General features: G+C 41.7%; 1 protein-coding gene across 1 annotated transcript; it reads left to right on the forward strand.

Annotated features, from left to right (window-relative positions):
• Positions 1–9,570: 9,570 nt before the first annotated feature.
• On the forward strand, positions 9,571–41,944 carry ELOVL4 (ELOVL fatty acid elongase 4). Its single transcript, XM_086608253.1, has 6 exons — positions 9,571–9,670; positions 28,467–28,654; positions 31,928–32,008; positions 38,639–38,810; positions 41,037–41,164; positions 41,669–41,944. The coding sequence occupies exons 1-6, from the start codon at positions 9,571–9,573 to the stop codon at positions 41,942–41,944; spliced, it is 945 nt and encodes a 314-aa protein (XP_086464379.1).
• Positions 41,945–72,089: the final 30,145 nt, after the last annotated feature.

Consider the following 72,089-nt stretch of genomic DNA (forward strand, 5'->3'; position numbering starts at 1 on the left):
ACTTCCTTAGGCTATGTCCTTAAGAACAAGTTTAAAAGTATTGACAATATATACAGAAAGTTGAACAAGTCTATGCAAGGGATGATGTGAGAAATAGTACCCACCTCAGCTCACCATCAGTCTGCTCAGATTGAAGTTTACTAAAAGTGATGAAAATAGACATACGGAGTTAAGGGAGTGAAGATTTAACTTCTGGAGTTGAAGGCGAATCCCAGAAGGATTTAGGTTGGAAGGGATCTCAAGATTATTTAGTCCCATCTTTTCCTCAAACCTTGAACAACTTGGAAATCAGAACAAATTGCTCAGGCCCTTTAGCTGGGTTCTCAATATCTTTTTCTAAGCTGCAACTTCTGCTCATTGCCTCTAATCCTTCCTCTTTGCATCTCTGAGCAGCATCTGGCTCTGTCTTCTCTGCATCTTCCCAGGAGGTAGCTATGGACAGCACTAAGTTCTTCCTGAAGCCATCTCTTCTCTGGGCTGAGCAAACCCAGCTCCCTCAGTCTTTTCTTCCACATCACATGCTCCAGCCCCTGACCATCTCGGTGGTCCTCCAATGGGCCAAATCTTTCTTGTAATGAGGAGCCCAAAACTGCATACATCATTTCAGATGCTGTCTCACAAGTGCCAAACAGAGGAAAGAAGCACCTCCCTTTTCCTGCTGGCTACACTCTTGCTGTTGCAGCCTCGTATGTGTTTGATCACCTTTGCTGCAAAGGCAGGCTGCTGACTCATGTTCAGCTTGTTGTCCAGAAGGATACCCACGTCTTTTTTTGCAAAGTTGCTCTCTGGTTCAGTCCCCAGCCTGTGCTGTTGCATGGTGTTATTCCATCCCAGATGCAGGACTGCATTTTCCCATGTTGAATTTCATAAAATATTTTTCAGCCCATTTCTCCAGCTTGTCAAGGTACCTCCAATGGCAGCCGTATCATCCAGCACAATGACTGCTCCCCCCAGTTGGATATCATCTGTGAACTTGTGGAGGGCACATGCTGTTCCACTGTCAAAGCCATGAATGCAGATGTTAAACCATATTGGTCCCATTATGAATGCCCAAGGAATACCACTTATAAACAGCCACCATGACACTTCCAGCCTGTTGCTCTAGCCTTTTTTTAACTCACTTTGTAATTTACCCAGCTAGTCCTTATCTCTCTAGTTTAGCTTCAAAGGTGCTGCAAGAGACAGAGTCAAAAGCTTGCCAAAGTGAAGGCAGATGACATCCACTGCTCTGCCCTCATCTTCAAATCCAGTCATTACATTGTAGAAAGCAATTAGTTTGGTCAAGCACAATTTGCACTTGGTAAATCCATGCTGTTTTTTCCTAGTCACTTTCTTCTCCCTTGTGTGCCTGGAGGACATGGCTTCCAGAAGGATTTGCTCCATAATCTTTGCAAGGACTGAAGAAAAGCCAATTGGCCTGTATTTCCCCAGCACTTCCTTCCTGGCCTTCTAGAAGATGACTGTGACGTTTGCTTCTGCAGTCATTGGGGACTTCTGGTCACTGCAGCCTTCCGAAGAGATAGAGAACAGCCTTGCAGTGATATCAGCCATGCATCCTGCTTGGCTCTGTGTTCAGGTGGCTTGGGTAATCCCCAGCTCGGTCTTCCTCTAACATTGGTTGCACTCCACCAAACACATGGAAAAGCTGAGAACAGACCTTGCCAGTAAAGACTTGGGCACAGAAACCTCAGCCTTTCTATCTCCTTTATCACTACATCACCTGTCCACTTGGCCTCAGTCTTCCTCTTGCTGTTTTTGTTCCTATAGAAGCCCTTCTTGTAACCCTTCATGTGCTTCCCCAGTTTTCACTCTGGCTAAGCTTTGGCTTTCCCAATTCAATCTCTGCATGCTTGGGCACTTCTTCTTTACTCCTCCTGAGCAGCCCATCCCTGCTTCCATCTTCTGTAGGCTTTCTTTTTCCATCTAAGCCCCGTCAGGAGTTCCCCACTCAGCTAGTCTGGCCTCCTCACACCTGCACCATGTCCTGCAGACAGAAGGGGATGCTTCTTGTGCTTTGAGGAGGTTGTCGCTGAATATCAACTCACTCTCCTGGACTCCTTTGTCTTTCAAAGCAGCAGGTCCCGTGAACTGGCACACCAGGAATTTCTCTGAAGCCCTCTCTACTGAAGTTCAGAGTCGTCATTGCTACTTGCCTCTTTTTCTTTCCATCTTCAAATCCTATGACTTACTAGGAGTAGACAAAACAAGCACAGTTCCTTTTTCATTAGAATCAGCTAGGAAGAAATAAAAATAAATTTTATTATTCAACAGGTTTATTTAAAAAAAAAAAACCAAAACACCAACTTCATGTTGACATGTATTAATAAATTGATCCTTAGAGTATGTTAATATAAACATTTTATTGTGCTGGTTTAGTGCAGCATCTTTGGCTTCCCTCACATTTTCAGTTGCCACTTTCTCAATGAAAAGGCAAGTATTATATTTCTGTTGACGTTTCTGCCTGTAAATGACATAAAATAGGTGTCCATGAAGACTCTACTGAAGTCCACAGAGTCCTGTTCATTTATACAAGCTAACGATCTGTTCCAACTGTTGCTTTATGAATTCTTGAGGTAATTCAGATACAGAGATATTATTCTGTGTCCAGGAGCACCTCCATTCCTATGATTTTCGCACAGGTGTTACAGTATCTGATTGGTCTTTGTCATCTGGGCATAGTTTAATATTGCCTCTAACAGATAGATCCTCTTCCAGTGTCAGGCTTCCCAGGTTTCGTTTTGGTTTTAAGCATTCTGCTCCATTACATAGATAAGACCTAAAATTTTGAGACAAGACCTGAGGCAAAATAAATATTTGTGGCTAGATGTGGGGTTGATGAATTGTGCACAGCAGGTAAAATGTGCATATTTTGTGCACCTGCTCATGTGCAATAGCTGTCTCTTAAAAAGTACAACAGTTTAGGGTGTTGCCGTCCCTTCTCTGCCATGTAGAGTTGTGACTCTTACCTTGGCGACAGCTGACTTTATTCTCACCAGCGCTTTGTAATCCTGGTCAAATGTTCCTGAGTATTAATTGCTTCTTGCGCTAAGAATGGATGGCTCACAGGCTAACACCAAGCCCAGCACCGCAGCACCTTGCAACGGGCAGGGCAAACCCCAGCAGGAAGCACGGCGTGCCTGCACAGCAGCCTTCCCTGGGGATTCCCCTGCCTATCCCCGGGCCGGAGAGATGGACGTATGGCAACCTGGGCTGAGTGCAGAGAGGGCTTGTAGAAGACAGTTTCAAGGTCCTTTACAAGGTAATGGCTGTCTTTCTGATTTCAGCAACTAAATATTCTTATATTACCTTTTCTGCCCTTGTTTTGTTCCCTTAAAACACCATCATGTTATACACACAAACACAACTACTGCAAAATTTTCTGTTGAGAAGTCTGCCAATTAAAAAGCTTTAGAGCAGCCACTGCATGAAAACATACGAGAAGACTCCCATACGCTTTGTGAGAAATTTGGGATTCCACTATACAGCATAGGAAATACTGTTTTATATGTGTCTGTCTTGCCTACAACTACCTAGTGGATCTTCAGGCTTTTTCCAAGTAGGGTCCTGAGGCTCATGCCCTGAATATGGCTCTGGAAAGACCAGTGAACTGCAGGTTTATACCAGCAAGTGGACGAGACTTAGCTAACTTAAGGGAGATCCCAACATTTTTGCTCTATTCCATTCCAAAGGGCTGGAACTGGAATTGCTTTTCCCTAGGCTTGATTTCACCATACTTAAAATGATGTTAATAATACCTGCTTATCTCGGTAAGGTGTTATATGGCTGACCTGCTGTTTATAAAATGTATAACCCTGTGGCAAATACTTCCGCATGATCTTCTGAGGATAGGACAATGCGCACAGACTGGCATCCAGGCTGTCCATCAAGAGCGTACGAATCTACAGAATATCCCCCTGGTAGGGTGGAAAGCGGAGCGTGTGTCAGGTCGCACCGGTTCAGAGGCCCAGAGGCTGCCACAGCCTTTATGTAACTCCTTTACCACAATTTTGTCCTCCACACATCACACAGATAAAGGGGTATGCCCAGCACCATCATCACCACCCATACTCACTCCAGTTACAGCTGGAGACAGCGTAATAGCACACAGCTTGCATAATCAACACCCTTCCACCTAACTCTGTTGCCATAAGCTGCTTCTGCAGGGGACCATGCCCTACATTTCAGGCCATTACTCGCGCAGAAGCAAAGGTGCAAAATCATCCCTACAAACAGCCACACGCCTTCGGAGGCTGACACACCCAGCCAAGTGGGTGCAGTAGCAGTGACACACACCTATGGAAAAGGCTGGATTTGGTAGTTAGCGACGTGCTGCAGATCTGACTATACATGTTGGTGTCGTTTCAACATAGTGCCCTCAAAACATCAGCTGATAGTTTGGCATAGCCGTTCTCCAGCATGTACACATATGAAGCCCTCGTTGCAAAAGCGTGCTCGCCACACCTCACAAATGATAGATGCTGCAGATAAAAATCTGAGCTGTGTAGAAGTATGAGAAACCATGTAAGAAAAGCATCAGGAAGGCACAATGAGATAGTACGCATACAGGTTTTTCTCATCCTTGTGTCTGTGAAACACTCATTTTTAAAAGGAAGCTGAAACACCGGTAAAGCTATGAACGTGTACCCGCTGAGTATAATCTCTCAGAACGGGGCTGGGAACCACTGGATTAATGGCTCCTCTTCTGGACCAGTGCAGAACAGCAGCATTTTATGTTGGATGCAGCTCAGAGCTGCAGGCCGACGCTTCCAGTCACCGTCCAGATTTGCAGTAAGCAGGGTTAGTTCTACAGTTTAAAACCTGTAAACATAATGATCTGGAGTCAAACCATAGTTATATTTACTTGGAAATATACCTGGCTATAGCCTGGGAGAAAGATGTCCACCACTTCCCTGGTCTTCTTCTTGGGACCAAATTTTTGAGTAGAAAGATGGAGAAGAAATGTCAATATGTATATAGAGTCCTGTGGAAACAAAAGTTGTATTTATTTCACTAGGAATTCTCTCCATTGGATCTGGCCCTTGAGCATTTAAACCAGGATATTAAATAATAAATAATTAAATAAATTTTAAATCTGATATTTCAGATAGAACCACAGCAAAAATGGCTGATGTTCAAAATAGGAAGTTGGTACAGACCAGAAATCAAATTCAGTGCTGGTGCTGGCAGATGCAAGTGAGGTGGAACCTGGTAGGAAGTGAAATCCGAAGTAAGTCTTGGCCAAATCCTGCACTGAGTATTAACATCTCTGGATACTTTCTGATGTATCATTCCAATATATTTTGTTTGGAAAAAACCTGTTTTGATGCAGTTGAATGTATGAAAGGACAGATGGCATCTAGCAGTCAGTTTAGAAAACAAAAGAGCTGGATCTGTTTCAGATCCTACAGAAGACTCTCTGTGCAAAAGCTGTGTAATCCCTGTGTGCCTGTGTTACCCCACCTCAAATTATGGAGTTAACAACATGTTACGTAATAAACAAAAAAAATTACTTAGTGCTGAAAGACACAATGTTGGGTTTAATGTTATTATTTTAAAAAATTATGGTTGGTTGAAACTGCTTCTTTTAAGAAAGAAGCATGTATAGTATAAAGCTACCTTAAACCACCACCTGTATTGAAGCAGATAGCAGATGTGCTAATTTATTTCATCATTTTCTCTCTTTAAACATTGATGGAATCAAATGAAAAAAATGTTAGTTCAATAGTTTAAGCAATCAAAGCACATTTCTAAAGTTAAGGACTTTTCAACGATTTAAATTTGGTCATGCTTAATGCATAGAATACCTTGTGTGCCTTCTTTACTGGTAAGTGAACAGGTTGTCCCTTACCACATGATGTAACAAGTAGATCTTCTGTCAAATGCATTGATTCAAGCACTTTTCTAGTTTCCTAACAGGAAAGTTCCTAGTTGTTGTGATTCGCTTTGTAGCACGGCAAAGCTCTTTTACTGCAGTTTTTGTCTTTTGGTGAGCTGCCTGGAGGGGTCACGGGTGGCAACATACAAAGCTCTGACTGCTTTCTTCCTATCACGCTTTATAAATATTATCCCACATACCTCTGTTTCACTTTCCCTTTATAACAATCTCGTTGCTAACCTGAAGTAAAACGTCAGTGGGAATACTTGCAATTAGTGCAGTAGCATCAAACAATACTGTAGAATATCCTTCACTGAAATTAATGAATAAATGCTTTTTCACATGCATTACTAAATGCACTGATCATCTGGACTTTGTAACATTTCTATTTCTATTTATTTGTGTCATGAAGAAGCAGAAAATGGCTTGAAATAGTTCTGAAATGAGAGATCTCACTGTTTTGGGTTTTTTTTTTATGAAAAGGTCTGGAAGGAATACAAACAGTTTGTATCTCGAATGGGAACTGGGAGGAGACTTTCCTTGGGGCAGGCTGTCCCACAACTTCCTATTACCTTCTGCACCCTTCCTGAAGCACACAGACTTGCCTGCTGCCAGCACAAGCACCCTGGAGCACTGGACAAATGGATGGAGCACAGCTGGGAATTTGTATGTTCCTCTGGGGTCAGCTGCCACAGGCCTGCCTTTTCTGAGCAGAAATTTGCCCATCTGAGATGTCCAGGTTTTAGGAACACATGGACTACCAAGTAGAAGATGACGACACTGGCTAATGAATGATATTAAAAAATAATCTTTTTCTGGCTACCGTGCTGCAGATTTCCTTGGAGGCTGCTTCTGTGCTATGCCTTTGGATGCCTTCCACCTTCTCCTCTCTTTAAGTAGAAGACATGGGTCTCAGCTCTCTTAGAACCAGCACATCCTGCTGGGTGCGCAAATGTAGGAAACTAGCTGGGATGTGTTTGGAAGCCCTCAGACTCAGACCTAATTTTAAAAGCATGTCCGCGTACTTGCAAGGTGAAAGTTAAACTAATGAGAATCTTTTGTCATAAACTTCATCACCTTTTTTAAAGCCAATGTCAAAGCACAGAGGAAGTTACTCTGCTTAGATTGTTCATCTTCTGCAGCTCTGTTGCAGAGCTTTTCTCAAGGCTTAATTGCTCTTTAAAATTATCTATGTGCAATCATATTGCCAATATAAAGGAATTAATTGCAGTCAAGAAAAGTTATCTAATCTGAAATAGATGAAACAGTAAACTGGATCGTATAAATATTTTATAAGCAATAATTATTGGTGTCGATCGTGCCAAAAAAGGCTGCCATCAAATAAAAAAAATAATCAATTCAATAAAGAAGTAAGCATATATAGGCTATAATATAGAAAATTACTGTTATGAATACGTATTAATATTGCTAATATGTCTTGTTCCTTTTTGTTCTTTGGTAGACTGTGGATCTTTACTCTTTGTGTTGGTGGCACTCTGCTTAGTCCACATCTTGCCTGGCATCAGGGATGGCAGGGGCATGCGATCCTTTGCCATGTTGATTCATTCAGTAGCCCATTCTGTTTCAAACACGTGGCCAAGGCAAATGGCCATATACCAATCTGAGGATTATGACTCATTCTTCTGGTTTCCTTTTGATTGATTTTCTGATTTCTTTTTTGATGATAATGTTAAAAAAAGTTCTGAAGCTTTGCTTTAGACAATGCCAACCACGTGTCAAATTTCTAACTGTCCAACGATACGCTGCAGTGGTTTCACCTGAAGGAGGCACAGGAACCACAGCTACCACTACGCTGTCTTGCCTGCAACTTGGGAAGCAGGTTAGTGTTCACCTTGCCCTACCCAGTGACAGATCCATTTTAGAGCTCTCACTGGACCTCCTGCCATGATCAGTGCCATCAAAATAAAACGTAATTCAGGTCAGTGCAACTCCTGCAGAGTTTTGACTGACCCTTCTCATGTGAGAGAAGTAGCAGCTGTCCATACATCAGCATGCAGTAACCTTGCTTTGGCTCTAACTTTCAGGCAGCATTGGGTAAATCGGACTTCCCTGTCCATCCAGGCCTCCAGGGTTTGACATAGCTCCTCTTCCTTTTCCCACTGCAGGTAATCCCTACTCCCAAACACCTGCTGGTTTCCAAGCTCCAGGCGCAACAGCTCTGCTCGTGGTAGAGTAACTAGCCATGGCCAGTGTGCTTCTCCCATCTGTAGGGCTGGGATTGCAGCAGTCAGGGTGGTCCGGGAGCTGAGCAGAGGGTGACTCACTGAAGAGGAGTGCGAGCTGTGCTCACCAAGACCAAGTGACAAGGAGTGACACAGTTGCTGGTACGCTGGGGGAGGAAGAGGTAGATACCATCTGATCTGCTATCTGCCAGGAGGAGAGCTCGCAGCTCAAGTGTAGCCACTCCCCTCCTGTCCCTCAGTGGGGAAACCGATCCGGAGGCTGTCGTGCCGCCATCCACTCTATGTGGATCGTGGGAGAGGGAGGGCAAGAGACAAGCTGGCAGGAGGAGATAAGAAGCAAAGGGTGTGAGGAGCAGCTTGTGCACCCACACCAGGCAGAGGGTTTGTTGGGGTTGAAACTTAAGGTGCAGAATGGAACTGAGGCTGCACCCACTGACCTGCCGGCCTTGGCCACGGAGGCTCCTCCTCCTGCAGCGTGCAGCAATGGTCCAGGCAGGCGAACCTCTCTGCGCCATGAAGTGACCATCAAGGCTTCGGTCCAGGAGATGGAGGGGACAATGTGCAAAAGGCATCTCGATGGCACCTGAAGGAAGCTGGGCAAGTTGCCGGTCAGGGAAATGCCACCAACCACTGCCGGTGCGGCAGGGAGACAGCGAGATCCCGTTGGGATTGCTGGTTTTAGCAGTGCTGGGAGGGGATGGGGTTTTAGTGGACGCTTCTCGGGGCAGTCAGCCGAAAAATGGACACCTGAGCATGAACAGCTTGAGGCAAAGCGAGCACCGCTCACGCCAAAGCCTTGACCTCTCCGTCAAGGGGGAGTGAGAGGGGAAGGAGACGAGAAAAATCCAAACTGCTCAAAAGAGAAAAGGAATAAAGGAAATAAAAGTCGACTGAAATATTTATTCCACCGCCTGGTAAAAACACACCTGTTTGAAAATAAAAGGCAAATTAAGATAATAAGCACCTCTTTTCCACCCCGGACACCCACTGAGGGAGGACAGGAGTGCCCGAGGGAGCGCCACGGACCACCGAGCCGCCCGACACCTGCTCCCGCCGCGCTTCCCTCCGCCGGGAGGCGGTTCGGCGCCCGCACTGCGCCTGCGCGGCCGGGCCGGGCCGGGCCGCCGCGCACCCCGCGGGCCGCCGCCGGCGGGCAGCCAGCCGGCGGTCACGTGACACGAGCGCATCGCACCGCACCGCGCCGCGCCGCGCCGCGCCGGGGACGGTGCTGCGGCCGCCGCACCGCCCCCCCCCCCCTCCCACCCCGCCCGTCCCGCCCGCCTCCGCCTCTTCGCCCTCCTCCCTGCCCGCGGGGCACGGGAGCCGGTGACGGGAGCGAGGCGGAGTCTGGAGGGAAGATACCGAGAGATAGAGATTTAAATCACATCCCCGGCTGTAGAAGGGCAGCAGCAGCAGCAGCCCCGGCGCAGAGGCACGGACGCACGCGCCGAGACAGGTCTGCCGGCTCCGCCGCTGCTGCTGCTGCTCATCATGGGTGCCGCCGCCGCCGAGCCCCCGCGCGCCATGGGCCTGGTGTCCAGCGTGGTGAATGACACCCTCGAGTTCTACCGCTGGACCTGGAGCATCCGAGGTAACGCGCCAAGGCGGCCCCGCCGGCATCCCCGGCGCCGCCATCGCCATCGCCGCGCCCGGCGCCCCCCGCCCGCTGTCACCGGGGCGCTGCGGTTCAAAATGGCTCCGTCTCCCGGGAGACGCGGCGCGCGCCGAGGGGGCCGAGGTGGCGGGCGAGCCTGGGCCGGACTCCCCCGGCCCGGGACCGCGGCGGGGGTCCAGGTTGCTTCGCACCCGCCTCTCCTCCTCGTCCTCCTGGGTGTGCCGGGGTGCTTTGTTTGTTTATCTGTCTTAATCCCGTGTAACGGCGCGGGTCGCGCGGGGCATCTCTCCGTGGCAAGGTGAGGGTGTCCCCCGGGCGCCTGCGGGTTGGACGTGGCGAAATCCGCTTCCCAGAGCCGTCGTTCCTCTGGTTCCCTCTCACCGCAGCGTGCCGTGGGGCGGTCCGACGGGAATCTCGTGTCGGAGGTAAGCGAGGCCCTCTGGTAATTCCTGCCGGAGCTCGGGCGGCCTTTGGCTTCTGCGGCAGGTGGGAGTCCTGCGACAGCATCGCGTGGAGTTCTGCAGACTAAATGAGGAAATGGTCGTTACCGTCAGTGCAGAAGCTTTTCGTTTTATATTAAGTGCGTTTGAGTCGGTTCTGCCGTTTTCCGCTTTCAATGTGCTCCGTTTTTGTATTGGCACCCCATGACTGCAATATGGAAGATGCTGAAGGAAGAGAAAATGGCTGGGAATATGGAGAAATGTGAAAAAGCAGCTTTCAGTGCTGGGACAGCACGTGAGATGGTAACTGGCTACGATGACTGGTAGCTCTGGAAGTATTGGTCAACCTGAATGGCTCCCTCTCCTTAGTCAAGTGAAATGAGCGAGGCAGAACCGCAGCTTCCATAGCTGGTGTTGTGAGTAGCCTTGACAGTTGGCAGAAGAATCACTTCTCTTGATGTTTTTTGCATTTTTTAGCTGTCCACACAGCAATGAGGTCTGGGCTGTTTTGATTTAAACCTAGAAATACATGGAGCAAAACTCCGGAGTGAATGCAACTGTGGATGTGTTTTGTAGCAGTGCCATAAGTGAGAACGTGGGGCCTTCGTTACAGACGGGAAGCTCACCGCATCAGCAGTCTTTTCGTTTCTGCCCCCCTCCCTCCTGCCATCTGTCAGATAATAAATTAATCTTATGTTATAGATCGAGGGAGCTCGCTTTTTTCCACAACTTGCCTTCTCAGCCTATCTTCTAGGGTTTTTGCCGTACTTTAAAAATTAAGCTTGTGTGCGTATTTTTTTCTTCTGTATTTAAAACCTGCCAGAATATCAGATCAAATAAAAATGCTTGCAGCAGCACTGCATTGTAATCTACCAGTGTTTGCTCTCTTTCTCTGCCTCTCGCAACATACGGTTGTTCGTAGACTGCCAGGTAGCACATGAAAGAGATGCTGTTCTAGCTCATCAATAGTATTTCAGATGCATATAAAAATAGATGTAGGTACAAAGTTGATATCCTTATGGATTACTTGATTTGTTTGCAAAAAGACTTCAAGTTCTGATGTATTTCCTGAGCTTCAAGCATGTTCTTTAAGTCTGTATATGGACCGTGTTTGTAGTAAGCAAAAATGATTGGAGGCAAAAAAAAAGGGGGATGAAAAAGCAAGTTTATGTAAGGAATGTAAAGATAAGTAATTTACATTGATACTACATATAAAGCAAGCTTTTATTTCTTCCTCTTGCTTCTTTGGAGGATGTTAAGCAGTAGTTGGATGACATGGTGATAGCATCTACAATATGCTTAAGTCTCTTACTAATTTACTAATGCAAAATTTTAAATTTTTGCTTTAAGTTCACTAGTGTTTCTGTTAACACAGGATTCCACTGTAATGAAGTTGCATTTTGCGTAAGAGTTGGAGAGTTTCTTGTTCAGGTTCTGGATTACAGTTTTGGATAGAACCTAAGTCACATCAAAAGCGTGTTGCTGTTCTTGTTTATATCCAGTAGCACGTAAAACAAGGTCCTCCTGTAGTTTTTACAGTCAGGTATGGATGTGCGAAACTGTATGTAATATGGCACTATGTAGTTACAAGACATCTCTGGATGGGAAAGTGTAGTTTATGAGGCAATGCTGTGTTGCTATTTAATGAAATCATATCCTAATGCCCTCAGTTCTGCTGAAGCACCTGCTGTCTCTGCTGCTTTTCTGCATGTGTCTTTGTTCAGAAAAAAATAATTGTCTCCATCTGCCATCTCTGAGTGAATATATGTTAAAATCATGAATTCAGCACTGTTATGTGAATTCATGCAATTCACCTTTGTGTCAAGAACTATGGCAGTGATGTTGCTCAACAGAAAACAAAAATTATGGCATGCAAGACCATTGCCTAATGTTCAATATCATTAAACGAAAAACTATACCACGCAGCAAAGTTGCTCAACTAATGATGCCATGCAATAGCGTTACACAATAAATCATACTGAAACAGTACTACACAGCAAAATTACACAATGAAATGTGAAGAAATTTTATTCCCACTACTACTCCTACACAAAAACTTCTCATTCATATAAAACCAAATTTTCTTCTTCTGTCCAGTTCTCGCTTCTGTTTTTTATTGGACGCCCACGTCTGTCTTTAGCCCTGTTCTCAGTATTCAGCAGGATTGTCCTGCCAGCAGGTGTTTTCTGACGCTGTCCTGGGCTCCTGTGATGAGACTTGTGCAGAACTGTGCCAGAACGTCCCACTGAGTCTTGTGCTGCTTTATTTTGGTGCTATAAAGATTTGGTCTTTTTCCTCCCTTGCTTTGTGCTAGAATGCTATCTAAAGCTGCTTTGTTTATGGGTTCGTTTCTTTTAAATCTTACATTTGAGAATAATAACAGTATTCTTTTACTTTTTCCCCATATAATTATCAGATACATTTTCAGCCTTAGCTTAATGTTTTTGCTTGTTAATTTGTTGAAAAAGTACTCTTTTTTTTTTCTCTTCTTCCATCATTATCTTTTTAGACCCCTTTCATGAAAGCCTAAAATCCATTGTGGCCGTATATTCACCTGAAATAGCTGATGAAGATCATTTAGGAAGCCATAAACATCAAGGAGAGGTAGAACGGACAAAAACATGGTCTTAGCAGTCATCAGGAGGAGAAAAGGTGGTCGGTGGAACAATTACTATCAGGAAAGATGATCTAGGAATTCCGTGCCATTATTTCTGTAAGGGCATGGGACCGGTTACATGTAATGGGTAGGGCAGGGCTTCCTTCTTTCTCTCGGCTCGGATAGCTGATTGGGGTTAGATCTGCCAGGAAGGATTAAGGGTATGATTAGATGACTGAGCAAGTGACTTACAGGGAGGTTCCAGGCTGAGTCCAGGGGAACTATTAAGATGAATAATTCGGGACACAATCCAGGAAAGGAGAATGTGGAAATCTCAAAACGTGGGTGAAGAGACCATTGGCAGTTGGGGAGGGAGAGTGGGAGGCTGTGGCTCAGAAAGGAGATTTGTGAAACCCTGTACCAAAAGATTTATTTTAGAGGAACTAGTTAATTTTAGTGTATTGAGCTAAGGAACAGAAGGCTTTATCGACTTTGGGTGACAATAATTGTTCTTGGAGCTCAAAGTTAAAAGGAGGTAGGGCCATCGCAGGCCACGTGGGACTGCTTTGGAACAGCAACTATTTACAGCTGTTGCAGTTAATAAGATTACAGACTTTTTCCATCAGGAGGAAAGGAGAGAGGAGAAGGATGCAAACTTTCACTTTAGTGGTAGGTTAGTTTTCTAAGTAGCATCTTGTTCAGGAGCAATATCAGTCGTAGGTTTTATCGGTTGGGTCAGAAGTGTAAGGCAATGAGGACGGGGAACATGAGAAACTTACAGCTGCCTGCCTTAAAAGTGAAACAGTGTAGCAGCTTTCATGGGAACTCATGTTGCTGTAAAAACTTTTACCGGGAAGATCTTGGGACTAAGCTAAGAACGCTCAGAAAGTTCAGGTTCAGTTTCGATTTCAGGGAACAGAACTGGAAGAAAACACGTTTCTTCTTTTTCTTCCTTCATTCTTTTCCCCATGCAGAAACCAGGTGTGGCCAAAGGATCCTGAATGTTTGTGTTTGAGGAAAGTTCGTTGGGGTGGTTAGCAGAACAGTCTGAGTGCAACTAGTACCTTGCATTTGAGGATTTGTGCCAGAGCTGGAGGCAAGTAGAATCCCGATGGAGGTTCTTCAGAGATGGGGACAGAGAATGAAGGGTGAGATGAAGGTTCATGAAGCTCATTTCACAGAAATAAAACAGAATGTGTTCCTAAGCTTTCAGAGGACTGACTGAGCATCAGATTTGGTGATCTGGCACAACACTCATCTTGCAGATACAATTTTCTTCTCAAGGGAACGTTTCTTTCGATATATGACCATGACTGGGCAAAGCACAAGGATTAGACAGGAAGAAACACACTAGAAACTGGAGAAGCTAGTGTAATTGGGTTTGGCTATCTTGTGGCAGAAACAAAGAAAAACCTGTGGCTGAAGCAGCACTTGGAGAAACTGATTAGAGAAGTAAAGAATGTTAAAGGCTGCATTATGTGAGTCTACTGTCAACCAAATTGAGCAACAGGAGCATCCCAGTTTACTTGATTCATTTCATTAAGCATCACGTTTAGCTGCCTGTCAGTGAAGGAAGGGACTTTATTAATGAAGAAAAAAAACCTGTTGATATTAAAGACAATTTTTGGCTGTTTGAAGGAAATTCCACCCACGTTTCATCACCAGGAGATTTTATCGGATTGCAGAACTCAAAAGACAGATAATCAGAACAGAACAGACACCGAGTGCCTTTGGACATGGAAACATCATTCAGAAAAGTACATTACTGAAGTGGAAGTGTCTGGTTAGAGATTTTGGATCTCCAAGCTTCAAGAACTTGAGCCTGAGGGAGTAGCCTAAAGCAAAGCTAACACTGTGGATGAGGAGCTGAGTTGTGAGTGGAAGACTTCTGTTTCCTAAAATGAAGGAGGAAGAGTTGTAGGTGATCACCTGCAACTCTCAGTTCCAGCAAAGAGATGAAACAGAGAAAAGCCTTCAAAAAACACCAGCAAGATTGTAATATGAACTTCTGTTTGAACACTCGTCAGTGTATTCCAGAAGCAAAAGGAAATGTTTGGACAAAACGGCAATAACATAACCGAACTTCTGAAAATTCCTTTCAAGGTTTTGTAGATAACATGTCTTGAAATCTTTCAAGAAAATAAGATGTTTTGAATACTCTTAAAGCAGATTCCATAGAAAAAAACAGGGAAACTGCTTTATATGGAATTTAACTAAGCTGATTGCATGACCTTGCCTACTGTAAGTTCTTACTGCAGAAGGCCAAATGAATAGATGTGTAAAATTGCAACACACCATAAAATACTTTTGCGGAGTTCTTGATCGATCATGTTTCTTAGCTAAGGCTACATGCCATTAGCTCTGGAGTTCCCAACATAAGAAGGACATGGAGCTGCTGGACTGAGTCCAGAGGAGGGACACAAAGATGATCCGAGGGCTGAAGCACCTCTGCTATGAAGACAGGCTGAGAGAGTTGGGGCTGTTCAGCCTGGAGAAGAGAAGGCTCCAGGGTGATCTTATTACAGCCTTCCAGTACTTAAAGGAGGGCTACAGGAAAGCTGAAGAGGGACTTTTTACAAGGGCATGTTGTGATAGGACAAGGGGCAATGGCTTTAAACTGAAAGAGGGGAGATTTAGATTAGATCTAAGGAAGAAATTCTTCCCTCTGAGGGTGGTGAGGCACTGGAACAGGTTGCCCAGAGATATTGTGGCTGCCCCATCCCTGGAAGTGTTCAAGGCCAGGTTGGGTGAGGCTTTGAGCAATCTAGTGTAGTGCAGGGTTTCCCTGCCCAGGGCAGGGGGATTGGAACTAGATGATCTTTGAGGTCCCTTCCAACCCAAACCATTCTATGGTTCTATGATTAGTGAGACATAAATCGGCGTGTGGTCCTGGAGCCGCATACTGCAACCAGAGGTGAAGAATTCTTGACCAGTTGAAATATCTGTGTCATGGAGTAGATGCGTTCATCCTGGGGACTGCACTGGTTATGTAAATTGTTTGAGCATAGTGGTTGAACTATAGTTTGTTAATAGCTGTCTCCAGTTGGAGAAAGTTGACTAGAAGCTGATTGTCGTAGTCATTCGGTATTTATGCTGTGCTCAGGTGAAGAGGCATGTAGCAGGGCTATGGCTATAGCTATGGAAGACCAGAAGAGGTTATACTGAAGCTATATATGCTATACTATCCTGTGCAACCAGGAAAGATTGTCAAAGGCTGCATAAGGACTATTAGTAGAGGAAGGTGCAAGAAACATAGGATGTAGTTTCTTTTAAGGTCTTGTAGATGAGGAGCCATGAGGAGTGGGTAAGGCAAGACTCCGCTTTTTCCTCTGCCTGTCCAGACAGATTTTTGGAGTTACTCAATTCATACAAAAAAGATTAAGGGAACACTTAGATGAAAGGTGAATGAATGAAAAGGCTCCAAGCGGACATGGAGAGAACTTTGGGAGGAAGAATTTGCTAGGATGCAAAACTACTGAGGGGGAAGGGTTACGGTGTGTTTTGAAGAGTTTTTTGAGGTAAGGCAAATGGTGCTAAACATGAATGGCCTGAGAAAACTGAGCTAAACGAGAGTTCATTTAGCTAAAAAGAATTAGGCATAAAAAGAATGAGCGCTTTCGCTTTTAAAGAGTGTTGGTATGAGTGTAGTGTGCCTGGAACATAGAAGTTGGGACAGTGTGCTTTTAAGGGCAGATCTGATCCATGAGGTAGGACTTCTCAGTGTAGTAAACTATTATATGACAGGGTTTTGCTTTCTCAGGCTGTATCTGAAAACAAAGTTGAAGCTACCATTGCATTTCATAAGAAACTCTTGTTTGTGGAACTGTCTGAATGACATCTCCTTTAGGAAAATGTAGATGGAGGGTACATAGTTTCTGGATCTTGTTTAGGTGGCAAGCGGGTATAACCGCGCTCAGTTTTGTCAAGAATCAATTGCTTCTGAGCGTAGAGACTTCAAGGCCTTGTGGCATTTTAAGGACATAAATGAAGGCAGCTCTGAAATCCAGGCCTGCCAAGACTTAGGTGCCTGCCCTGTGGGGATTTTCAGGACTGCACCCTAGACGGTAGGTAAAGCAATAAGTAGCTCCAAGGCAAGCCTGGCGATGAATGGAGTGCAACATGTTTTGTATTAACTCCCACTGTGTGTGCTTGGATCTCAAGATAAACATGAGCTCGTTTACCTTTCTGTCATGGAAGGTGAGGGGGAATAACCTACCTCAATTTGGCTTGCATTAGGTGCCAGATAATAGCATGCCTGTGGACATTAACTGCTCTTGGTTGTGTCAGGTTAACTCACCTAACATGCCTGCAGCTTAACTCCTTTCTTTATGTACTTGAATAATTTCAGTGGTTTGATCCTGAACTCCTCCCCCAGAGTTTTTTCTCTCTCTCTCTCTCTCTCTCTCCCTCCATGGCATTGAGTTGGCTTGTACCATGAGATTCTTCTTGGTTTCATGCCATCCATCCACCTCCCACATCTACTCCTCTGGTGCAGCATAATCATGAACTCTTGACTGTTTGATTTGTTTCTGTCATATTTTCCTATTCCTCTTAATCTCTTTCTACAGTATCTCGAAAGTGTCTTCTTCCAGCTCTTGTATATGTTATGCTTCAGTTTGCATGCTTGACCATGGTGGTTTTCTGGTTTTGTTTTTGTTTTCTATCTGTGTATAGATATCATCTCCTTGTTTCCCTCTCCCAGTTATAGCAAATATGAGAGATTGTTTTATTACTTTCTAAATGCTTACTGAATGTTGCTGGAAGAAGGGAATTTATAACCCATGTCTTTCACTTTTTCTGTTGAACTAGTGAATCTTAATCTCTATAGAGAAGATACTATGTACTTCTATTTCTAGAGCATCATTGTAACAGCTTGTTTTTAAATGGTTTAAGATACTTTAAAGAAAAAAAAAAGAAATACAGGTGCTAAATTGAGTAACTAGACTGTATAGGAGACTTTATAACCATATTTTCTGAGTTTGCATTTAATGTTTAGTGGTTTACCAGGAAAAAATATGCTCAGTAGAAATACTTACACATAGATTACCCCAAAATACTTTCATATTTCATTTCATAGATTTCATAGATTTCTAGGTTGGAAAAGACCTTAGAGATCATCCAGTCCAACCATCTCTAATCCCCCATTAAACCATATCCCTAAGTAGTTCATCCACCCTTTTCTTAAACACTTTCAGGGATGGGGACTCAACCACCTCCCTGGGCAGCCTATTCCAGTGGCTGACAACCCTTTCAGAGAAGAAATACTTTCTAACATCCAAACTGTACCTCCCCTGACTAAGTTTATACCCATTTCCTCTTGTTCTATCACCCATCACTAATGTAAAGAGCCCTTCCCCTACCTCCCCACCATCCCTTCTCAAGTATTTGTAGGCTGTAATCAGGTCTCCCCTCAGCCTCCTCTTCTTTAGGCTAAACAGCCCCAACTCCCTCAGCCGCTCCTCATAAGTTTTATTTTCCAGCCCCTTGACCAGTTTAGTTGCCCTTCTTTGGACCTGCTCCAGGATTTCGGTCAGATTTTCTTCTACTCTGTCTAATCTCAGTTTCAGTGATCCACGAATTTTTGATCAAGAGTGAGAAACTGTATTGCAGAAGCCATTACAGAAGGTTAAATTTGGGGACCATATGGTACTGTGAAAGGTAACACGACTGTACAGGCAAAGAGACTTAGTTGTAGCGGCCATGTGGGTATGGCATTATCTAGCTGCCAAACTGATGGTTTTGCTACTGTATACTGTGAGAGTGAAAGTTCAGACACTGATCATTCTTTTGGTTATCTTCGGTTCTAAGACTGTTTTCTCATTAAGTTCATGTTTTGAAAATCAGCATTTCAAAATTAGTCTCTTTTCTGCCTTTGTGGTGGTTTTTTGGTTGTGGTGGTTTGGTTTTTTTTTTTTCCCTTCCCACCCCCTGTATTTGTTATTTTTGCTGATGTCAAAGGCATTTTGAGGAAATAAGTTCTAAATATTTTGCGGTGTTACTTTTCTTTGGAGGCTTTGATTGATGAACTTGTCTTAGCCTAACAGAAGACCTAATGTACCTCACAACTGTAAATTTTACTTCTGCCCCTGAACTTTGGAGATAGGAGCTAATATATTTCAATAAGTCCCTTTGTAGTTTTTACTCAAAACAGAATTCCCACCTCATTCATCCTTCTGTAAAACCAAATTGGTGACTAGCACCCTCGTGCTGATGCAAACAGTAAAAATGGGTAGTTTATCGGAGAGGTTTCTGTGCAGCTCCTTGCAAACATTCACCTATAGCTTTCTAGTATTATTTTTAGGTAGTTTTCTCTTACCATTGCTGGTTTTCATACGTGTTCCATCACTGCATCTAGGAATCTCTAAATGTTCATCTGCAACCCCAAATCATTCTGTGTACGAGAGCAGCACCGTAAGTGGTTTGCATTTGCTGTGTAGCATCATATCCTTCCACTGTGTTAGCACATTAGCAAGACAAATATCCACGCGGAACTGACTGTCCCGTGTGCGCTGAGTACGTAATGCATGTCTCTCTGCAGTGGGTAAGGCCTCGCAGAGTTGTTATTAAACTGTTCTTAATAATCCTTCAGTTTTTGCAAGGATGTTAGCTTCTAACTGAGGGAATCTAATAAAGCAATCTGTCAATGGAAAAGGTTTATTCTATGATCATCCCCTTCAGCGTTATAAAACTCTGAATTATACTAGATGGGCCAATAGTCTAATCTGTTATTGCAACATTGAATGTGCCTAGATCCTGTGTTTGTCTTACTGCTTAGTGATACCCCTACAACTATTTACATAGTACGAAACCCCACCACTTTTGCGTGAAGTAATGCAACCTCATGTCCGAGCTCTCAGAAATACAGTTTTGGCTAAGACCAGAGAAGTTTGAAGAAAAGTTTCAACGAAGAAAACACTGTGGAAAGAAAACTTGTTGAAGTGTGTTTTATGCAGCACTTTTATTTCTTTTGAAATACAGAGCCATGAGCTGGATCATAGAGTTCTGAAACCAGTTCATAAAATTGCACCGTATGGGTTAGTTGTGTTTTCTGTTTGTTTTTTGTTGTTTGTTTGTTTTAATCTATTTTCTTCATCTGTTTGCTCTGTAACTTGTAACATTTGAGAAAAGACATGCAGGTATTACTGCACTGGGAATGCATCTTGCTTTCGTGATGTTTGGAAAAGTAAAATTTGACAAATGGAAGAATGGTATGTACACGCCTCAAGGGCTTACTATCTTACAAATCTTGTGTAAGCTTCAATGAGGATTATATTTTTACTGTTCCTTGAAGCAAAGAATTTGCACTGCCCTCACAAATAAGCATAATCAACAGAGGAGGTAAATCAAAAGTAATTTGAACAAGGCAATCTCTTAGACTTGAAAATCCTGAGACTTGATGGTGAATTGATATGGCTCCTGAACTTCGTAATAGTTCCATTATTATCCTTGTTTCAAAAAAGTGTATGCTGTGATTGCTGTGTACGGGCACAGTGACAATGCGGTATTAGTGATTGAATGATGGGAGTCCCAAGAAGATTAGAATGCTAGTTAGAACAACGGGAATACTAGTTACTGTCATGGAATTATAGAGTCGTTTAGGTTGGAAGAGACCTTGAAGGCCATCGAGTCCACCATCTATCTGACCTTTTAACAACAAATTGGGATTTGGCATTCCTGTTACTTTAATGGGAGTTTATGAAATACATGCATATTACACAGCTGTTCATTAGCTGCAGGAGATGTTCCTCTTAGCTTTGTGGTATTTTCATTTTATGTTCTTATATATATAGCTTTAAAGAAGACTAAACAGTCAATTACAAAGTTTTGAAATTTGAAACAAAGCCACAACTGATTATAGGAAGTAAGCGTTAGTCTTGTCTGTCGTCCTTTTGGTTTTGGGGCAAGCGTCTCTCGTTTTTGAGTGCAGCACAATTTGTACAGCTTCATCTGCAAACTTTTAAAATGTGGGTTTTCTTGTTCTGTTTTTCAGAGTATATGCTTTCATTATTCATTGTGTTTGAGACAGAATGTTTTTATTCTTGCATCTTAGTTTGGTGTTTCATAGCTTGTTAAAACAGCAATGCTTTGCCGTAAAATTTTGATGTCTCTTGTTCTCAAGTTTGTTCTTGGCTAGTTAAAGCTTGCGGATAGACAAAATAGACAAAATGCTTAACTCTGACATTTCTGTTCATTCGAAAATCAAAGTAAACATGTTTTCTCTGCGCTGTTCTGTATTTTAAAAAAATTATTTAAATCAGGCCAGCTGATGTGTTTTTTTGTGCCAGGTTTTGAGAACCTTTGTTCATATAGATGATGTGCACATCATTCCTTAGCTTTACCAGTAACATACTCACCTCTTTGTTTTCGTGCCAATCATAACCACTATGATGATCATAATGCTATGACGTTATTGTCATAATGATCATAATGCTATGATGTTATTGTGATAATACAGAATTCTTCTGTGAGGGAAAGTGGAAGGGACTTAATTGGTATAGTTCATTTTCTCTGTCAAACAGGGATTTAAATGTTTGTAGACTACCCAGAGAAGAGTCATAAAAATTATTAAAGAATTGGAAAATATGCCTTCAGATGAATGAAATAAAGTGTTTCTTTAAATAAAATAAAATAAAAAAGCATCTATTGAGTGACCTGATAGCTTCTTATAACTACCCAAAAGAGGAGGGGGAAAAAAAAATTATAAAAGATGGATCTTCAGTCTAGCTGAGAAAATTACCACTAATTGGTTAAAATTTAATCCTAATTCCTTTGGATTTAGGGACCAAATTTATGCAGTGGGTCTAGTTAACGTTTTACAGCAAGCTGTTACATATTCTACTGGGTTCTCTGCCTCTGGAAAGATGTATCCTATAGTAAAATGAGAGATTCTTGTAAGGACGATCTCTCAGCTAAAACATGCATTAAGGAAAGTTTCATGGCCTTTATTTTGTGGGTTATACTAGATTGTAATGTTCCTGAGTTAGGTACAGGTATCTTTGACCCTGTTAGACTCCTAAGAAATACTCATAGTGCCCGGAGACTGCAGACATTGCCAAGTATGATAGGTGAGATGAAGGTGAGAAACAAGCTATGTCTAGTTTACGCTTCTGTCCCAATCTTTTTGCTTTCCTGCAGCAATCTGTCTGCACAATCCCTCCTAGGAGGACATAGACTTTTTTGTTAATTAAATAGGAGTGAGGCAGTAGGCATGTTATTTTAGTTCATGCACTCGCTTCAATCCTCTATCATAGGATTTATCATAAAGAAACTTGATAAACTGAGATAAACGAGGATTAAAGTGTAATATGTGCAATGAATAATCAATATCAAAGCAGACAAATTAATTCAAGTGCTGGAGATCTTTAAAATAGTCATTCATTTTAGACCTCTTTATAAACTGCCCTATTAAAATTGTAATAAACTAATAGAAAAATTTAACTTCTATAGGTATTCAATCTAAAGATATATATAATTTTGAGTCTGCAGTGGGACTTCTCTAACAGTCTTCAGTCTCAAGTTGTGCAGCCCGTGTAAGTAGTCATGTACTGTTTTAAAGACTAAGTTTGAAGCTTCAGCTGTTGTTCCATTTGTACATTCTGAGGTTTTAGTTAGTCAAAGACTGAGCTTTTTTTCTTAGCATCTCTACAAACTGGTAGCAGTAAATGCTCATTTAAATGATTCTGATGCATCACTTAATTCATTTAGTTTAAATGTCTAATCATTAAAGGGTCTAATCATGTAGATGCTTGTTTGAGTTTACTTTCAACTGAGCCAGTCTGCAATGATTGTATAGCCACAGTGAACCTTATATTCACTTCTAAATATTTACAAGACTGACATGTATTTACAATACAATAATTTGTATTTATAATACAAATTCAGGAGTAGTATGTTGCATAGAATATTAATCCGTAACCAGAAAGAAAAGGAGGAGAGGAGGGCACTGAAATACTGCAGATGAATTTAATGTGAAAGCTTTGTAAACGTTTTAAGGTGCATGCAGTTGTGTTTCTCACGTGTTTTCTTACATAGTACGTGTTTTCATTTTGCAATGTCCTTCAATTACAGTGCTAGTGCAGCTACGAAGATGTGTGAAATGCTTAGATAATTAAAACAGTGTCGTTTATAGAATAATACTCCAGTTAGATAATACCGGTTTACCTTCCTTATGTTGTGGAATTAAAATTTCTCTCGCTGACGGAAATCTTTCTTAAACTTGAGATTGGGCTTTGAGAGGACTTCTTGTTGAAATACATGGTGTGGTCTGCAGAGAGCTCTCCCTGTTGAGAACAGTCACCATCATTTCTGCAGTGTCTTTAGAAATGTAATTGGACAGATGGATGTGCTGGATTGGCACTGTAAGTGTCTTTGCGCTGAGAATAGTATCGATAGCTATTAATAACTTTGAAAGGCTCTCCAGATAAATTAGTGAGGAGCGACTTTAACAACATAGGTATTCCTTAGCTATAAAGTAAAAATACTTGCTAAGTATTGCTTTTGAATCTAATATGACTGCGGGGAATTTCAAAAGTGATGTATGTTAGTTATGTAATATTTTCCTCTAAAGCTAATATTAAAAGCAGGGACAGTCACCATTGTACTGTTTCAGGATTTCTCCTGATGAATGTAGGAACGACTGTGCTATGCATTTGTTTGCTTCTTTTTGAAGTTTTTACTTCTTGAAGAAAGAAAAAAAAAATTGATCCTCGGCTCAGAAATACGCAGGAGATTTAACCATGTAAAATTCTCTCTGTTGGAAAGGCAGTGCTGAACCACATTTAACAGAAGCATTTGCGTATTAAAACACAGTACGTTTCACAGAAGTTTCTTGTGATTTTTAACTAGATCACCATCAGTTCAGCTGTACTTAACTGAAATTCATCTTCATTTGCCTTCCATATTTCAATATAGGTTAATTATGTCCTCTTTGGACATTACTGGGTAGGATATGTAGTCTTTTTCGCTGATCCTGCTCTTGTTTTTGCTGTGGAGGAAGAAATCGGAAGGGTGCATGTGTGTATTTCCTGTTAGTTGCCCCACGTAAAGAATTAAATCTTGCAAGGGTAGGTGTCTCGGGGTGATTTAAATTATTTTAATATATTTATATATTAATACATTATATATTTATATGTTTTAAAAATATATATGTTCTTCTATTTCTTGTCTTGTCCTTGCAATGTAAAACTTTAAAATGTGTATATACACAAAATGACAGGAAAACCTTGTGTATGTAGACATTTCATATTCTTTCCTTAAATAACGGTAGTTTTCTATCAGGAACATGTTAGCAGATGCCTTATTCTTCTCTGGATTCACTTTTATGATTGTGTGCAACTTTAAATGTTTGTTCTAAAACTTCTCTCACCTTACAAAAAAAGCGCTATACTACAGGCTATGCCATCACAACAGACATTTTCTTTGTGATCAAATTAGAATCTGGGTCTTAGGATTTGAAAGACAAACGCATTAATCCCCTGAAAGATTCAGTCAGTCTCTGTCAATTCTAATCAGGTAAAGGCATTGGTCATTTTGCTTCAAAGCAGTTGGAGGAATTGTTTAATTCAGGGAGCTGGCCTTTTTATTTCAATCTTATTTCATCTTTCAGGTAGTAATGTACCTATCATGTGTGAAGTACTGAAGGATTTAACACACTCATATGTCCCCTTAAGCTATCGCAGTTCTCTGTAATTTGCAGAAATCATTTGTGGGCATCAGCACCAGCTAGTAAGTAGGACACAAAATTATGCTATTTTTGCTAAAATGGGGTGGGAGGGTGGGAAGGAGGAAGGTGTTGGAGTAGCTTGGGAGGTTTGTCACTTAAGCACATGACTTAAGAGAGTGAATTTTTCTTGGTTTGAAAGAGGGTATCTGAAAAGTTTAGAACAAGGGTCTGTATGTAACTGTGTTTTTTGTGCAGAACACAGACAAGCCGGCTCGCCTGGTTAACTGAAATGAAACTGGTTTTGTAACACCTTCTGGGCAACAAGAATGGTGCGTGGAGCTGATTTAAAACTGAACAGATTACTTTGCATTATCCAGGCCAGATCTTGTGATGAACAAGTTACTAAATCTAGCAAGTTCTGGGATGAATAGTAGCATGTTTTCTGATGCCACAGTATTAGTAAAAAAAAAAAAAATATCGTATGCAGAGTCTCCTAAATGCCCCCAAAATAAATCCAAGCTGTTTGACTGTTAGTATGCTTCTGTTTTGTCCAGCATGTACTTCAGAACTGAATTGCCTACGGTATTTCCTCTCATACATTTTGTGTTCAAACTGTAATTCATTGTCCTAGGAGAGGTCAGGCCCTCAAAATCCCAATCAGATAGATTCCCTGGGCACTGTGTTATGCGGTCTGTATCAGTAACCTATGCTTTTCTTGCAAATACTTTAAGAGTTTTCTCTGAGATGTGGTGGTCACTGTCCAGAAACCCTGTGGAGAGGGAAAGTAACAGGCTGAAACCATGATGTAGGTATGGAAGTGTAATGGCAGCTGCCCAGGTGCTCTTACGTTGTTGTCAGAGTTAATTAAAGATATCTTTTGGTTTTTTTTTTCCTGTTAAGTTCTTCCATTTGTGGTATTTGTGGAAAGTAAGTGAAAGAATTGTTTACAGCACTGATGAAGCATGAGGCAAAGTTCACTTGCAGCTGGGCTTTCATAAAAGCTGTCCCTTTGTCTTTCCTTTCACCCTCTAGTGAATCCTCATTCTTCCCTCTAGAAATCTTTTTCTCCTGCCACAAACAGAAATCTGGAATAGGTCATGGTTTCCTATTTTCAGCAGCGGGTGGTGGTGTTTAACTCCTGGGTAAAATTCAAATCTTCTTCCTTTTTCATGTTTTTCGTATTGTCACTTTAGTGTTCAGGATACCATGAAACTCTAGGTTAGAAAATAGAAGACAAGTTCTCTGGTATGTCCTTGCCTCTTTATATTGCTTAGTGCAAGAAGGCTGGGAAAGCAACCGAGTCCCTTGCCTCACCTGCTTTTAGCTCTTTACATGCTACAGAGCCTGAAGTGAGATGCGGATTTGATTAGAGCTTGTCAGACATTGGCTATTCCCAGAGCTGTCTCTTAATTAAGAAGTGACACCTTTCTTCTTGCTTGGTGGAGATGCATCTTTGCCCGTTACTTCGTATCAGGTGGACGATGACGTTCTCCATTTCTCTCGTCTATTAAATGGCGTTATCTTTTATTTTTAAGTTGAGATTGGTAGAGCAATCGCTAAAAGCAAGCAGGAAGTAAAGCGTGAGGGAGATATCGGTGTAATAATCGCAACACAGCAGTGTGATTTCAACTTCAATAGGTAGCATTCTGTGAGGTCTGGAAATGAAACTGTTCCTTTCCATCCCAAGACACTATACTGTAATATAAAGCAATGGTTCTCATGTTTTACAGAGAGTACATTATATTGTAATAGAAGTGTCTGTTCCAGGGACTTGCTGAAAAGTAAGAGGTAACTACCTGTCTTCTCTCGCCTTCTTCAGTTCTGTTTCACTGCCTGTGTTTCTCCAGCCAATCTATCTGAATTTTTTGCCACTCCTTGCCCTGTCTTGCCCTTGGCTCCTGTTGGTGGCTGTGGCTGCAAGGCTGACTCATGTCGTTCTGGCAGCGTCAGGTTTGCTGGAGGTTTCCATGCATAAGGATGACTTTTATCTTCTGATATTAACAGCCATAGTGAAAGCAGCTAGGCTGGTTTCTCTTTCTTTTCCACTTCTTTTTAGACCTCCTAGCATCTTACTTGCAGTGTGCAGATCGAGTATTGTTAAATCAGCTGGAAGCAAGAAGAGCCAGTGCTATGCACGCTGTCTTTCTGTAGATCACAGTATGTGTCGTTTATTAGAAATAGAGAGTCTCATGAAATCTGCTCCTAAAATGAGGTTCTTATTTATGATGTTAAGGGCAAGCAAAGAAACAAGAAAGAAGTTGAGGAGAAGTAGTGGCAGTGCTCTTCTGTATCATAGAATCATAGAATGGCATAGGCTGGAAGGGACCTCAGAGATCATCTAATCCAACCTCCCTGTCATGGGCAGGGACGCCTCTCAACTAGACCAGGCTACTCAAGGCTCCATCCAACCTGGCCTTGAACACCTCCAGGGAGGGGGCATCCACAACCTCTCTGGGCAATTTATTCCAAAGTCTCTTACCACCCTCGTACTGAAGAACTTCTTCTTAAGATCTAATCTAAATCTGTTCTCCTTCAATTTAAACCCATTTTCCCTTGTCCTATCAGTAAAAAGTCCCTCCCCAGCCTTCCTGTAGGTTCCCTTCAGGTATTGGAAGGCAGCTATTAGGTCCCCCCGAAGTCTTCTCTTTTCAAGGCTGAACAATCCCAGCTCCCGCAACCTGTCCTCATAGCAGAGGTGCTCCAGCCCCTGGATCATCTTTGTGGCCCTCTTCTGAACACACTCTGTACTTTCCTCATTGAATCGGAGTTCCTCATTTTCTAGATAAGAAGAGTTTTCTAACTTCCCTGTTAGTATACCTGGGATCAGGAATTAATTTTATGTTATAGGCTTTTTTTTCACTGTCTTTGGATTGCCATGAAGAAAAACAGTTCTCCAGAAGAAACTTGTCCTCTGCATTACTATTTCCATTACTATTTCCCTGCCCATGGCAGGGGGGTTGGAACTAGATGATCTTTGAGATCTCTTCCAACCCTAACCATTCTATGATTTTATGATTTGTGAGTTTGCCCACAAATTACTAAAGGCAGGTGTTTTAGATGTCTGAGCATCCCAAGGAGCCCTGTGGTTTGATTTCCATCTGAACTCCCAACTGGCATAAGCATGTGGAAAATAATCCAGTTAGTATCATAGAACTGTGTGGTGTATTGATAGTTATGGAATAGTTACCTTTTATCTCTTGCTCTAACTAGAGATTAGCCTTCATGTGGGGGGAAGGAAGCACTGAGCAAGGAGGTGTCACTGTCATCTCTCCCTTCCCTCCTCTGTAGCAGAGCCATCTTCTAATCCTAGATGTCACTGGTTCATCAGGGTAAGAGTGCTTTTTTGATACAGATCCAGAACTTAATATAGCATATTCTGGACCCTAGAGTATGTGTAACTCTGGATCCCGTGAGTGACTGAAGGAGACTGTAAATAAAACCTTTATCTCCCATATGGCACAACAGATTAGTCTAACTAGAACCATCCCTTTAAACTCTTTTATTTAGTTGTTTACCAGTAACATTGTTAGTATTCTGTCTGAAACAGGAGACTGACCTACATCAAATAGCAAAGGTACTTGGTTAGCATCATGTAACCTGTGTAAAACTAGTTGGAGGCTTTCTAGTCCCTGATTTTAAACTGATAAAAGCTATTAATTCTATCAGTGTTTTGCCAAATTTGTGTATCTTTCATTTGCAGTGGTGTTGAATATTTGGTTGTGTTGCTGCTGCAGTCACTATTCATCACAAGCAAAACTGTTTTTTGGGGGATTAGTGGGTTGGGTTGGGTTTGGGCTCATGTGATTCTATTTGCTTTATTGTTGTCAATTGTAGAACTGGACAATAGAACTTGCGTGACATAACGAACCTCTGTGTAAGGTAATGTGATATGGTGGGGGTTTTTTAAACTATTTTCTTTAACCTTTCTAGAAAGAATGAGCGTATTGTGTTTCTACTATCTGATGCAGCTATTCCAAGAGAGAATAATACTTAACAAATGCAATGCTTAAAATGGTGATGAAATATATTTTGTTCAGACCTGTTGACGCCTTCTGTTTGCTTCACCCCCCCTAGACAAACGTGTTGATGATTGGCCCTTGATGCAGTCTCCATTTCCAACACTGACTATAAGCACTATTTATCTCCTCACTGTCTGGCTGGGCCCCAAATGGATGAAGACAAGAGAGCCCTTCCAGTTACGTTTCCTGTTGGTTGTTTACAACTTTGGAATGGTTCTACTCAACTTCTTCATTTTTAAAGAGGTGTGTATGCCCTCTCGCAGGAGGGAATTCCTATTTAAGTCTGAGGGTCTCTACAGATTGCAAAATGAAAATAATCTTAAATATTCATGATGTCTATGGAGGGTTAATGTTTTGCATAGACTTTTAAAGCTGAGTTTGCCTTTGATGTGAGTGTTTCTGTAGCTAGATATGTTCTGTTTGAGAATAAATGCACTAAATGAATCTATAGAGAGAATTTGTGCACTAGCTATTCCAAGTTCTTCTTAGATTTATGTCAGTGCTAATACTGAACAGATTAACTAAAAATCTGTAGAAATTTAACACTTGTAAGTGATTTTTGTTTTGTTTTGTTTTTCTTTTTAATAATCCTAAAGGGTGTCAGAGTGTATCTTGTTAGAAATTGAGCTGTTTGTTGGTGCCTTCAGTGTGTTTATCATTTTTAGAAATTCAGATGTCCATTGTTTGTAGTGAGGAAAAGTATCATGTCTGTAAGTTATCTTTTAGAATAAGAATAAAAATAAAATGAACTGTATCTTTAAATAAAAATAAAAGGATACAATCTTCTAATATTTGGTTTGCAACATTCTGAGTGTGTTAATTTCAATACATTTCAAGGTTGCTGCATTTCTCCTTTGTTAGGTTTTCTTTACAGAGGAAATGACTAGTAACAATGCAGTGGTTCAGCTCATTAGCAGTAGCTAAACGGCTGATGCTTATGAGTAGCTTATGCTGCTGTGACTTTGCTCATGTGGATTGTAAGTCGTCTTCCTGGAAGACTTTGGATCATAAATTTGCAAAATCCATTTCCAGAAGTAAGCAAATGAACAGAACAGTTAAAATTACAGCATTGCAGAACTCTTTTTCTGGCTGGTCTGTTCTGTACTTTTGCCAGGAAAGCATGGCGTATCTGATGATCACCTGCATATTGACCCTTCCCCAGAGCTTCTATAATAAAATCGTTAACTGATTTCAGCCTTTTAAGACATGGTTCAGTAAAATTTTAGTCATCACACCTCAGTTGTCACTTTGTCTAAATTGTTTCCTTGCACTATGAAGCTAAGTAACAAAATACTACAGGTACAACAGAATTTAATGCTGACACCCAACGATAGTTGTGAGAATGGATGAAATCAAGTCATCTTGGCAAGTTAAAACTGAAACTCCTCTGAAATTAATTCTGCAGTGTTTTTGCCATGTCTGTCTTTTTCACTTGTTCTTTTAAATTGGTTTGGTTTATCCACAAGATGAATTATACAGGCTTGTGGTCGATTAATGTTCAAACCTATGTTGCTTATGGGATAACACATGTGTTTGTATGGCATTTCCAAATCACTAAATTAACATAAAAATGAATGGGACTGCAAATACACATTTGCTTCTGATAGGCTCACAATTTTAAACACAGAGATTCTAGTTTCTTGCAATTTCAAATGGCGGGTTGTTACTCCGTGGATGTTAAGGCTATGGATACAGCATTTACAGGAAGTGTCTTTTCTTGATCTTAGACACTGATAGGAGGAATGTATTCAAGTTTCAATTGTTCCCTTTAACAAGGCAACTTCTGCTTCAATCCTCCTTAGGTTTTCAATACCAGTGTGCCACTGTTGTAATTTGCATAAGTAATGTAATTGTTATGAGTAAAATGATACACAGTTTGTATTTTGTGAATGACGCTAAAGTTTCCAGGTGTTGCTGGGAACAGAATTTGAATGTGAAATGCCTTTAAATGTTATTTAAATAATCATCCTGATGGCAAACTGTATTGTTCATCTGTGATGATAATTCATGTTAAAATGATAAGTCCATAAAACACTGCTAGGTTGTCTAGTCCAAGACTCCCATATGTTGGACTCGAATTCAGATTCAAATTAGGAGCAAATTTTGCTTAGAACATGCAGACATCCTGGATGCGTAACCCCTATTTTGTCATAAAATCTTGAATTTCTTATTTACTTTGAGGCAGTCTGGTGAAGTCAATTTACTGCCTTTTGCCAAGTGAACCTTGCTCAAGTTACCCAGTAAGCAGCAGTAGAGATTGGTTAGTTTCTATAATAGCACGGACTAAACTGTTCTCTGCCCTTCTCTGAAATTGTCACATGTGCTCATGCCTGTGTGGGACCGCACTGGAGAGTAGTGGTGTTACAGCAGTTTGTAAATGGACTTGGATGATGCAGAAGTAGTTCAGTTTGTTTCTTAGGATCATCTCTGGATAGTTCTTTCACTTCCCTACTTCGACAGACGTGCAGCAAATAAGACCAGAGTTTCACAAGCTTTTGTGTATTGGTTTTATCTGGATAACGCTTGTCTTTGCGTCTGTTTGCACTCGTAGTGCTGTGTGCAAGATGAGATACCAAAGTAAACTCGAGTTCAGTCTAAATAAGATGGAAGTCAGGTCAGCGATAAGAATAGTCAGTGCCTACTCATGTTTATTTTGGACATCTTTTTGTATCACCCTTCTTTGCTTTTACATCTCACAATTTGCAGGTCATGTCTGCTCCACTGCTCTCTGGTTTTGATCCTTAACAGGGTGGGATTACCTGACTTTAAACAATCTTGGATCATAATGTTTATGAATGTCAAGATTAGAAGTGCTACTTGAACCTTGTACAGGTCTAGGCAGGTGTTCTTCTTTCCAATGGGAACTTGCACAAATGTCAAGTTTGTCTTCTCCTGTTCAGGTTATTGCAACTTGCTTTATTTAGAGTGGTCCTACAGGAGCATTTCATATGCTTTATGCCATTTCTTTTGGCAAAAAATGAGGAATTTGTCTTGTCTCAAACATATTGAGTTTCTCTCAATATGTTTTATGGGGGCTTAGCATTGGCTGTAGAGGGTTTTTTTCTGGGTTTTGATTGGCGTACTGTTTTAAGAATAGTAGATCCGAATTATCTAATCCCTGTCATTCATAGTGAAAGTGTTTTTGTCATTCATAGTGAAAGCAATTAGGTATTTTCTGTCTCTGAAGCTAGAGCCGTCAGAGGGAATACTCGTGTTTGAATATCTTAAGATCATACTGGAATTCTTACAAAGTTATGCAGGGCTCTAATTATCTGGGCAGATACATGCAGGAAAAAAAAATATTTTCTCTTTAATTTACAAAAAAAAAGGTACTGTGTAACAACAGATCTTTAGAACTAAATATTGGCTTTCTTCAATAGTATTCTCAGGACTGATAAGGACATATTAAATACTTCTGTTCAGGTAAGTTTGATGTAGCAAGAAATTTGCTGATAATTGTTATGAACTTGTTTTATGTAGCATCTTTCCCCTCATGTATGACTTTAATATTTTCAGCTGTTTTTGTCATCAAGAGCTCGAGGGTACAGCTATGTCTGCCAGACTGTGGATTATTCAGATAATGTTTATGAAGTTAGGGTGAGTATTTCTTTTTTGTATCTTTATATGAATGTGTGTAATAGATAGCACTACATGATGGTTTAAGTCTTGTCTGAAAATAGCCTTTCCAAAGTTCTACTGTCAGCCATGACTGTATCCCGTTATATTCTCATAGACCACTACAGGTTTGACTACATTGCACATAGCAGGTTTGATCAAAGTGCATCAGTGTATTGACTTTAACTTTCATCTGACTGCTACAAGTAAGGGAAGTCTTAAAGATAGCATCCTTGTCTTCATCCGTGATTGTACAACCCAAGATAAACTTTGCACACGTACTTTGGTTCCTAGACCTTGCTGAAGTTTATGATACCAAGGTAACCGCAGTAAAGGTGTAGTGTTCTAGCTAGATCAAAGCAAGTTAAGATTTGTCAGCATGTACTGTGGTTGCACTTTGCTCATACTGATGAGGCAACTTTTTGTCTCCTTTACCCATGTTAGGTTTCATGAGGTCTTGCTGGCTTCTGGCAAATGTATTATCAGTACATTTCATTGTAGAAGCTTAGATTTCAAATGTGTGGTTTTTGGAAAGCATTCAAATTAAAATCAAAGTGCAGATGCTTGTAAATTTCCGTAATGCTGTTGATTAGCTCATGTACTAAACCTTATCTTCTGACACTTGAGTCTCTCAGCTGTTCTTGCAAGTTTCACCTGCAGATTAGAACATGTTCCTGAAAATGTAATTGAAGTGTGTTACAGTCTAAATACATTTATTATTTATAACATATTTTGAAAAATGTGTCTGCAATGTGCCTGTTCATCGGTAGTATTACTCAAAAGCTTCTTCACATGGCAGGGCTGGTGGTGAGAAGGATAGTTTTGAGTCTTGCACATTATGTGTAATGACTGACATTGCAGAACAAATCCGTGTGTAGATTTTTATTGGCTTTAAGGTAGTCGCCTGTCTTTCACCTTACACTGCCAGTACTGTGCAGTCACTATTTCAGTCACTAGAATACTTCTGTTAATAATTTTGTTTAAAACCAAAATCTAGCCAAGTATAACAAATGCTTGACAGATTTTTTTTTTTCAATAGATAAGCAAAATAGAATGCCCTTGTACTCAGCTGGATGCAATTGAGGACTGGCATGGCATATATTGAAGGAATTTGTGTGTTAGCTAAGTACAAGAGGTAATGACTTTTGGTATGCAAAAATTCTGTTTCATGGCCTCACTTTTAGGTGCACTTGTTTGTGCGAGGCTGAGGAGGGGTCAGACCTGCTCAAAAGAATTATTTTCTGTTTTTTTCATTGTGGCAAACAAAACATTATTATGCAATTAAATAAAGGCAAAATGACCTGCACAATGTATTTATTGTACATGAGATGTCGGGAAAGGAAAGGTTGCTCTAGCAATATCTACTCTTTGGATTTCCTGACTTTTAATTTTTTTTTTTTTTTAAATTTGTGGATTTGCATAACCTTTATTGCTGAAGTTTTAAATTGTAATGTGTTCAGTTTACAACTGAGACAGTTGAGGAAGCAGGGAAAATTTAGTTCTCTCAAACTGTTATGGCAAGTATATAGTGTGTTATCAGTGAAGAGCCTTATCTTGATCATTATCTGGTAGTTCTTTTAAATGAATTCTCAATTAAGGTAAATAAGTCACAGGTAGAAAACTACACTTTCCACAAGTTTACTTTGTCTAACTAAAGAGTCTGGGTTACATTTCTGGCCTGCTTTACAGTGTATCATGTTCCACATTTAGAAAGTACATTGTTGGGTTTTGATACTGTAGGGCAGCAAAAACTCCAAAACCTCCTCAGAATTCCTTTCACCATCATTTTTCATAATATAAACCTGTAATATAAGATGTAAGTAAATGTAGACTTCTTTTTGCAGTTTTGAGTTTAGAATTGATAAACCTTGTAGCACGTTTCACACTCTTTTAATAGATCTAGATACTAAATGTCTGGTATCTATTGGCCTGGGGGTTTTCTGTGAAGAGGAATGCTGCGCTGCAGCAGTAAAATTAGTAAAATTCTTGTAAAAGAATGAGTGAATAAATCCTGTATTAATCAGATAAAGAGACCAGGACTAACTCAAATGGAAACAGCGCTGAGCCCAGAAAGCATTATGGAACATGGTCTGGAAAGTAACAGCCTCATGTATGACTTTATTGTGGGGCTTAGAAAGCTGGAACAAATACTGAGAAATGTGAAGCTAATTGCATATGGTGGTCTAAATGGCAACATAGAAGCCCTGATATGACCTCTGTTTCTGTCTTTTGGGGAATGTGCCACTATGATGTTGCCATGTAGTGGCCCCTTTTGACCAAAGCTCTTGCTTAAAATGAGGGGTCAAGAAACCTTCCTTTGTTCCTCAAGGGAGTACAGAGAGCTGGCAAATAGTTCAGAAAAAAAAAAAAAAAATTGCTATCCTGGGTGCCAGAGAAGAATGTCTTTCATCTCCTCTCCAACCCTCATCATGTGTCAAAACAGTAAGCCCATGGTGATTTCAAGGGAACGGTGTAAGGGCATGTGGTGGCACTTCCCCTGTATAGTCTAGCAACACCAGCAATCGGTAGCTCACACACCTCTTGTTAGACATAGACTCCTTGTTTTGCCAGTTTTTAAGGGAATGTTCTTCCATGAATTTGTCTGTATGTCTCAACTTTGTCAAGATTCTGGCTTATACTGACGACTAATTCTGTAGGTAGTTTACACATAGTATGGAGAAGTTGGTCCTTCTGCTTATGTTTTGAACCTATCTACACCTGTAAGTGTCATCCAGGCTGCCTTGGCTGTTGTTCTACAAGAGGTAATAACTAACTGGAGCAAGCAGGGATGGAAATTAGATTCCACAGTTGCAGAAATGTTTGCAGAAATAAACTCCTTTCTAAAGGAATTATCTTCTGGGTGTAGTAGGTAGCGATCTTACTGACTGCTGGCAGGAAGTTAAGGAGTGCATTTTGTAACTGGTTATACAAAAAATTAAAATGTTCATAGACAAGAAAGAAAAGGGGGGAAAAAATCCCTGAGAAAGGATTTTGAAGGAGCTGCAGATGCATCTTGGAAGAACATTTTTTCTTATAGCTTAAGAGTCAAAAAAATAAATGCAAAAGGCAGAGGTATTAAATCCATGCTTTGTGGTACTCCTTTGAAACCTCCAGTATTTGGAGTGAACGATTTCCTAACACTAACTTAAAGCATGTTAGTGTCTGTGAGTAGTCACTCTCTCCCTCTGCTTACGTTTGTGTGTCCTTGTTTCCCAGGTCAAGATTCATCTATTTCATTGGCATTCCTGAACAGCTAAGAATTAGGAATCTGAGACTGTGTGACTTAGTTCCTGGTTTCAAGTGTGCTGATTGTAATCATAAAGTTGAGCTATGGTTGTGTTCTGTATTCTAATAGTAATCTACATTGTTTGTATTTATGTCTAGAGCTTGAGTAGTTTCCTCTTATGAAATAAATATAATAATAATTTATTTTAAACTTCTGTGAAAAGGGAACTTGACTTAACAAAATAGACTTCATGGTCTTGTGAACAAAATTCCATAATTGAAGCAGGGAAAAGAGTTCACTTTAAAAACCACTCTAGTTTTTCATGTTGCTGTTACCTTCTAAGAAGTACCTGTCCCTTCACACCCCTTAATGGATAATTGTCTCCAAACTGAAATGAGGAAGGAGGATGCAGGAAGAGAGTCCCGTGTTAAAACAGCCCTCTGTTCAAAAACCCTGCAGCAGGCAGAGGTCATGGGATTGGACCTCTTGTTGACCTCCTTAATCCAAGGCTGTAATGTAATCTTTCTGTGCCATCTGGTGTTTTAACAGACTTAGATTGGCGCGTATAAAAATTGCCAGAAACGGCATAGTTGTGACTAGTGTGAATCATTTCAAGAATATGTCTTTTCAATGCATATTTTCTTTTAAACTAAATCTTTCTTTTATGCTATGTCCAAAGAAAGGCTACAGTTAGGTCCTAACTTCTGATGCTTTGCAGAAGTTTAATAGTAGCCATCTGCTGCTGACATAGGTTACACCTTGGGGTATTGTTCTTCTTTATTTCTGCCCTCTGTCACTGATTGCATGCATGGCCTCGGGCAAATGACTTAACATCTGTTTCGTTTTTTTTCTGCATCTATAAGCTAATGATTAAAACATCTGCATAAGTCACTGGACGCACTGAAATAGATCATCAGTACATGAAACCTATCAGGTTTGTGAATAAATGGTAGTAAAATTTGATGATAGGAAGACAGCAAAAGAGCTGTCAGGCAAAAAAAAATCTCCAGGAGTACAAAAATCAGCAGGTATAATCCTGCAAAGAAATGGAGGTTGGTTTTGTTCTTAAGTGATGGGAAGCATTTTGATCACAAGTTTAGCTGATTTTGATTCACAGGCTGTAATTACCTTCTGTGCAAGGCAGGCGGAATTCAAAAGAAGAGGAATGAGGTGTGTTAAATGACTTGTCCAGGAGCATGTAGTGAACCTGTGGCATCTTGGGCATAAATCAAGGGGGTTTTGTTGGATTTTACTCTGTTTTGCTCTCTGCCATGCAGTAAATTGGCTATTTGCTTCTTGGCTATTTGGTGTGGTGTTCCACTGTTTCTTTAACAAAATGCACATCGGCTTTATAAGAGTTTTTATGGCAGTTTGCTTGCAACTGACCTATTGATTCTTTAGAAGTTTCTCGAAAGGAAGGACTTCCGAAGAGCTTGAGTATTGTAGTGCGGGCTTGTCATTTTATGGATACAGTCCAAAGTGTTTATTGTTAACTCATGAGAGAAAAGATGCTTATCTTAATTTATTTAAGAGATGCAGCTTTAGCAAAGATCTGTAAAAGATGCTGGACTGTTATGCTTATCCATGGGTGTGAGACAAAGCCTTGATGCGGGTGTTATTAAACACCCAACTACCTGTCCCAGAGGCAGAACTGTACTCAATATTGAGCAATATATATATATATGGTTCTTGCAGCTAGCCTGTGTGCCTGAGAACTCCGAGATCTGTGGGAGTCACTTTTCTCTCATTAAGCCTCTCTCCAACTTTGACAGATATTAGTATCTTTTTATATAAAAAATTGACAAAATCTGCTTCCTCTTCCTGAGACCTGAAGTAGGCTAGATCATGTCCGGAGAGTGAGAAGGGTATTCATTAACGGATACATAGAAGTCTGCAGTTTGGCAACAGTAAGTTGTGCAGTCAGTCCCTTTGGGAAACTGCAGAGTCTGCAATGCAGATCTGCGGCACTCTTCTGCTCCCGTGCTGCTTTCTTGCTTCTGCTGCAATCTCTTCTAAAACGTTCACCACTCCAATTATGACTGTGACAGACTTGGTCTGAAGAGACATGCGTTTCTTTCCCACTGGTTTGGAGAGGCAGAAGAATACACCATGCTGGGGTGTAGCATTGCTCTGTACTGCTCATTCTCCTGATTCCCCTTTCTCTCACTTGTCTAACAGTACGTGTGTATTTGGGAAGGGAAGCTACTGCTGTCTTAACTTCTGTCTCCTCTGGGGACTGACAGGGTGGTGGGGTTATTTCATACCATGTTAAGGTAAGAAAGTCTGATTTGCTGTCAGAGGAGCCCTGAAAGACCAGATGAACTTCTTACAAATAAGTGTGTTGTGACATTGCCTACTCTCCTTCCTGGTGGTTCCATTTCCAACTCTCTTTTTTTTTTTTCATTCTCTATGTGAGTCACTATCTGGGATATGTTCTGGTCCCACCCTTGCATAACAAGCTAGATGACTTACAATGCCAGGAACTAAACTTGTTGCTATGCTTTGGGATCTGGAAGGGAGTCCCCACCAGTACCATACCCCCATATCATAGTATTAGCAAATTGCTACACAGAGCTTCTGGGCTTTACCTGGTACAACAATATCCTGATTTCAGCAGGAAGACATGTTTATGTTGCATCTTGGGCAAGATTCACTGTGATGGGTGGATTAGAAGAATTTTGGGTGTGTAGCACTTCCCTGTTGGATAGATGGGTTATATCTCTGCAGATTGTGTGGCTTCCGTGGTCTCAGTTCTTCTATTCCCTGAATGGCAGAGAGCCACTGAGGGAATGCTGCTTTCCAGAGGGGTGTTACTGAGCAGGCCAGAAGAAGCTGAGGGGAATATTGCTCTAAGGGATGCGAAATCTGTACTGCATGTAGCTTGTAAGAGTGATCTGGTATCTTCCTACTCATACGCCTGTGGTACTGGAAGAATTTTATATAAGGTTTCAACCTTTGCAACTGCATTTTATCATAATGTTTCTGCCTCATTGTTCTCACCACATCAAAGTGTTGCCTCATTAGTACAGGAAGCCCTGTGGTAGTCTTCTCCCGCAAAGCTTTGGATAGAAAATAAGGACACAAACTCCCTATGTTTAACTGGTAAACTGTTCAGAGATGGCAAAGCTTTTAATTATGTTAGCTCTTTTTTACCATTGTGATTTGTGAGCAGTAGACTCAGAATAATACTTCCATCTCCAGGACAGATGAATGGAGTATTGTTTTTGTTGTTATTCTCATACCGTCAGACATTTGATGACTCCACCTCAAGATTTACCAGGATTTGGGAAAGAGTTACCCTTTTCTTGCAGCAGATAGGTGGAGAAAACTTTATTCCATTCAGCTTGGAATCACTAAAATTTCTGTGTTGTCTTTTTTTGTTGCAGATAGCTGCTGCTTTATGGTGGTATTATGTCTCTAAAGGAATTGAATATTTGGATACAGTATTCTTCATCCTGAGGAAGAAATTTAACCAAATTAGTTTCCTTCATGTCTATCACCATTTCACCATGTTCACCTTGTGGTGGATTGGTATTAAGTGGGTTGCAGGAGGACAAGGTGAGTTCCCTTCCTCTCATACCCGTTTGACTGGACACAAGGGAGAACTGTTATTGTTTGGGAGCAATGGAAAAAAGTTTTTGTAGACTTAACGTTATAATAGACAAGACTTTAAATAGCGCTGAAGCAGTGCAGTAGCTTTAATGCATACAGTCTTCCTCTGTGGGAAACATGGGGGAGGAAAAGATAACAGAGCAATAATCTAATGAATTGCAAAACTTTTTTTTTTCCTCATAGATATCAATTGCAAGCCTAAAGTTCTGTCTTCAAAATTATCCTTGTTCCATATGAAATAGAAAGATAAATGTGTCTTGCCTAACTTTAATTTTTGCAGATACAGAGAACTGCAAAATCTAATTATAGGCCACAGTTTGTGTGCAAATGTAATGAAGTTAGTGGAGACATTATTTTGGCATTGTATCTGAGTTTGAGGTTTGCTTTCTTTTTTATAAAGAGGCATGTATAAAATTCTGAAGCTTTCCCTTGAAGGTGAGCCAATTAATCTGTCAATTAACTTTTAAAACCAATTAATCTGTCAATTAACTTTTAAAACCTATTCATAATGACACAAGTCTATAATTCATGATCAGCCTTTTTTTTTTTTGCTTGCTTGCTTGCTTTCTAAAGCCCCCATCAAAGAACTTTATTCTGTTTTTTACTTGCTGCCTTCTCCCTTGCCTGCATTGGACCCTTGTTCCTGTTGTTTTCCCTTGTCTCTCTCAAATTATAAGCTCTACAGAGCTGAGGATTCAGGGAAAATACCTTGTTTTGTTTGTAATGAGCTTTGTAGGCTTAAGACACTGAAAATAACAAATAGCAAACACCACAACAAACTAAGAGTTTTGGAATTTTTTTTTGTCAAACCACGTTAATACGTAATGCATGGGGGGTTTATGCCCTCATTTACTATAGATATCTTGTACTGAGTGGTTGCTTATATTATAAGAAGAAATACTTAAAATGAGTATCTGTGACTATCCTTGAGTTTCTCCCAAGTAGTCTGCAGGATGCAGGTACTCAACCAGATGTTTCATGACCTTTATTGGCTGCCGCACCCATAAACTAAGTTTGTTGGAGACTAGATGCTTACGTGTAGTCTTACTTAGAAATTCCCTGGATATCTCAAAATGCCCTCTCCCTTGTTGCCTCTTCAGACTTTTCATGCTGAATACCTGCAATTTTCAATACAACAGTTGCAACTATTTCCAAATTTATTTCAAGTTTTGGTATTCTTGTGCTGCCTCTTTGTTTCTATCCCCTGCAAAAGGGAAAACAACAGTTGGTCTTCTGCATTTGTGTAGCACTACTGTATAAATGTGGATAGATCTATGGTCTTCTGCTTTCTAGTTGATAGCCCATCACTTACACAGACAGATCTATTATAAACTAGACCCTATTATAACTAACTGGGTCTAGACCACATGGGCATCTGAGCTGTTTGATGTCAGCAGCTATTGTCTGTATTGCCCTGATCTTATACATTAGAGCCTTTTTGAGCCTCTCTGGCAGTGTAAGAATACCTTAACAAGATATAATTTGTTTCTGTTAAATGGCTGCTAATCTTGACAGAGCAAGAAGATCATAATGCAGATGACAACTGTTGTCTTTGTTTCCAGCACAGCACTATACATTTACATATTTAAGAATGCTGGATATCTTAACTCATAAATAATGAAACTGAAGATGAGCAATTTAGACAAACTCACTTGGCAATGCCCTTAAACGTCTTACAACCACAAGTGAAGTTTTGCTTTGTGTGATTTTTTTAGCCTCTTTAGTCAGACTTCTGCCTGAGTTTCTTGATTTCTTGCCGAGAAGTGAACCTTCTGTATTTAAATATAGTTTAAAAGATTTAAGTTCAGAACTTGATACTTCATAAGTTACATTGTCAAATACCGCTTTTAATAATCCTTTAGCAAAACAATTGTACTTACACTACAGTAACTGATGTGGAGTCTGTGCGATTTATGTCTGTTCAAGAAAAATCTTACGAAAAGCTTTTGCATAAATAGTTCCATGAAAGATGTGACATACTACTTGCATGAAAAGCTCTTTGTGTCAGCACATGTTGGCAGTCAGGTCTATACTATACTATTGGATACTTCAAAGATGGAAGCCTGGTGTGTCCTGTACTTTATAAATTCTACTGTCACTTGAAAAATACTATAAAAGACTTCTTCCTTTTTTCAAAATTACATTACAATCTTCCCTTCTGTTCCTGGACAGCTTTTTTTGGAGCTCAGATGAATGCATTTATTCATGTCATTATGTACATGTATTATGGATTAGCTGCCTGTGGACCTAAATTTCAGAAGTACCTGTGGTGGAAGCGATACTTGACCATATTGCAATTGGTAAGTAAAATTTCTCCCTTTCTTTCAGAAGGTATTGCCTCTGAGTGGATTTGCATTTGCAGAGCTTTGGAACAAATGCTGCTCATTCCAGAAGTTTTTCCCTGTCTGATACTCGCAGCTCAAGTTAGAATACTTCCTGGAGATGGAAGTACTTATTTCATTTCTGAAAAAATATGCAGCGTAGATAAGAGTTGTGTGAGTGAAGTCTAAATACTACTTTACTGGTTGTTTCAACTGAGTTGTAAAAACCTGTTCAAAAGGGTTTTTTTCAAAATCCAGATCTCTTAATGTCTTCTCATTTGCCAATTTCTGAAAACCAGTGCCATAAATTTGATGTTCCTGGTTAAGCATATGTGCGCATGCGTGATGTGACAGCCAAATACAGCTTCCCTACCGTCTCCCACTTTAGCAGTTTTCGTAACTTAATGCATTGGTATACATTGATGCAGTCAGACCTACAGAATATATCCAGACCTTTTTGATTCTATGTTTTCTGTCTTTCAGGTGCAGTTCCATGTGACTATTGGCCACACAGCCTTGTCTATTTATATTGATTGTCCTTTCCCTAAATGGATGCACTGGGGTGTAATTTTCTATGCTGTCACCTTCATTTTCCTGTTTGGTAATTTCTACTATCGGACATATAAGCTGCCCAAGGAACCTGTAAAGAATGGCAAAATAGCAAATGGTGCTGTTGCAAATGGAGTAAACAAACCAGAAAATAATGCAGTGGTGGAAAATGGAAAAAAGCAGAAAAAGGGAAAAGCAAAAGGAGAGTAACTTGATCCAGGCCTTAACCATTGTTGGCAGTGAGGAACCTCCGGTTTGGTTTATAAAAGGAAGAAAAAACCACTATCTGTACCAATTAACCTTAGGTTACTGAAGAGCTAGAACACAGATATTTTCATTATTTATGAAGATTGTTTTAAGAACAACACTAAAGTTGAATTTCTATTGTAATTATGTAATTATCATGCATATGGTCTCTGTGTAAACTTGTAGACTGCTGGTGTTGGTGAATGTAAGGAAGAATTGCAGTTGATTCCATGTTTAGCAGTCCAAAGTTAATACTACCATTGATACAGGCAGTTTTGTTGGCACCCACATTTCTTTGGGGGGTGGGGGGGGAGGGAAGGAAAGGAAGTAGCATTTGGATACTTGTGTTTTCTTTCCAGAAAATTATTAAATTTCAAATTATGACATATTATCTAATCAGAATGTGCAACTTTTCTTGTCCTCCTTGAAGAGTATCTTCAGACGCATTATGTTTATGTGCTGTCAGAACAGTGTTTGACTTTTCAGACATTACTTGATTTAACTCAGTGTCTGTTACAGTTTTTGGTTTGGTTTTTTGGTTTGTTTTTTTTTTTTTTTTTCCTCGTGTGGAAATATACCTACCTCTTCATCTGCTGGAAAGAATATTGAGCATTAAATAACTGGTTTCTGAAATACGGAGTCCTCTAATGTAAATATCTGTTAGCACTAATTCAGGAGAAAATATGATTTCTTGTGGGAGTAAAAGATATTTTGCAGGATATTTTTTGGTCAAATCATCAATAACATTTTTCAATGTAGACTTATATTTTGGAGTGGTACTTTTAATATGGCTAATTGAAGAAAACATTTTAAGAATGTATAAATGTGAAACAATATATTGTTTGAAGCAAGCAGTAAAAGTCGGCCTGCTGCTTGATGTCCGTGACCTGCATTAAACCTGTGGTGCTGACTGATACTGAAAATGGTAAGATAATATTATGGTGGAGAGAAAATGACAATGTGTAATTCCATTTAGAAATGCTGTGTGTATGGATAGTCATGCTAACTACAAGACAGTCACTTTATTGGGAGAGAGAATTCTGTTAAAAAGTACTAAATACAGCAAACAAAATGTTGAAAATGCTGCTACTGCTTGATACCCATCAATACTCTATTTGTTTAAACACTTGCAGATGAAGAATTGCTAGTAGTCAGGCCACTGTTCTAATGTGAATGTCAGAGATGGGCTTCTGAAACTCTATTCCCCGAGTATTTTCGACTCTTTTCGACCTAATTGACAAGTTGATTCTCTTAATTATTTTTCAGTTGTGGTGGGTTGACCCTGGCTGGATGCCAAGTGCCCACCAAAGCTGCTCCATCACTCCCCTCCTCAGCTGGTCAGGGGAGAGAAAATATAACAGAAGGCTGGTGGGTCGAGATAAGGACAGGGAGAGATCACTCACCAATTATCGCCGTGGGCAAAACAAACTTCACTTGGGGAAATTAGTTTAATTTATTACCAATCAAATCAGAGTAGGATAATGAGAAATAAAACCAAATCCTAAAACACCTTCGCCCTACGCCTCCCTTCTTCCCAGGCTCAACTTAACTCCCAATTTCTCTTCCTCCTACCCCACAGCAGCACAGGAGCATGGGGAATGGAGGTTGCGGTCAGTTCATCACATGTTGTCTCTGCCACTCCTTCCTCCTCATGTCCTTCCCCTGCTCCAGTGAGGGTTCCTTCCCACAGGAGACAGTTCTCCACGACCTTCTCTAAAGTGAGTCCTTCCCACAGGCTGCAGTTCTTTACGAGCTCCTCTAACGTGGGTCCTTTCCATGGGGTGCAGCCCTTCATGAACAGACTGCTCCAGCGTGGGTCCTCCATGAGGTCACAAATCCTGCCAGCAAACCTGCTCCAGCATGGGCTCCTCTCTCCACAGGTCCATAGGTCCTTCCAGGAGTCTGCTCCAGTGTAGGCTCTCCATGGGGTCACAGCCTCCTTCTGGCACATCCACCTGCTCTGGCATGGGGTCCTCCACAGTCTGCAGGTGGATCTCTGCTCCACTATTAACCTCCATGGGCTGCAGTGGGACAGCCTGCCTCACCATAGTCTTCACCAGGGGCTGCAGGGGAATCTCTGCTGTGGTGCCTGGAGCACCTCCTCCCCCTCCTTCTTCCCTGACCTTGGTGTCTGCAGAGTTGTTTCTCTCACATATTCTCACTCCTCCCTCCGGCTGCAGTTGCGCAGGCTGTTTTTTTATCTCGTTCTTAATATGTTATCCCAGAGGTGCCACCACTGTCACTTGATAGGCTCAGCCATGGCCAGTGGAGGGTCTAACTTGGAACAGGCTGGCATTGTCTCCATCAGACATTGGGGAAGATTCTAGCAGCTTCTCACAGAAGCCATCCCTATAGCCCCCATGCTATCAAAACCTTGCCAGCAAACCCAATACATGTGTCAAAACTGCTAAAATAAGTAGAAGCCTTTTAGACAACTTTCCATCTTAATTGATGCATTAATGGACTTCTTACTGCTCCTTTTGTGAAGAAAATATGGGAAAAGTTATTCTCCTTCCAAATAATGTGCTTACTAAGATGTTTTGAGCTCCTCAGCACACAATGGGTATAAGACAAGGTGGAATTAGAAACTGTATCCTGAGCTCCCATGTTCCTTGCTCATCACTGCAAGAGCTGCCCTGTTGCTGTCTAAATGCATTCCTCCCAGCTCTGGTCAGAAACGTATTCGTAGTTAGGGACAAACTTACGTCTGGGAAGTAAAGTATGTGAGATGTTTAATAGTTTTTATATCTAAATTATCCGTTTGTCTGTTTATAATATGCAAACGGATCATATCTGTGTCTCAGGTTTGTCTCATCGATATACTAGAAACCGTCTAAACCCAAAACACGGGTCCTAGGAAGAAAAGGGTTGGCTATAGTCTGTTGTATTCAGAAATAATTCCTGATGCTGAAATTGATTCAACTGGAAGGTAATTCATAATAATTCATCCATAATCTCCACCACAGTGGATTTTATGGCAGAATGTAGGATTGTGAAAGAACATCTCTGCTGAACTATAATGTGTGTGACCATTAAGTTTCCGATCTGCTGTTTCTTGTGATTCTTCCACCCTTTGTACTGCTGCTTTTTGCATTTGCATAACTCTGTATTTACGTAGGGTGGCATGGGGAAGAAGGATAGTGGTCTACCCTTCCTTCTTGGACAAAGGCCACTTTACTTAACCAAGCCAAAATTCTGGCTGACTGGGTAACTATGGAATGGCTAAAAGAGCAAATAACGACAAAGCAAGCTGGCAGATTTACAGCACACCTACTACTCCAAGGCAATGGCTGGTGTGAGTACACCTACCCTACTGTAAATTCAAGGTAGTTTACCCCATTTTGATTAAACGGTAGCTTCTTTCTGTTTGCCATGGGATGTGGGCAGGTAGTGTGTAAATCTGTATCATTCCTTGTGTTGCATTAAATTGTTTTGCTCTGTCTTTCTTTCTGTAAGCCAGATCAGATAAACTGATACTCTTAACGTGACCTAGCTCTGAAAGACCATACTGAGAAGTATTCCAGTATGGGTTCAATTATGTCTTTGCTATACTTTTTAAAGTAAGAATTATGTCTTGCATGTTGACAAATATTTAAGTAACTGAAAGTCAAATCTTCTCTCCCCTGATCATGCATGGAAGCTGCTTAAAGTTGATAACAACTTGAGCCTTACTGACAGAACTTGAGTAAAATCCTACCCTCAAACTCTGGGACACTTAGTAACTTTTAAGAAAAAATGCAACAATGCATTGTGAGAATGCGTGGTGCATTCATATACATCGTGTTGTCTGGCTCTGTGGGTAAAAACAGTTTGAGACCGACGTTTCATGGGAAAAAAAATCAGTTATTAAATTGATGGGACACTGCTGTTTTGAGTCCAAATAGACCCAGGCTTTCCTGTGTCTATTTATGATCTATTTGGTTGTTCATTTGACTTGAGTCCCGTTATGATCTTTGAATATAATGGCCTTATTAAATGTGCATTTTTGTAGGCATGGTCTTGAGTGCAATATTTCTGTTTCTGACTGTGCAGCCAGACTCACAGAATACAGGCCTGAACTTGTACAGCTTTTTCTTTTTCAAAATTTGAGACAATGATGCACATGTGGGATACTGCCAGATTGATTAACTCATCATTGAATCCAAGGCACCTCAGAATTTTGCCATATAAGTAGTAGAATATATGTATAAATGTGTGTGTTTGCTATACACAGACCAGAAATTTAAATTATAAAATCTACTTTGCATGGTATTTTTTTTTCCTAAATGCTTCCAATTTATTTAAAAGTGAAATTCAAACCATTTGGAACTTTTCTTTTTTGCCAATGAAAGACACTTTTTTGCTAACAGTTCTGAAGCTCTTGGACCAGAGTCTCATAACTATTTGATGCCATATTAAGTGATACCATTTCATTTAGCCTCATCTCTAGCAGTGATATTTGTTGGATTATTTTAGCACTTTTGTCAGTGTAAAATAAATGCAAATTATCTGCCTATGTGTATGTATATATATGTGTACACATACATAGTGTATGTATGTGTGTATATATATATGGATTCTTAGCAGGTTCTTTCAGTATGTGAAGTAAATTGTATTTCCTTAATGTGAAGTTGGCAGGAACTAATGGAACAGTTCCTACAGCTCAAGCAGTAAAACAAAGCAGATTTCATTGATCCATAGATCCAATCTTAGTCTTGCAGACAAAACAGTATTTGTCCATGATTTTAGATATAGCATGGCAGACAAGCCAGAGCCATTTCTCCCAGTGTAATAAATATTTTGAGGCATCAGTTGTAAATTCTGAGGGGAGAGACATCAACTCAGAGGAGCTGAGGAATTATGCTGGTTTATAGTAGGGATTGTTCTAAGAAACAGTATGAGTAGTTGGCTCCAGGTAAGTCTTTGAAGTCATTGCAATCAAATTCTCTGTTTAACAGAACACTTTTAAAATAAATAAACATTTCTCTGTAGGTTCAAAAGCATGACCTATTTGATTATATGACTGTTAACTACTTCCAGCTCCAGATCAGGAGAAAAAGATGAAGGCAAAATAAAAATAATGCACGTTTTTTTTCAGGTTAACCTTAGGGCACGTTTCTTCAGAGTAAGCACTTGACCTCCATGCGCTGGGGAGGCAGGTAAGAAAGGAGTCAACAGCTATTGTGCTTAAAGGTCTTGCTCCTAAAATAGCTTATAAGAACACTTGCTATCTCTTAAAAACTTGAGTAAAATTGTTCGTGGTGCATAAAGTTAAACTTTGCATGAAGTTAGTGTGAGATGAGAGCCATAATGTTTAAACAGATATTTAAAATTAGATCTGTTTCAGTTAAAATTGAAGAGAATGGAGCGCTTCTTAAGTATCTGGATAGTGTATTCATCTTGGTTAGAAGCACAGACTAAGCCAATTTGGCACCTAGAGCAAGTAACCCAAATGCCATCTCATTGCGTTGCGGTCTGATGAGTTGGCCTCTTTGCTAACGTAAGCGCAGTCGGAGCTCCAAGGAAGTCGGTGGAGTGGTTCCCGTTTACCTCAGCAGAGTATGTTTAACCCTAAAGAACAGAGAAAATACTTGCTTTCTGCCAATATCCCAGGAGGATGAGGGAAATGTATGGTTCAGGATGCTGCTTTTGTGTAAGGTGTTCATGCTTTTGTAAACAATAAAAAATAAAAATTACTTTTTTCATGCTGTTTGAGTTTGGTTTTATGCATTCCGTAGAATGTACTTCTGTGTCTCATATTGCTTCGAAATGGTTGCTAATTTTACAGTGTTGCACAGCTCGTGTTGATGTAATCTGTTATGTAGCCCAGAAGTTTGAGAGAAACACTTTTGTGGCATATCCTCCCATTTTAAGGTTTAGGTGACTTTTTAGTTTGAGATATTGCCCCAAAATGGTAGTCTAGTGGCTTCAAAGTCACCCTTAGGGAACTGACTGAAAATAGGATGTCCACTTAAAAAACAAGTCTTCTGGAATGTATTCTGACTGTTCAGCACACGGATCAGCATCACATTTGGTTCAAATGTCATCTTAAGGCTCAGATAAACTAAACATTTCAGATGGAGTTGGCCTTTGCTACTGCCCCAGTATGGCTTGTGCCTTGGATATGCAGGAGAGGGAGGTAAAGATCAGCAAAGTGAAAAATGAATGTAATGCCTGAATGTAATGGTTCTAGCTAAGAAATCTCCTCAATCAATCTGTTTTGAGAAGGTGAGGGTAAAAGAATCTGCACGCTGTACTCAAGGCTCCAGATTGTTTGCTCTTGGAATTATTAACAATTAGGAATACAATTAGCCATGTGGTTTAGATTTTACTGGATGCCACATTGTGTTAACGTGACGTCTCTCATCCCAGAGAATCTGGAGCACTCTTGGCAGTAGGTGTAATTCACGATTACATGTTGCTGCGTACGATAAGTTCCTTCGTAGCTGGTCCACCAAGTACGCTCTCTGTAATCAACCTTACAATACGGAGTTGCGCCCATGTTGCACTCTTAGTGCCTGCGTGCAAGTAGCTACTCCAGGTGCCAGGTAGCAGAGAATCAAGTCTGACATCATAGCAAAATATGGTGTGGTCAATTACCTCTTGCATAATTGGCAGCTGTTGCTTTAATTCATTGCTTACCTCCTCCCTGAAATCAGAAAATACACAAAGTGTTCAGAGCAGGATTTGTCCCTTAAATGATTACGATGTGCTAGTGGTAGGTACTCTGTCCAGGCATCTTTTCCATTATACTTACTCTCCACCAGTGATTGAAAATAAGCACACGTGGTCCGGTTACATTCATCAGGTGATGGGATAGAATAGACTGGATCCTTTGTTTTTCATGTTTGATTTTCTTTTTTGCTATCACTTGCTTCTTAACATCCAGAAAATTGGGGTTGGGGGAAGGGTTTTATTACCTGTTTGCTTGCTCAGCTCAAAGCTCTGGAGTTACCGTCACAGGCTGGGTGAACACGCACTGTAGTTTTAGGCACAAATGAATCATGTACTCGAAGACAGTTTTGAAGGCAGTACTTTCTTTTTATGGACTAGGGCCTTTCCGTGTCTTTTTATGCTTGAGACTTCTAGGTAGCCTAGTGAACGCGCACACGCTTTTCTGTCGATTGCCTGATGCGTCAGTGACATAGCATTTGACTTAATTGCAAAGATGCTTATTGATAGGCAAGATTATGGCTCTTTTGATCATCGCGGTGCCAGTCGTCTGGGGCCTGATTAGTGCATCCTGGTCTGATAGTGTCAAAGCAGTGCCAGTAGTTTCTGCCAGAGCACCATCCAGTCAGTACAGCTTTGAGGAGAAAAAGCTATTTGCAGTTTGATTCAGTATGTGGGAACAGACAGGAGCTCGTATGGCATCACTGCTATCTGTCAAATCAGTATCAGGTAGGTTTTAGTCTGCTAAACGAGAATCAATCTTTGGTTCTTGAAACAATTCAAAGGTAAACATGTCTGTCCTTATCTTTAGATTGAGAACTGTTATTCTTGCAGAGATATCATCTTAGCTTGTTTCACGAGAAAACTGCCTTTATGCTGGTATCATTTGGAGTGTGTTTATGAGAGAAAGCTAGAGAAATACAAGAAATAACTTGAGTCAAAAGCTAGAGAATGTGGAGTAGTTGCTCTTCTAGATTTTACCCCTGCCTTTATATGTTGCAGGAGCTAAATGCCTACAACTGTTACTGCTGTGTATTTGCTATTTATAATTGCTGTAACAGTATGCAAGTACTTGTGTATATGTACATAAACATTGCTTTGTTTGAAATTACAGTGAAGAGAGCTATTTATCTAACCACAAATGCTTGTAGTGGAAGTGATGACAAACATTGTAGTCCTGTATTGGCCGGACTCACAAATAATTAATATTTACTCTGTATTTTTTTATTAATCGTCATCTTCAGAGCTTCTGAGGAGCTTCTTGCAATAACACAAAGCTCTGCAAAGATGGAAATTGCTCTGTAACTGCTAAAAACCTACTTTGCAGAGCTCCTATTGTTGCTTTGTTTCTTTTTTGTAAGTGTGTCATCAGGTCAGGTGCTCGCATACTAAATTATTCCAGAGCGCAATGTACTTCATAAAAAGATCTTGTAGTAGATGCAATTGAGTAAAATGTTACAATTGACTCCAGGGTGTTGTGCGATAAAGGGTTTCAAGTCCATGGCATTGCCTGGTGCACTGGCTTCGCCTCAAATGCTGCTCTTGGGCACAGGGAACAGCAATCTGGGCCCATCCAGAATTTTCTTTACTGGACAGCAGATTCTCACCTGGGATTTGGTGTCTGAGCTGGTTTCCACACAGTTGGCAGAAGGGGCAGGAGAAGCCCTTGAGCCAAAGAGAAATTTGTTTTGCAGTTTTGCCTACTGTCAAAACACCAAACATGGTGGGGAGTGTTTGGTCATTTTCCACTGACAGCTTGAGGTACAGAGTTTGGAGGAAATGTGGCTCTGGATTCAGTATTCGTACAGAGCCCAGCATGCTTTTCAGTTCTTCTTAGTTGCTTGACATAAACCAAACGTGCTGGAAATACTCCAGTTAAACAGGAGAAAAAAAAAAAAACAACACCTAACACACACCTTTCAGGATTTATTCAGAAAATGAGGCTCTATGTAGAAGCTAGTTTTGTACTGAAAATTTCCCCCTTTTTCCCCTTTGCTGTCTTTAACCCCTGTACATGCCTTTCTACTCTGCTACGGTGGCTTCTTGGATGAAGATTGCTGTGTGCATCCAAGAAATAATTTACTGCTGTGGTTTGTCACTGGGCCATTTGAAGTGACTTCTCTTACAGCCTGAAACGCTGAATAGCAGCTGCACAGCCTGAGCAGGTTGAGTAGTAACAATATTTTGTGTATAATGGTCTCAAAGCATCACTACAGAACTGTGTGTTCTGGATATGATAAACTAGAAAAAGGAACAGCTTTTCTTAAATTTTGTCTTCCTGCTTAACAAATACGGGGCTACAAGGACAAACTCCCGTTTTGTATTCTGTGATATGAGCACGTACTGTATGCTTATAACCAGAGCTTATGGCTGTGAGAGATGGAGAGTTTACTGCGCTATGAAATCACTTCGTTAGAGATTTTATACTGAGCTATCCTCTTCTGTGATCAGAGTTTAATAAAAAGTGAATTTTTATATAAATCTGACTTTTGTTTTTTTTCATTTCAAAGTCAGGTAAGTAGTACAAATATTTTCTTCCACAGGCTAAAATTATCATCCTGACTTTTTGTTGCTTTTTGATGCTCTCTAGGTGAAGTTTCACTTATTTCAGTGAGAATTTTCACCAACTAAGGACACTCTGTGCTAACAGAACTTATAAGAGCTCACTTACCATCTAGACCTCACTTCACATTGCGTGCCAAGAAATTCAGATAATAGAAAAATAAGTACAAAACCTTTTTTTTTTTCTATTTAGATTTCTTTTAAAGACTTTACAACGATGGTAAGGGCTCAGATATGAGATTGTATGTGCAACACTTGTAGCTCAAACTCTCTTGAATGCCTCTGGTCACAGCAGAACAACAGAGTACACCTGTAGTACCGTAGAGATGAGCAGCCAGCATAACTTGCCGGTCTTGCAGGTCTATAAATCTCTTGGATCTGGAAGGCATTGTCTAAAGCCCGTTGAAAGCTACAGAGGTACTGATTTACTAAAATCCTCGAACTGAACCATTAGGACAAGAGTTTGAAATACAAATTGTGCAAGTCCTGTATTTTTTCATACATACACGTTAGCTTGCAAAAGTATGGTTTAGCTCATTTTTGGCGCCTGTTTGAGGCAATTTGTCATTCTTTCAACACCTTGAGGCTTTGACTTTATGAGCCTCTGATCCTGCCACCAGCTACCAGGGAGCAGCACTGGGCCCGCAGCGGCTCGTTGCAAGTATTAGAAGATGGCTGCTCAGCAACTTTAGTAGATGATGCACTAAATAGAAGAAATTAATTGATGCATTAAATAGAAGGAATTCATTTACTCATCTGTAATGTGTTTTGTTTGAAATTTTAACAACTGTTAATGTAGGTATATAATGTAGGTCTACGTAGGTATTTTAGTCTGACCAAAAGGATCTTGGTATTTTCTTCACATCATGTCTCGATGCATGTTTTTCATGGGGTGTAGGGAAGTAATGTGCTGGGTTACAAACAGATGCACAAAGTGTTAGTGGTTTGCTTGCTTTCGAATTGCAAGGATGCTGAAAATAGTGCCTTGTTTTAGCTGGACAAGTGTTATTGGTGTTCTCTGTTCTCAATTTAAATTTTGGTGTCGCAATTTTGGCAGCATAACATCTTGAGGCAATGTGGTTCTTTTTTTGTTTGTTAGAACAGGTGCAGAACACTGTACAGTACCTCCTTCACTGAGCAAACCTCCCATTGTAAGCATAATGCTAGACACCAAGATTAGCTATCAACATTGTTATGACTTGGTGAGCCATGTATTCTGGATCTGAATTATAAATAATCTGCCAGAAGGTAGATATCGTCAGCAGCTTTTTTTCCAGCACTGTGACTAGGCTAGGACATAGAGATATTAGCTGCAAAAGCTATGTTTAGGAGCCAGGAGTTCAGAAAAAAACACAGCTTTTTTTGTGTGTCCTAAATCCTTGATTTAAACTAATTAATTAATTAATTTTAAAAGTCATTACATTCAATGAAACTTGGTTACCTCTTTCTTCAGCATTGAGGAATAAAACAAAGAAGAAAAATCCCTGAAACGTGCTCACTGAGGTTGTTACTTACTGTTCTTTTTGTGCCCTCTGCTATCTTAGTAGCAGAAGCAACCAAATTAAGACATTTCCTCATTATCGTTTACTAATACTACTTATTTTAAGAAAATCGGTATCTCAGGTTTTAGAGCCCCAGCTGGAACTCGTTTCTCTTTGTCGCTTAGGTAAAATAGCCTTTCCAGTGATGAAGAAAAGAGATTAATGATATACTCAATCAGAGATAGAGGGGTGGGCCAATTGTATTTCTTGACTTCTTTCTTCAGTTGTTATAATGCAATCTGAACATTTCAGCCAGCGTTTCAGTTCCTGAAGGTGGAAATTCTAGAGCAGAAGAAGCATTTTATGTTAGCAAGGAGGAATCCATATACGCCCAGCAAGATAGCCTTGGCTTACTGTGGAAAGTGAAAGAATTAGAAATCATAGGAATATTTGACCCTGACCCCCTTTTAAAATCACAATATTCTCATCACTCATCATTCTTATTTCTTGGGACTAGTTTACCTTTGGGGACTTAACTGGATTGACTGAACAGCAATTTAAATAAGTAAATAAATAAAAATAGCAGGTGCTGAATTTCTGCTCCAGACGATTTAGTGGGGAAGGTGAAAATTCCTATAGCTGGAAACCGTAGAACACTTGCAGAACATTTTCCAGGCGACGCTTGGATTTAGCAGGTTTCGCACAGCCCACAAACTGTTGCCGATGACGCTGCACAGGGACGGATACAGGTGCGAGGTGGTGAAGGCACAGCCAGCTGGGTGATGAGTTTTCACTACAGTGTTTCCTTAGGAAAACTTGGAGCCTTTCCTAACTGCTGGTGTTCTCTAAGGAAGAGCTAAATAATGTTCTGGCATCAATAGGTAGGGCGTTTCTGTAGCTCCACCTCCTTGCCTTTAAAAATTTAACTGATGGGCAATCTTAAAGTAGCTTTTCTGGTGTCTACCTATCACCGAAAGCAAAAGCTTCTCTTTCAGGAGCTTTTCAACGTCAGTAAAAGACCTTTCTCAGGTGTTCAGCTTCTGGGTATTTTTTACTTTAACGCGGAAAGGAGACCAAAAGAGAAGACCTACCTGGAATGGGTACTGTACGGTTTATCTGCAGGAGGTTTCATTTCATAGATTTCTAGGTTGGAAAAGACATTAGAGATCATCGAGTCCAACCATTCCTAATCCCCATTAAACCATATCGCTAAGTAGATCATTCACCCTATTCTTAAACACATCCAGGGATGGGGACTCAACCACCTCCCTGGGCAGCCTATTCCAGCGGCTGACAACCCTTTCAGAGAAGAAATACTTCCTAACATCCAACCTGAATCTCCCCTGACTAAGCTTATACCCATTTCCTCTTGTTCTATCACCCATCACTAATATAAAGAGCCCTTCCCCCACCTCCCCACCATCCCTTCTCAAGTATTTGTAGGCTGTAATCAGGTCTCCCCAAGTTTGTATGTTTTCCAGCGGCTACAGGCCAGGATGAGAGAGGACTGAACAAGTTTTGAGCAGACACCCTTTCTGCGGTGTGGTGTCATGCCTTAACAATAGTGTTATCCCTCCTGGCAGCGCTATAAAGTAAGGAGATTATTTATTCAACAATAAAAAGCGAGGGAGGTAATTTGTGTTAGTGCTAGCTCTTTGTTAATGTTTTTTTTTTCCAATTAAAAAAAGGCATTTACAAAGTGGTTGGAATACTTTGGAAAACAACCAGAAACAAGACTTGCAAGAACTTGGGTAAGGATGACGCTCTCCTTTGATCCTGTTCTTTCCACAGCCACGGCAGGTTAATGCAAGGCTGCTGCTGTGTCTCTGAGCTCTGTACGGGGCTCGTTGTGCCGAGGGGCTGGAAATAAGGTCTCCCTGCCACTGCTGCCACCCTGGGCACCGTGGTACGGAGAAACACTGAGAACTGGCAGAGCTTTTGCTCTCCTGCCCGTCCCCTGAGCAGGCTGAGTCTTCTCATGCAATGATCGTCACCACTTTTGCAGTTTCTGGTCTGCGATAAGAAAACAAATTAGTTTGTGCAGCGTTAAATAGGAATTTTGCTGAATGCTGAAAGCAAACGCCAAATCCCAGTATCTTATTAGTAGTAAAATCTTTTTGATTTGAGATGTAATTAGCTTACATCATTAAAGTTTTCTAGATAAGCATTTTCTAACAAGCAGCTGAAGAGCAGTCATATGGAAATATTCGTAATTGCTTGAAACAGAGCTAAAATGATTTTGCTTAAAAAGCTTCTAACGCAACTGCCGTTATGTTAAGCATAAAATCAAAAATATTTACTTTTGCTACATGTGTCTAGATATACACACCCAGACGCCCATGTTATTGAAATTATGATGTTGCACTTTTCACTTTTCTTTTGAAGGTGTGTCTATCTTATGTTGAGGCTGTACAGGCTATTTTCTGGCTTTCTAATGTTAAAACGAAACTATTTTCTGCAACTCTTTCAAAGTAAATTATAAACCCTCCTCACCATCTTCCTGGTGTTACTAATGAGCAATCCCAGACACGTCATTTTAGCTGTTTGTATGCAGCCCCTAAAGCCTGCGTCAGCCACACAAGGATGACTCTTCGTTAGCTTTGATGATCTCCGAGCCGCAAGAGGGAGATTTTTATAATGCCACGGACCTGCTTTGTCTTCCAACTCCAGAGCACATAAAGTACAGAGCTGCTGATCAGCTGGTTGTACAGGGGTTTTATGTGTGTATTTTACCGCCCTTTAATGAAGACTAACGATGGGACTGTATCACAGCCAGCAACCAAAAAAAATGCTACAAACAGATATCAGCCCAATGTTTGAAAATCCAGCAACAGCTCAGGGACGAGGCTAGTGGTTCTCTCCAAAAGGCTCATCGTATCAGTGGGGTCTGACCTCACCTCATCATCCCAAGGGCAGGTGTCCCCATGGAGGTGGCAGCCCCTCCCCACTCCCCTTCTTCGGTTTGTTTCCCAGTTCCCAGCCTAACCCTCCGCTCGTGCCCATGGCTTATGGAAAGGATTGACCAATCTGGCTCCCACCGAAGTAGCACTGGGTAAGGCAGGAAAACGTGCCAAAACCTTGCCAAGCAACGAGGAAACATGAGCGGGTTTGGTGTTGGTGTCGCCCTGGCTGCCACTGCAGAGCCCCAGCTGCGCAAGGCAGGCTTCACCTCGCCTGCTGACAGCCCTGCGTTATCTCCTCCGCCATCCTTCCCACCGGTTAATTTTGTTTGACTTCACCGGTGACTCAGTCTATTAAATGGGCGTCATATTTTATTACAAACCTGAGCGATTAATTACATGCTGTTAGGCAAAAAAAAATGCAGGGCGGCTCTTTGGGGGGTGGTGTGATGCAACGGAGGTGCAAACAGAAAAGTTGTCACTTCTGGAAAGGGAGAGAAAAGGGATTAGGGAGCTGAACATAACCAGAAGAGCCGCCTTGCCAAGTGGATCAGTCACTGGCGGCGCTGGGAGAGCGTGGCCGCCCAGGTCCACCACCATGGGAAGCTCTGCCCACCCACCATGCCAGCTCCCTATGGCTCCCCTGGCAAGACCGGAGAGATGCGGAGCAATTTGTTCCTCTTAAAAGTAGTCATTGCCAACTGTGCTAATAAAAAAAAAAAAAAAAGTGATGCTTTTTAGGAATGATTTTGAAGGTTCTTTGAAATGGTGAACGGCAGGGCTGGCACGGGGGCAGCCAACACCAAAAAGAGGAGGGAGGGTATGGAAGTGTGGTGCTTCCTTCACTACCCAGTAGTAAAACAGGGAGAGGAGGTGCCTGCATGTCCTGGCTTTCCGTTTGGGTCATCATCACAACTTTGTAGCCTAATCAGAAAATGGCAAGGCACCCCTTTCCAGGGAGAGCCAGAGTTCCTGGTGAAAGGCTCGGTGTCTCAACTCTTGCCTATGGGGAGGGAGGACACGAGTCCATCCCTTTGCGGGGAGCAGTCATGGGGAAAAGCAAGCGTGAGCAAGGCAGGGGAGGAAGGCGAGTTCCCACTGCCAACCCTGCCTCTCGGGGCGCAGGCTGGGAACACCTGTCTTGCAAAAGAAGGCTCCATGAACAAAAAACATAAGCAACCCAACTCTTTTAAAAATCTTTTGGAAACTTTGGGTCCAAGGCAAAGAGCAAGCGGTGCAGTTTTAAGGAACTGGGAACATCGGTAGATGAGAGTGTGAGTCACTCGAGTGGCCTTTTGCAAAAGGGAAGGCGACAGGTATCACATTGAAATTACCATGGGTGGCAGCTCACGCCCTTGGAAGCGCTGGCTAAGCCTATTTATTTTTTACCGTACGTGTTTGTTGCTTGTGCTTGAAATCACGTGTGAGCAAACACTTCTGCTTGCTCTGTAAAACAGATTGTCTCTTCGGTGCTTGAGCTGACAAGTCCCTGTGTGGTGAGCTGACCTTGGCTGGACACCAGGTAGCCACCAAGCCACTTTATCACTCCTCTTCCTCAATTGAATGGACAGGAGGAAATACAACAAAAGGCTCATGGGTCAAGATAAGGACTGGGAGATCACTCACCCATTACCGTCATGGGTGAAACAGACCCAACTCAAGGAAATGAAATTAATTTATTCCTGACTAACAATGAGTAAGATAATGAGAAATAAGAACAACGCTAAAAAACACCTTCCCTCCACTCCACCCTTCTTCCCAAGCTCAACTTAACTCCTGATTTTTCTATGTCCGCCCTCACGGCAGCACAGGGGGATGGGGAACAGGGGTTGAGGTCAGTTCATCACACATTGTCTCTGCCACTCCTTTCTCCTCACACTCTTCCTCTGCTCCAGCATGGGGTCCCTCCCATGGGAGACAGACTTACAAACATCTCCAAAGTGGGTCCTTCCCATGGGCTATGGTTCTTCATGAACTGCTCCAGCATGGGTCCCCCACAGGGTCATAAGTTCTGCCAGGAGCCTGCTCCAGCGTGGGCTCCTCTACATGGGTTCACAGCCCCTTCAGAAACCTCAACCAACCCAAAGATGGGGCAGAGGGAGGCTGGAGGCGTCTCAACTGTTAGTGGAGAGAGTGGACTATGGAGGATCGAAAGCAGAAGGTTAGAGAAAGGGTTCAGGGCTCAACTGGCCTGTCTTTTACCTATGTGTATATAGAGAGAGCCTGGTTTACTGTTAAGTCATGACAAATGGACAGACAAATACTTACTGAAAATGATGGTGATTCTCAGCAAAAGCAAAACTCCACCCATGAGGGTGGTTCAGAAATTGAAGCTTCAAAGGTGACCAACATTTGGCATAAGAGCAATGCATGAGTCAGCTTAAGGAGCCAAGACCAAAAGCTCTACAAGGAAAGATGGTGTTAAAAAAGGAGGTGAACAACCAATATACAACCAGGAGAGGTCCAGAAGTCTTTTAAGCTGGCAGAGGTACTGTATTTTTGTGAAATATGCAGCAGACCAGCATGCAGCCTGTGTTCCTGGAGAGAAATGAGAGGCAAAGGGCAAAGCCTGACAGATGTCCCTGAAAAACAGCGGGCAGCAGCCACAGCAGCTCCCGTCTAAGGAATGGGGAGAAAGGGTAAAGACAGATAAATATTTGTTATGCATTTAGAAAGCAGCAGGATGGTATAGTCAAGCAAAATGAGAGAAGTCGTATTTTTTAGCTTCTAAGATATAAGTGAGGACATAAAAAAATCAGTATTAGACATAAACAGGTATATCTTGCTACATACTCAGGAGGCCTGGAAGATCTGCCTAGGAGATGATTGGGCCACACATCTTCATTTTAATTCATCCTGGTGTACCAGGGAAATTCCTGAAGCCTTATAGAGTATTAGCATTAAGCCACTGTTAAAAAGACATAAAGACGAGCCTGGTAATTGTACGCCATTTAGTCTGGCATCAACTCAAGGTGACCCGATGAGACTGCTGACAGAGGGCTTGGACTGATAGATGACAGGAACAGAAACTAATGCTGCTCACTGCAATGAAGAGGAGAAAGGCATGGAGGGCTTTTCTGCATGGAGACTATTTGTCTGCACTCTGTGTAGGCAGGTATTTGGTTTTCTGTGAATCTTTTGGTTCGATACCATACAATACCTTAGCGAAAACATTATTGGTAAGTTGTATCAGAAAGGGCAGAAAATGCTGGACGGGCAGAAGAGGAGGAGAAAAGTGGGAAACAGCAGAGGGGACACCAAGGTCAGAGGAGGAGATGTGGAGCAGATATCCACCATGCTGTTGAGGACTCCATGTTGGAGTGGGATTATTCTGAAGAACTGCAGCCCATGCAGGACTCCACACTGCAGCAGGGGAAAAGCATGAGGAGGAAGGAGTGGCAGAGAGGAGCTGTGTTGCTCACCAGCCTGGGCTGCGGCACCAGGGACGCTGTTGCATCCTCCGCAGCCAGGAGGAAATGGCCTGCCTCTTGTGGGCAGGATAGGTACCTTGAGTTGAGTAGTTAATTAGTAGTTCATTAGCTCAACTCAGTCCAGCTGGATAAGAATGATTGGTGCCATAGAGCTGTTATGGACTGACCCCAGCTTTCATTCCCAATTCTCCTGTGCAACCTGGAGGGAGGAGGAGGTAGAGGAGTTGGGAATGAAGCTGAGCCTTTGTCACTGCCTGAATCTTGTTTTAATTGGTAACAAATTAAAATATTTTTCCCCAGTCAAGTCTGGTTTGCCTGTGATGGTAATTGGCAAGTGAGCTCCCTGTCCTTACCTTGACACAAGACCTTTTCAACCCATTTTCTGAGGAAGGGGAGGGAGGAAGCTGCTGGGTGGGAGTTTGGTTGTTTGCGAAGACTAACTTGCCACCTACAGTTCACAGGAAGCCGAGCAAATGCATTAGCAAGTTTTTAAAAAATAGATGATTACTAAAGCTAATAAAGAAAGGGTGAGGAGGCCAATCATGAGGATATATCCTTGCTCCTCCCAGGAGCTCTCTGCTATAATTTCCAGCCTGTCCTTGGATGCCGTAAATCAGGAGCCCGATGCCATCCTAGGCTATTTCAAAAACTGAAAATGAATACTATTGACAGATTGATTTTTGCTAACAGGTATTTTTGGCTTTGTACACATCTACTAGTTCAAAAAAACTCAAACCGTTTCTCTCCAAAGTATTGATTTTTAATCTTGTTTGCCCTTCATGTCTGATCCAACTAAAGAGAAGGAGCTCTTGTAAGAGTTTGCAACTGTTCGCATGTGCTGTACTTACTGTAATCCATCCCCTGTGGGTCTTAGCGAGAAACACAAGGCTTGCCAAAGAGCTACTGCTGCTTCGTCTCCGGAGGCCAATGAAGAGCTGAGCTATATTTTCCAAAAATATCCACTAGAGGGTACTCGATGACCTTCCAGTAAAGGCAGGCTTGCAGTCGAGCGAGTGGGAGAGGAAAGACGAAAACGTCACTGAGAGTCGCTTTAACAATAGCAGAGGACAATACAGGACCAGAAAGCACAGTGAGGAGGATTTTAGGGGAAAGGAATGTTGAACTAACTTAAATCCAGCTGGTACGTGCTTGTTGCATAGCTCCAGCGACCTCAAGCCGCCAGATGGAAACGGGGCAATGGGAAATGGGGGTTTGATGGCCCTTCCCCAGGGGGCAGAGCAGGGAATGTGAGCCCACATCCAGCCCCACTGTGAGACAGGGTGCAAGGCTAGCCAGGAGCCCAATTTGCACCCCCATGACAGCACGCCACTGGGTTTTCTTCCTTTTTTTCCTGCTTTTGTTGCCCGACTTTTAAGGAGAGAAGCTTTGGGGGTGACCTCCATGCTAGCTGGTTTGACACAGATGAGGTTTTCTGAAAACCATGCTCTTTTTTTTTATACTGCTGACCATTGAGAGAATTCATCTTAGATATTGGGGTATAAAAAAAAAAAATCCATCTCTTAAACCAACAGTGATTGCTGTTCCGAAGTGATTTAATTTTATTGTGCTGATCACTCGTGATCATTTTACACGGGCAGCCGACGACTGTCTTTTGTAGGCAGGCTAGAAAATGAGATGATTTTACCATGTAGATAAGTCACAAACAGTCATGGAGGCTTTATAAACCCAGGGAATCCCCTAGTCGCAAATTTCTGTTTGTATTTTTATTCCAGGCTTTTATTTCCCCATTAAATGCTGCAAAGGGCATGTAAAATGCTAGGCATGGTCTCAGAGAGGCTGGACCTGCAAGGATATGCCATTCATCTTTTGCCTTCTGCTTCCTAAAAATCAATAATAAGCATCTTATTTCAGGGCTGAAAGAGAAGATTTTTACTATCCAGCAGGACATCTGAGTTATTGACCTTGAACGCTAATCAGTATGTTTGAATGTTCTCACCAGGTTCAGAGAGGAGGCTACAAAAAAAAAAAAAATCTAATTAAATCAGCAGGGGGCACGATTTCTTCAGAATATCACAGGATTACCCAGGCGTGTGCCAGGTTTTCTTTCTCTTACACAGTGCAGGGCTGCCGACCAATACTGTTTTTAAAGATCTAATGTGTTTTTTCCCATTTAACCTGTTCATCCCTTGAGCTACCCCATGAGGAAACCTCAGGTGTTCTCAAGGTAGCTTGAGGTCCTGCAACCCTCCAACCCAGTAGTGGGTCAGTCCTGCAGGTCATCACTTTAGTCATTCTGGAGTCCTTTTTTCTTCTTTTCCTGGATGTCTCAACTTCCTGGGGGCAGCCCGAGCCTCGACTTCCTTGCCATTAACCTGCAGTAGACCAAAGAAGTGCTGTATCACATCTGCCCATGGCTATGGGTTATGGGCAGCATAAGGTCCTTGTTTATGGCAGGAGGCTTGCCTGTACCCCTGAAATCCTTCATAGCAATAAGCAAACAAGAAGGCAAAACTGAGACGAACGTAGACCAACATGCAACATTTAGGAGAGCAGGTGCCACTTTTGGAGGCAGCAAGAAGAAAATCTGGGAGCTGCTACAGCCACACCAGAAGGGATCCTAGAAAAGACCAGAGAAAGGTCCGCCTAGCTCAGTGCCCAGGCTCTGTCATGTTTCTTATAACCACAAGTGGCTTTAGTCATGGAAAGGCTGTAATGGGAAGGCAAGCAAATGTTTTGGGTCGCTGTCCTCCCATTTGAGTCTAGCTATGGTTTTCTATTTTGTACCAGATCTTGAATCTTGAAAAGCTCAGGTTTTTGGTCCTGGTTTTGTCTCTAAAAGCTTGTCTTTAAAGGCTAGGCTTTACAAACTCAAGTTGTCTAGCTTTACAAATGAAAAAGAGGGAAGAATTCCTGAAAAAATTGACTTTCTCATTTTTAATTAGTAAAACCTGGTTAATAGCTATGAGTAGCTTTAGGTGTGTATTTTGTTTCTTGCACAGACATACTCATGAAACATCTTTACCCATTTTCAGTACATGTGCTACATCTCTGTCAGAGAGGAATACACCCATGGGGAGAATATCTCAGAGGACTGGAGATAATGGTGGCAAAAATAACCAGTGCTGATTATGAGCATGGATGGGGGAGCACTGTAAGGACTTGCTGCCAGAAAACGTGATGGAGATCATAAGGAAAGCTTTAAATGCTAAAATGCTGACTGTGAAGAACCTCCAGTAGCTTCTCTGAGAATTTTTTTCCCCCATATTTAGCTTGTACCCAATTATGTCGTATCAAGAACGCTCTGCTTAAATATGCCTGCAAACTGGATTCAAAACTCAAGGACAAAGCAAAGGTATAGTCAAGGGTAACTGTAGATTAATGGATTTTTATCCACTTTTAGTTCAGGATAATGCAATTTTCCCACTTGTCTAGCACACCGGCTGGGTGAACTTGCCATTTCTTTACTAGTTACACCACAGGCTGGTTTTCAGGGTTTTAGAATAGGCAGGACAAAAGCAGCAAATGTGCAGAAGGGGGCCAGTGGGATGGTGCACTGAGGTGGAAAGTGGTCAGGTCTGAGTGCCGACAGCGGTATGGACAGATGACAAAAGAAGGGGAGATACAGTCCTTTATTTTTAGTATGTCATCTTGGATACCTGATCCAAAGGCTCATGCCATTTTCATTACAAATTCTTATTGAAGCTCCACCTCAGGTTCCTGGAAAGTTCAAGTTCACCTTTAGCCTTTGATCATCAGAGAGGGAGACTTTTTCCTTGGCATCAATGATAGAACGTAGATTTAGGGGCTCAGATTGACTGTGTTTGTTTTGTCTTGCTGTAAAAGTTGGCAATTAAGATATAACTGTGAGTAAATTAAAGTTCAGAATACAGCATAACCCTAAATCTGTGGTTCATCATGGTTCATAAAGCAACATGTTAGTTATTTTAGTAATTACACGGTGTCTTTTTGTTTCATCCAAATTCCTTGCCTTCACTTCAGTGCACTTATCTAGGACTCTAATTAGGTCCCTTTGCTTCAGCCGCTGGTAACCTTTCACATGCATCTCCCATGTCCTGGCTTTTTGATACTTCATAAAATAAAATGGGGCTGGTCAAGAGGCTTGTTTGGGCTTCGTTTCACAAGTCCGAGTGACAATATGATATTCCACCCACCTTGTTCCGATGTCTGGGATAAATCATGCACTCTGAAGTGGGCGCCTGTTACTATGACTGCCAGTTGCTAGAAAACCTTGGTGATGCATTTAAAAAGAGCTATTGAATATTGAGGAAAAAAAATAAACAAAATATACAAACACCTGTTTTCCACTTAAGAAATATTTTCCAACAGTATTTAATGAAAAGGCAGAGGTGATGGAAGCCAGGCTGCAAAAACTCTGCTCTTTCTTTCTCCCCCAATCCCCCCAACAAAGGCATAGGCAACTTCTGTTCTACACACACATGTGCCGAGGACTTCCTTGATCTGGACAGGTAGGTCTCTGTTTCCTGCCTCATCAAGACCTGCAGACCAGGCAGAGGGATGCTTATGCCTGCCCACGGCCCCTCTGACACTTCACTGTAGCCATATATACTAAATGGACTGACTGGGCTGGATTGCAGCCCAGAAAGCCAATCGTCTTCTGGGCTGCATCAAAAGCAGTGTGGCCAGCAGGTTGAGGGAGGTGATTCTGCCCTTCTACTCTGCTCACATGAGACCTCACCTGGAGTACTACATTCAGTTTTGGGGCCCCCAACATAAAAAGGACATGACCTGTTGGAGTAGGTCCAGAGGAGGACCACAAAGATGATCCGAGGGCTGGAGCACCTCTCCTATGAAGACAGACTAAGAGAGTTGGAGTTGTTCAACCTGGAGAAGAGAAGGCTCTAGGGACACCTTCTAGCAGGTTTCCAGGACCTGAAGGAGGCCTACAAGAAAGCCAGAGAGGGACTTTTCACAAAGGCATGTAGTGATAGGACAAGGTGCAACGGCTTTAAACTGAAAGAGGGGAGATTTCAGTTAGATATAAGGAAGAAATTTTTTACAATGAGGGTGGTGAGGCACTGGAACAGGTTGCCCAGAGAAGTTGTGGATGCCCCATCACTGGAGGTGTTCAAGGCCAGGTTGGATGAGGCTTTGAGCAACCTGATCTAGTGGAAGGTGTCCCTGCCCATGGCAGGGCAGGTTGGAACTAGATGATCTTTGAGATCCTTTCCAATCCAAACCATTCTATGATTCTGTGATTGCTCAGTAACTGAGCCAACTGAAGAAGCAGTGTCTGCTGGAAGAGTCCATCAGCCAACATAGGCAACTTACTGTCTTGGTATACCCAAGAGGGGAAAAAGAAAGAGGACATACACAAATAAAACCTGATTTTGTAGCTTCATGGTTAAGGAGAGGAGCAAATATTCCACATTTGTTCACCATAAATCCACACATCTCAACCAATGGACATAAAATAATAAATATTTAGGTGTTCTTGGTAGCTTTTGGACATTTCTTTATGTCCAGTTTCTTCTCTGAGCTGATTTCTACCAGTGCACAACCTTGCCAAAGGCCACACAAGCAAACCCTTTGCTGTCCCAGGCTGTGGCAGCTGGCTGATCTGCATTGCTGTCTCTCTTAGGAGGCTGCTCAGGGGAGGACATCCTTCTGCAACGGTGGGTGGGAGGTTTGGGATTTGCAGCCATCCATGATGTAGAACAAGTGTCAAAAGCTGAATCGTTCTTTTGAGACAAATGGAAAGTCTTCAGTTACCTCTACCTGGAAGTGAAAGTAAGAAGGGCTTTTCCCCGAGTTCACTTGTGTGCTGACCCCTCTCTGGAACCCATCAGTTTGAGCCTCACATGTAATAAGATGAGGTGACCAAAACTGGCTAAAGCATTGGAAATGCAGGAGGGCCACTGACTTGTTAAGTGGCATTTTCTCACGTCTCTATCCCAGTCCTTTCTGTGTTTTGCTGCCTAGATCAGAGCCTGCTGTTGGATTCTAGCCCCAAAGACTGTCCACATCTTCTCCAAAATGGTCAGATTTAACTGAGGAATGAACAAGGGAACAGGACAGCGCAACTTATTTCTGTTAAGGCTCATTATCTCATACTGACAACAGCCAATTTCCTCTGTCATCCTGCTTCCTGAGTGCCTTTCATTTGCCGCTTTTCCCTGGAGTTTCCCTAGTCCAGGAAAGACTGATTTAGCTAAAAAAATACTGTCCTCTGTAAATTGTTACCTCAGTGGTCTGTAATTTTACGGTCTGTAAATGTGTTTTAAAATGGTTGCTAGGTTTGCTTTTTTCCAGTCTCTCATTTCAGTTTCTGCTTTTACTGAGAGTTTGACCTTTTTTGGTTTGGTTTGGTTTGGTTTTCCCCTTGTAAAGAGCTGAAGAAATCTCTTCTATGTAGCTCCTGCTCCTTAGCCGAAATCATAACTGCTGTGTGATGTGTGGGTGGAGATACACACTCTTGAAAGTCTCTGTGACTTGTATCATGTGAACCGCTTCCCATTTTACTATTTATTTAGCAAAATTTAGTGGCATTGTTTGTTCCTCAGTGTGTCAATGTGTTTCCAAGCAAATGCTATGTACAAGATGATCATCACGTAAAATATTCACAGACTGAGGGACTGGGAGAGAAAGGCAACACCTATGCTTGCAAACCTGCCCAGTACCAGTCTTTGGCATAAATATATATATATATATTTATATTTACAAATACACACATATATATACTGTATAACCCAGGTACCTTCCAAAAGAGGGGTGCTGCATCCAAGCTGTCCATGAGAGCAGTGCTGCTGGGAGCAGCAGGGATTAGCCAGGACACTTCCCAACAGTATCTGTCCTTGTTGGGGAGAGCACGCACTGGCCTGGGCACCAACAAGTTTATTGAGCTGGAGCAAACCCCAGGTTTTACATCTCGGGGCTCACGCCTCTCATACCCCTCGTAGGCAGCACCTGCGATTGCTGCATCTGAGCCACCAACAATTTGGCAGCTCAGGGCAAGAGCTCTGGGAGCTGGAAACCAAAAGGAGAAGCAGCACGATGGGGAGGGGAGCTCTGTGGGCTGAGTCTCGTGGGGATTTGGAGCCCTGTGCGAGAACCCCATCCCCTTAGATATATTTTGTCTCATTTTTAAGAACTGAGGCTCTTCAGCTGGCACTCAACTTATCATATGCACCCGTTGGGCTAAATTTCTGAAGCAAAACGAGTGATATTACAGCAGAGATGGGTTTCTCACTTTACTAGATTATGTCGTCATATTGATGTATGGACGCCCAGGAACGCATCTGTCTTGATTTACTCATTGCAAGTGGGCAATACTTTCTTTGTTTCCCAACTTCTCAGCAATGCAAGCCATTAATTAAAATGTATGGCTCTCTCAAGTGCCATTTTAATTGAATTTCAATTCCAACTTAAAGGGCTGTCAAATAATAAACCTGGATATTGCGTAGTCTTTGAAATTCTGAGAAATGTAGGGCGAACAGACAACTCCTGCAATCAGTTTGCTCTGCCACACTCCCCAATCCCTGAGCGTGCCATTTGTTTGATTAATGAGTGTTATTTTTTTCTGTAAAAATCAACAATTTTAATATTGTTTTCCATCAGAAACTGTTTGTGCCTTGCTTGTGGGTTAAGGAGAAATTTCTTCAACATCTCTCCCACATACTGATGAAATCATTAATCAGAGCAGCCTCTCCTGGCCTGGAAGGACAGGAGCTGTACTGAGCACACCACACACATGTGGCTCAGTCGCTCCACCGGCTCATTCATCTCCATATTACTCCATTGTCTGCCCTCCACCTCCTCTCAATGAACCTTTCCTGGCCTTTTCTTCTCACCCTCCTTTCTCCCTTCACTTTTCCTCCTCCCACCCATTTGGGTGGGTGGGCTGTGTGGGAAGCCTGTGTGCCCAGCCAGAGCATCCAGCTGTGTTGCAGGGCAGCTCAGCCAGCCAGTGGGCAGCAAAGACTCAGTGTCACTTTGGCTACAGTAACAGGGTAGATGTTCACACTTCAAGCTCCCAAACCTGGTAGGACCATTAATACCTTCACTTTCTTATTCAGCTCACTGACATCAAAACTCACATTGGCTATGGTCCTTCTGCCACCACCTCCTGCTCCGCAGATCCTAGGACCCATCGCGGAGGTGACATCTCTGCAGGGGGATGAGAAACCCCAGAGATGAACAGTAAGACTTGGATGTCACTGTCATCTCATGCACCCTCCTCCACGCGGATGTCCTGTCCAAGTAGCTGGTCTCATTCCCACTCAATGTTTATCAGCAGAGCGTTAGATTTTCCCTCCTTGGTCAATACTGTCTTATCAGGGTTTTCTCTTGATGGAGAGATTAATTAAGTTGTGGTCAAGCAGCTGCATCCTGCTCCTGGACATCACTGACTCCATCAGAAACGCCTCCCATCAGCATTTCTTCCCGCACGCTACTTTTTTTCTTAGCAGAAAAAGAAGAAGATAGAGGAAAATTGTAGGATTTAAAGCTCTTATTAAACTTCCCAGTATCTAACTAGGGGTACTGAAACCATGTATTTTTAAAAAAATACAAGAACTTTCAAATAAGAAAGACTACTTCTTGTTTTCTATAATGATATCTTCTCCATCCTCACTTCTTTTGACTTGGCCAGTGCAGAGGGGCTGGAGCCCACCCTCTTGCCTCAGCCCACCCTCCCACATGGGTTTCCTGGGCTGGGGCAAAGCCATACTGTTTGCTTGCAGGAGTAGCAAAGGAAGGCTTGCCAAAAAGTTTGCATTCTGCCAAGGAGGTGCTTTTGCCTTCAGGAGGCTCCTGGTCATTGCTCAGCTTTGTTGGAGACTTGATGTGTAACGCCATGTAACTCGGCATGACACGGGTGCCACTGACATGGACATCGGTTGTGTTTCAGCTCCAGCTTGCATCTGTGAACTCAGTCCTCAGCCTCCCTCTTCCTTGCTTCCAAAACATTGCTAAGAGTATTTCGCAGCTTCACGAAGAGACAGTGGTTCACAGTGAGTTTCAAGAGGCTGAAGGTTGTGGAGGATGCAGAGGCACACACATTCAAAGGTAGTTTAAAGTCAGTATATGGATATATATTTGCAGGAGCCGTACTTGTTACAAAAGTCACTGTTCCTTTCTCTATATTCGTTCCTTCCAAAACATACTTGCTCACATGTGCTGAGCATCGCACACGTCTGCTCATTGATTTCATGTCCATATATATGAAAATCAGGATTCCTAAATCATCGTTGTAGAAGAAATGTTTTTCTTTATTAACTATTAGCCTCAGAGCGGCCCATTCGGATGCAGTTCACTCAGCACTCTCATAAATTTTATACGTCTCTTAGGAATATATAGATTAGTCCTGTATTTAAGAGTGCAGCTGGTATCAAAAACGATGAGCAGATGAAGAGAGACCATTGACTTTGACAAGAAGAATCTGTGTGATTCACATAGGAGCAGCTGAAATGAACAGCACCTGATGCCTGCCGTAACACCCCATTACCGAACGTCAGACGTGCTTATCATCTATAAATAATAAGGTTAACAGATTTCATACAAAGACCCCTAAATTCTCACACTGAGACTTCTCATTTTCCACTGGAAAAAAAAAAATTCCACAGACTACTACCGTTTTGGCAGACCCAATTATTATTTTTTTTTAAATCCAGTTGCAACATATGCTTCTTTAACTTACACGGTATAATAATTTGCTGCTTATTTCACTGCTTGTTTTTATATGTTTGTTCCAATCTGACACCTATCCGCCATGTATCAATGCTCTTCTCCTTCCATGGAGGAGACCATTCCTGGCTTAGATGGTAGCAGACTTCTGATTTATTGAGCTGTCCGCTCCCTCTTTTATCAAGATGAGCAAGAGTCAGCTAATACAGAGAAGAGCATGTCTAGTACTTACCAGACAATCTGGATTTGCTAGTATTCCTTTAAATATTTTAATCAGATGAGTGGGAGGGGGAAGCTTGGTCTCATTAATCGGTACACTGAAAATGTTCATGGACAAGCTCCTGAGGGAAGAATTGCAGGATGTGGGTTATTTTAAGAGGCATTTGCCTGTCTATGCAGAACTGAAAATGCTTGTGATTTACAACAGTTGCCAAATAAGAATTTGAGCAATTACACGATGCCAAGGAAGCCTATTCTGTGCTAAATTACAAATCACGCTACATGAGCAGGTCCGAGGGAGCAATTGCATTGGCTAGTGAAAGTCCAAACAAGTCAAATTACACAACAATGGCATCAAACCCAACTATATATCTCCCCTCAGACTCACATCAATGCGAGAAAGGGAAAGTCTTGGAATGTTTAATTTGTCATCATGCATTTAAAATATATTAAACACCCTGGGAGCCTTAAGAACTTAAAACCTGTGCTATTTTGACCAAATTATAGTTGACTCTGAATAAATGTTAGTTGCCCTTTCACATGTAGCCTCTTAACTCAGTAACGTGTCATCCCAAATCCTTTCCCAGTGCAGTGTGCACCAGTCAGATACCGATATGGGGTACAGTTAAGTTGCTTGAGCCTATACTAAACAGATGTATAAGCTTACTGAAAGCACATTTTAGGTCAGTGATTACCTGTAACTTAGCAGCTGACTTACTGAAGACACCAGCTATACTGCCTGCCAGGCTGCCATTTGACAAATGTTCCCTTTGATGGCTCCTGTCCTGCCCTGTCTCTCAGGGCTCCCAGCCTCATGTCACCTCCTCGGTTCTGTCGGCACAGGTTTTGTGGGACCATAACATGACCCTGGTGGCCTTCACCCACCCTGGTGGCCTTCACCCACTGGGTCAACTTGTGTAAACCTGCTTAGGTTTGCCTGATTTACATCTTTTGAGATCCCAAACCCTCCCTACCTCACCGCACACAAACACGGGACGTGTAGATAACATCTGAAAAGAGGTGTCTATGATCTTAGCACTCATAAATCAATTAAGTTGATGTTAGTTATGCAACAGAGCCTCTTACTGCTGTAGTACCTCTGCTCACTTACATGTTTCACCCAGACAAGACTACCAGGAGATAAAGAAGTATCTTCACAGAAAGCAGCACTAAAATTTTTATTCTACTTACAAAAACACACATTGGCATCCAAAGATGAAAGGTTACTTCTTAAATTTGCAAAAACACCTACCATGCTGAACTACCACTGAAATAAACCTATCCATATCCAAGTACATTGTCTAAAAACCACACAGGACATCCTCACTGGCATCCAATGATAGGACAAGGGGAAATGGATATAAGCTGGAACATAGGAGGTTCCACTTAAACATGAGGAAGAACTTCTTCCCAGTAAGGGTAACAGAACACTGGAACAGGCTTCCCAGAGAGGTTGTGGAGTCTCCTTCTCTGGAGATGTTCAAGACCCGCCTGGACGCGTTCTTGTGTGATCTGATCTAGGTGGTCTTGCTCAGGCAGGGGATTGGACTAGATGATCCTTTGAGGTCCCTTCCAGTCCCTAACATTCTGTGATTCTGTGATGTTTACGGTGGGAGTGACCACAAACGGGCCAGCTCCCCAGCCCCAGCCATAGGGATGCACTGAGAATTACTAGTTTGGACTTGGTGGTCATATTTTTGTTAGTAAGTGAAAAGGACCAGAGGTCACTTTTCGGCCTTGTACTCAAGTGTTTGCAGAGGGCTAAATTCCCTCTCCCCCTGCCCGCGTTTAAATGTGGTGGATGATCTTGTGCCAGAATTCGATCCAGTACCCCGGCTCTAATTTATCTGGTCTGACAGACATGTCCTTTGAATATCTGAGAGAAATAAATAATGAATTACTTAAAGTAGTTGAACAGAAGATTGAAAGTACAATTAAGGTCTGAGACACAAGACAAAAATATTGTAATTATCTCTATACATGCAAAACTGCAAACCGATTTGTTGGTGGGAAAAAATAAAAAACAACATCTGGAGCCCAGACCCTATCTAAGGGCACCCAGGCTGTTGCCTGGCGTCCTGCAGGTTGATCCTCTGGCACCCTCTCATTTCCACCAGTGCGTTTGGGCTGGTCCTCACCACTTCAGCCGCTCCCACGTCATCTGAGTCATCCTGGCCATCAGTCACAACCCAGGAGAGTCCACACCAGAGGTTTTCGCAGCTGTGACTTGAAGTCTGATTTAGAGCAACTCAGAAAAGGCTGTTTGGGATGTGTCTTTAAAGGGACAAGCTTTGGACCAGCTTCTCCTGACCGAGGTCAGGACGGTCTCCGTTAGTGAATTGGAGAACACCACAGGTCTCAGACAACTCCCCGTAACCTTCATCCCACAGACCTGATGGCAGGCTGGGCTGATGGAGAGGAGCCACTGGATCTGAGATTCTCTGGAAAACACTCCTTCTTTCCCACAAGAGTGGTCTGAAAACATGCACACCTGCTGTCTCCCACCTGCATGTCCACAACGGCAATGGCAAACTCACGTCGGCTTCAAAGTTAAGGGAGGGAGACTGGAAGACCCTTTTTTAACATGGCAGTGCTGTATTTTACCTGTTTGTTTCTTTTGAACACCCATAGGCCATCAAAACGTACCGCTGCGGAAACGAGCTCCTCCAGGAGCTCTCTTGAAATAGCATCAAGGAATGGCACTATTTCGAAAGAATTGATTAGGTCTTATGACAAAAGATGACATTACCTATCTCTAGTCCCAAAAGTCTTTGAGAATCTTATTTTTTAAAATTCTAAAGCTTACTGGGCGGCGATAAAATGGACAACGAAACCACAGCTGAAATATTTGGACAGATGAGCTTCTGGGAATTACAGTTTTAATGATAGATAATGGCGGTTGGCAATAAGGTTAAAATTCATGAATTTCAGCAAAGTACTAGATTTCTACTTAAACCTCAAGGATTTATTATAAAGAAGTACTTGCAACCTCCAATAACCTCTTCAAAAATCTCTGTCATAGCCTGACTGCATGCAAGGGTATTTTATTAATGATGATGCATGGTACCTTAGTGTTTAGGGGTACCAGATTCATGAGAGACATTGTACATATTAGAGAAAAGATCCCTGCCCCAAAGATTTTGGATGAACTGTGGGCACTGAGGAGCTGAAGGTAATGGTGAGACAGTGTAAAGTGACACAAAAGTAGAAGCCGTGTTCTGCAGTTGCAAAAAAATATTGA

Source organism: Tauraco erythrolophus, chromosome 2 (assembly GCF_009769465.1).
Source record: "Tauraco erythrolophus isolate bTauEry1 chromosome 2, bTauEry1.pri, whole genome shotgun sequence".
In the NCBI taxonomy this organism is placed as follows: Eukaryota; Metazoa; Chordata; class Aves; order Musophagiformes; family Musophagidae; genus Tauraco; species Tauraco erythrolophus.

Bases quoted from the DNA above. Each gene is read 5' to 3' on its own strand.
- ELOVL4 (XM_086608253.1), top strand. From the start codon at position 9,571: ATGGGTGCCGCCGCCGCCGAGCCCCCGCGCGCCATGGGCCTGGTGTCC. The intron at 32,009-38,638 runs GTGAGTATTTCT...TTTTTGTTGCAG, and splicing joins ATAATGTTTATGAAGTTAGG to ATAGCTGCTGCTTTATGGTG. The intron at 38,811-41,036 runs GTGAGTTCCCTT...GTTCCTGGACAG, and splicing joins GTGGGTTGCAGGAGGACAAG to CTTTTTTTGGAGCTCAGATG.